Genomic DNA, 60,948 nt, shown 5'->3' with positions numbered 1-60,948 from the left:
CCATGTGTCCGTTTTTTGGAAAACGGAGTACCCTAAATCGGCCTTAAGTGATGATTACTATATATTTTTCTGAAAAATGCATTTACTATATAAAATAAAGCATTTTTTTGCAATTACATAACCTGGACACTGTGTTCTCAGTTTTTAATATAATGTTTAATGAATGCTCTTCAGTGTAGATGTATTGACTGGCTGTGTGTTTGATCTGAAAGCATTGGTAGATTTTGAGCACAGAATAAAAGGTTTTTGAGGCAATCATTTGATTTTGCCAGACGATTCATGGCTTGGTGAATGTACATTGAAGACTTGGTTTTGGGTTTTGAGAAAAATGGGTGGTTTTCCCAATTTTTGGGAAAAACTGTTACCACGATAGAATACCACTATACACACAAAGACAGATACGGGTTCACAGCATTCAGTGCAGGTCAGTATGTTTGCAGAGAAGTTAGCCTGGTGTGCTCATGAGGTAGAACAGTGTTATGTCTCTGACATTCCATACCAACTTTCAGCCCTGCTGCGTGTGACCCACGCCCCTGTCCCCTCATGTCACCCCCTCCCCTAGACAAATGACACTCATTGTCTATATTTATATTCTCTGTTCTGACCAACTGTTCAGCCAACCAATACTCACGATCATGGAGAGAGAGAGGGGGGGGGGAGAGAGAGAGGTAGGTCAGACTGGGGGGGAAAGGAGAGAAGAGTCAGAACAGTGTCAGTCACTCTAAGCAAGAGAGACACCAGGGAGCGACCGATGGAGAAAAGCAGAGAGAGGCAGAGGCCAGGACTAAAGGAGTAAACAGGACTAAAGGGGTAAACAGGATTAAAGGGGTAAACAGGACTAAAGCGGTAAACAGGACTAAAGGAATAAACTGGACTAAATGATAAAAGAAGAGACACATTTTGGGGAACAGGACTAAGAGAAGCTTTAGCCCGGAAGCTAGCCCGTTAGAACAGCCTTACCAAGCTCCAACCTCCTGTTTGAGCCGGAGAACCACCTAGGAGCCAAGATGGAGGGTGGCAGCGATCCGCCGATGACGTCTTACATTATGGACGAGGAAACTCTAAAGAGGAAGCAGAAGGAGAAGCTGAAGAAGCTGCTGGCCACGGGGGGCAACCCTCGGCCAGCCCGCTCGCTCTTCTTCCTCACCCTGAAGAACCCCTTCCGGAAGGCCTGCATCAACATCGTGGAGTGGAAGTATCCTGATGGGGTTAGGGGTTGTGGGATCATGACTGGATGTGTGGCTGGATCTAAGTTAATTCAGTTATGGAGTCAACAAGGTTTACTACATGATCGTTGGTTCCTCAACGTATTTTATAGTAACAAAATGTTACTATATAACTATAGTTATCCTGCACTTTGAATCAGACAATATTTAGAACACTTAGTAAAAGCACTAACTTTTAAGGCTTTACTGTCAAAGAGAACTACTTTAGTCCTTTTGCACATAGCCTTGCATAGATTTAGGCCTGCACCCTAAGCAAGGCTAACATGAATGAGTATATCCACAGTAATGGAATTCTTCAATGTGCACTAATCCATGAATGCCGTTGATGGACATAACATTTAAAATATGGGTTAAGTTGAGGCAGTGAGATGATATTTCCAGAGGACAGACAGCTGTCTCAGTGTGTCACAGGCTAAAAGCAGACATGCTAAGTCTAGAGAATGCAATGTCACAGCTCCCCTGCTGGTAGCATGTGGAACTTGCAATCTGAATTAAGTCTATGATAAAAAGTAGCTTCATCCCTAACAAGTCTATCCAACAATACTTGAGGCAGCACTGATTGTTTAAATGTGTCATATTATCCCCTAACAGTCGTTACAAGCTTAATATAGTAGTTTCAACTTGGCACAACAGCGTCATTGCCTTGTAACGGAACCATTGTTGGAGTCTGGTTCTACCTCAGTGTTCTAGATCCTGTTGGCTATATGTGGATGTCCTGCATGTAGCTGCAGATTGCTTCAACATGCAAATGACTCCAAAATAGACCGGAATTACTTTATTGGTGTGGCTGATATCTTTAGATTTCTGAGATGGCCTGTAGTGAGCTCTGCAGATTCTTGTAGTTTTATACAAAACAAGCAAACCCATTTTAGGTGGAGGCGTTGAAATAATAATGTCATGGTTGGCATATCTACCCTGGTGCAAATTCATAGCTTCTCTGGATGTTAACAATATAGCTGCTTGTTACTCCAAAAGTCCAAACATTGTCCTCAGGGAATAATATATATTTTTAAAGCGTTGGTAACTGAGCTTGATTAACACCTAGAAGTTTCTCTATGGGTGTCTCTATGGACCCATTGCCAGTGTATTTCCTGAGTTTTCCCTTCCAGACCGTTTGAGATCATCATCCTTCTGGCCATCTTTGCTAACTGTGTGGCCCTGGCCGTGTACCTGCCCATGCCTGAGGAGGACAGCAACAACACCAACAGCAACCTGGTAAGCGTGTGTTTGTCTGTGTGTGCATGTAGGGTGTATAAGTCAACCTATTTGAGTATATGAGTGTGGTCGTAGAGAGGACTAAGATGTGGATGGCCTTAGCTTAGTGGTGAAGCTTCTGACTGGAGATCACAGGTTCAAATCCTCCTGTACTCCGCTTGGGATGAAAGCATTTGCTAAATCAAATATATTCCCCTTCAGTCCCTCCCTTCCCTTTGATTGGTCAGGGCTCCAAGATCTTGTTTTCTGCAAGACAGGCGGCCAGAATGTAGAAGACACCGGTGTATGTTTCAGCTGGGCATGCTGGTCTGCTCGCTAGGCTGTATGTCAGTTTGACATCATCAGCAGTTATCCGATCCAGTCGTTCGTTGTTTTTGGCTGCCAGCCAACTGGCACTACTTGATGTTACAGTGTCTGGTTATTTAGGTGTTTGCATCTTTTTATACATAAAATATTGAGGGACAGTTCATTTTTAAATGCTTCAAAATGGGAGAAGATACTCTGGGGCTCTGCTTGCTGGAAAGCTAAATTAAGTTATTAGTTAGTGTACGTTTTACTGGCTCATCACACAACAACACTTCTTTGGGGTTCCACTACTACTAGGGACTATTTTTTCGACATGCACGATTGACCTAAAAGCACCTGCTAAATTAATCAAATGTGCTGTAATGTAGCTGTTTTGTGGTGTGTGTGGGTATTTGTGTGGGACAGACACTGATGCCAGCCCAGATGAACATAGCTTGGGGCCAGAGAACGGCTCGCTGGCTGTATTAGTAAATCCTGCATGCGTCATGACAGGGTGAGGACAGGAACAAACAGGGATACACATTTTGGCTCTGTGTCTCCCCCTCTACCCCTTCCCTCCCTGTCTCCCCCTGCCCTCTCTACCCCTTCCCTCCCCTTCCCCCTCCCCCTATAACCCCTCCGCCCTCATTGTCTGAGAAGCGCAACAGATAAAAGCAGTTGATGGACTGTGGTCATATGAGACACAGAGGCTGTAGCTGGACCACTGATTGCTGCCACAAGAACTTCAAACATGTCCACACTTACGTTTCGAGAGACACTGATCTAGGGAGAATTTCACTCAGCCAGAGGTTCAAAGAGGTGTCCATGTCCTGCTTCATAATTGACCTGTGCCATTTTGGGGTCTTGAAAGAAGGGCTGTGAGGACATGGTTTGGTGTAGCTTAGCATCCCCATGTGTCTGCCATACGCATACATAATAAGTGAACCTTATAAAAAAAAGGATAGCTACATTTGTCAGTATATTGAAGGACCACTGCAGAGTTGTCAAAGTGCTTGAATATTTTGTACAAAACAAGCAACCCCATCTTAGGTACTGATAGCATAATAGAGTCTTTTCTACATTGTTAGATTATGTGTTGTGCTGAATCTGAATTAAACTCGGAATTAAACGCAGGAAGTATATGGTACGTGCTCTACCCTGGAATCTGTGTTCAGTCCAGCCATGACAGCTGACCCATACAGTGATGTCAGATACACAAAGGCTCTGGTCACACCAGAACACTAGGCTGGGGCTTGTCCCCTTACACACACACACAAGTTTAGATTCATATTCCTGTGGGGATTCACAATTCAATCGCATTCATTTTTCTCTAACCTTATCTAACCTGAACCCTAAACCTAACCCTAGCATCTATCCCTAACCCCTAGAACGACCCCTAAATTCTAACCCCAACTCTGATTTAATTCTAACACTAATTCAACCTAACCATAAACCTCCTAAAAAAAACTGAAATAACACTTGAACTTCCGTGGGGCCAATAAAATGTCAATTATTTTCTTGTTGTTCTTGTGGGGACAAACAATCCCACTGACACACACAGACGCACAGACAGTGGCTGGCTCGTGGCGTCCCTGCGTGGTGTCCTTGGGTGATTGAAAGGGCCAGGTGTTGCTCACACGCACACTCATGCACACTCTTCCTTCATGTCTCATGGACGCTGAGTGTGTAAACTACTTAAATTTAGATCTTCCCTCGTCAGGGTACTAGTACACAGAACAGGCAGTGGGAGTGTGTGTGTGTGTGTGAATGCATGTTTGTGTCTTACATTTCTTCAAGTACATTCAGGCGGTCACTGTGCAGTGTGTCAGTGTGTGTGTGGACAAAGACAATTGTTTGTGGTGGGATGTTCTGCCTCTCTGTGTCAGAAGTATATAGATAAAGATACACACAGTGCTGTGCTATAAATGCCTCTGGTGAATGTTACCCTGTGTCCATGTTGGGCTGCTGTGCCAGCTCTTTATACAGCAGCACTGTATAAATATAGAGTATATGTATAATGATGCATAAACCTAATTGATTAGAGCTTTATTTACACACCAAAGCTGTTTGCACATGGACTTATCCCCATGCTGAATACTAAGACCTTATAAAGTAACAAGTCCTCAAATAGAACACAGCTTTAAGTTATATTTCAAGATCAAGTTTAAAGAGTAAGCTAACTGTTCTAGGGCCAAAATCTTGCACTGAACTAACTGAAAATGTCATTATGAGGGCCTGTAAAAGAATGCGCCTATATTGATTGGTTCTTGCCTAGTTTGTTTTATCGTTTCCATCCAAGTAGTCTTCAGTGTTTCCTTTGAGGGAAAGTCAAAATGTGTAGCTGAACCTGAGTGTATTTTAAAGGTAGTGTTATGGCTTGAATGAACACTGGGACAGCAGGGATGGTACCTGGGTACAGCAGGGAGGGTACCTGGGTACAGGGAGGGTACCTGGGTACAGGGAGGGTACCTGGGTACAGCAGGGAGGGTACCTGGGTACAGGGAGGGTACCTGGGTACAGCAGGGATGGTACCTGGGTACAGCAGGGATGGTACCTGGGTACAGCAGGGAGGGTACCTGGGTACAGCAGGGAGGGTACCTGGGTACAGGGAGGGTACCTGGGTACAGCAGGGAGGGTACCTGGGTACAGCAGGGAGGGTACCTGGGTACAGGGAGGGTACCTGGGTACAGCAGGGAGGGTACCTGGGTACAGCAGGGAGGGTACCTGGGTACAGGGAGGGTACCTGGGTACAGGGAGGGTACCTGGGTACAGGGAGGGTACCTGGGTACAGCAGGGAGGGTACCTGGGTACAGCAGGGAGGGTACCTGGGTACAGCAGGGATAGTACCTGGGTACAGCAGGGAGGGTATCTGGAACAGGGAGGGTACCTGGGTACAGCAGGGAGGGTACCTGGGTACAGCAGGGAGGGTACCTGGGTACAGGGAGGGTACCTGGGTACAGGGAGGGTACCTGGGTACAGCAGGGAGGGTACCTGGGTACAGCAGGGAGGGTACCTGGAACAGGGAGGGTACCTGGGTACAGCAGGGAGGGTACCTGGGTACAGCAGGGAGGGTACCTGGGTACAGCAGGAAGGGTACCTGGGTACAGGGAGGGTACCTGGGTACAGGGAGGGTACCTGGGTACAGCAGGGAGGGTACCTGGGTACAGCAGGGAGGGTACCTGGGTACAGCAGGGATAGTACCTGGGTACAGCAGGGAGGGTATCTGGAACAGGGAGGGTACCTGGGTACAGCAGGGAGGGTACCTGGGTACAGCAGGGAGGGTACCTGGGTACAGCAGGGAGGGTACCTGGAACAGGGAGGGTACCTGGGTACAGCAGGGATGGTACCTGGGTACAGCAGGGAGGGTACCTGGGTACAGGGAGGGTACCTGGGTACAGGGAGGGTACCTGGGTACAGGGAGGGTACCTGGGTACAGCAGGGAGGGTACCTGGGTACAGCAGGGAGGGTACCTGGGTACAGCAGGGATAGTACCTGGGTACAGCAGGGAGGGTATCTGGAACAGGGAGGGTACCTGGGTACAGCAGGGAGGGTACCTGGGTACAGCAGGGAGGGTACCTGGGTACAGCAGGGAGGGTACCTGGGTACAGCAGGAAGGGTACCTGGGTACAGGGAGGGTACCTGGGTACAGCAGGGAGGGTACCTGGGTACAGCAGGGAGGGTATCTGGAACAGGGAGGGTACCTGGGTACAGCAGGGAGGGTACCTGGGTACAGCAGGGAGGGTACCTGGGTACAGCAGGGAGGGTACCTGGAACAGGGAGGGTACCTGGGTACAGCAGGGATGGTACCTGGGTACAGCAGGGTGTCTCGGGTACCTGGGCCTCTGAAGGCCTGTTGGTGGTCAGCAAACCTCTTCTCTGAACTGAAATGGTAGAGGAGCCACATACCAGAGGTCACAGGTCACAGGGGTTCAGTTTTCACATCGTATAAAAACCTGATCTCAGTGGACTCATATATCTGCGTTTGTTCATCTTCCCGGAACTTTATACTTCATTGCTTTTATTGATCTTGAATATATCTGTATATCAGTTACTTCGCCTCATACATTGCATCAAAGTCTTTTTGCAGTCTGGTATCCACCATAAGAGTACATCAAGTTAAGATGTCAAAACAGTTTTGCTGAGAGCTTGGTTTGAACTGGGTGAGCCACCGCTGGAGCATCACCATGGTAACTAACCCCCTCTTTTCTTCCCCCTGTTGTGGTTGGTCTGCAGGAAAGCCTCGAGTACATCTTCCTCCTCATCTTCTCCATAGAGTGCTTTCTGAAGATCGTGTCTTATGGCTTCCTGTTTCACGCAGACGCATACTTACGAAATTGTTGGAACATATTAGACTTCGTATGTGTTTCTGTAGGGTAAGAAACACATTTATTACCAATTTACAATTGTAAACTATGAAACACTGAACTGTAGTGGTCAAGCAATCTACACAACTTTGCATAAACAGTAGTTCAAGTTTAGTTTTAGGTCTAGCTGTTGACAGTCTGTCCTTCTTCGCGGGGCAGGTTATTCACAGTGGCCCTGGACACCATCAACCACCTCAGTGGGGTGGAGGCCCAGGTGGGGGAGAAGGGCGGAGGCTTCGACATGAAGGCTCTCCGTGCGTTCAGGGTGCTGCGGCCCCTGCGTCTCGTCTCAGGAGTCCCGAGTAAGGAACCGGACCTCGGGGGTTGGGGGTGGATTTGGTTTCCGGGCAACTAAGTTTGTTCAAACTTGACTTTGATGCTTGTCTTTTTATTTTGGCTTGATTCTTTAGGACTCTATGATTAAATTTAGGTAAACCATATGGGACTGAACATTTAAGGAGAATCCAAATGGGGTTGTCTAGAACTGTAGATCAGCCTCTCTCAATCCTGGTCCTTGTGCCGCCTTACCCTGCATATTTTAGATATTTCCTTATTTAAACACACCTAATTCAAATGAATGGGTCGTTACCAGGCTTTTGCAGAGCAAGATAACGACCCATTCATTTGAACCAGGTGTGTTGGAGCAGGGAAACATCTAAAGCATGCTAGGCAGCGGATCCTGGGGACCAGTATTGAGAAAGGCTGATTGTTTTCCTGCTGTTCCCCTCCAGGCCTACAGGTGGTGATGAACTCCATCCTGAAGTCCCTGCTGCCTCTGTTCCACATCGCCCTGCTGGTCTTCTTCATGGTCACCATCTACTCCATCATGGGGCTGGAGCTCTTCAAGTGCAAGATGCACAAGACCTGTTACTACACAGGCACAAGTAGGGCTGCTGGACATCTACACACACTTTGAGTCAAATCAAACATACAGATCCTTAATAGCTCTCAAAGGCCACAAAAAATATTATTGATCTCTTCATGATTGATCAGGGAATGCTGTAAATATTTACTCACACAAGAATAGGTAGACACACATACTGTACCAACAACGCACACACACAGTCCCACACACTTCCCCTAACTCCCCTGTCTGTGCTCCAGACATCATTGCCACGGTGGAGAACGAGAAACCTTCTCCCTGCGCCCAGGCAGGGAACGGGCGTCGCTGCACCATCAACGGGACGGACTGTCGGGCGGGCTGGCCTGGGCCCAACAACGGCATCACACACTTTGACAACCTGGGCTTCTCCATGCTCACGGTCTACCAGTGCATCACCACGCAAGGCTGGACCGATGTCCTTTACTGGGTACTGGGTTTTTATACTACTATTACTGCATCACTGCACTTTACCATTTTTACTTTTCAGAGATCCCTTATGGATGACATTTACTTAGGTTTATTGTTTTTTTGTAACATGAAGACGGTCAATGCAACAATGCAATTTATTTCTCTCTGTCTGCCTCTGTCTCCTCCCACCTACTCTCCCTCTCTCCCTCCTCTCCCTCCTCTTTGCCCTCCTCCTCCGTTCCCTCCTCCTCTCTCTCCTCACTGCCCTCCCTCCTTTCACCTTCCCTCCCTCCGAACCTCATCCCTTGTTCCTCCTCTCCCTGCTCCCTCCCTCCTCTTCCCAGGTGAATGATGCTATAGGTATGGAGTGGCCGTGGATCTTCTTCACTACTCTCATCCTGGTCGGCTCCTTCTTTGTTCTCAACCTGGTTCTGGGCGTGCTCAGTGGGTAGGAGTCTTGTTCTCATGTCCTGTTTGTCAGTCTGTCCTTGGATCCTTCCTGAAGTTCAGCTTTTCTCTTTGTCCACTCCACTCCTCTACCACTTCTTATTCATCCTGCTGTCTTTATTATTATTACCCTATTCCTCTTTATCTTCCTCCCCTCGTTATCCTCCTAATCTCGATCTCTCTCTCCGTCTTCCTGTCTCTCTACTGCCTCCCTCCCCCAGTGAGTTCACAAAGGAGAGGGAGAAGGCCAAGTCCCGCGGAGAGTTCACAAAGCTGCGAGAGACCCAGCAGCTGGACGAGGACCTGAAGGGCTATATGGAGTGGATCACCCAGGCGGAGGTCATGGACAATGACCAGGAGGGACAAGGTGATGACCTCACTCTCCCAGGCGCAGCAGAGTAGAGCTGCTGAACATGGAGGGCACCTGTCTTATTCCTGCCCAATGTTTGTAACAACAGAATAGAATGCACTAGAATGCAACAGCTTGTGACTGTCGTCTGTTGTCCCTGTGGATCAGGTCTGTTACCTCTGGAGGATGGAGGATCAGAAACAGGAAGTCTACGGGACATGGACACCATGCAACGCATCCTGTATTACTAGTGAGTACAGTACAGCAAGACCACTAGTTAGTACACTATATCAAGACCACTAGTTAGTACACTATATCAAGACCACTAATTAGTACACTGCACCAAGACCACTAGTTAGTTACTAACTAGTGGTCTTGGTATGCAGGTATACAGTAGTGTACTGTACACTACTGTATACCTGCTCATACAGCTAGTGAGAACTGTACACTACACCTAAACTCCTTGTCAGTATTTTTTTCTCATCTGTTGCTCTCATCTCTTCATCTCATCTCTTCTTCTCATCTGTTCTTCCATCCAGTAAAAAAGCCCGGAAATTGAACCGTTTCTGCCGGCGTAAGTGTCTGACCTGGGTGAAGTCTGGTGTCTTCTACTGGTGGGTCATTCTACTGGTGTTCCTGAACACGCTGGCCATCGCTACGGAGCACCACCAGCAGTCTGACAGACTCACCAACTGGCAAGGTCAGCACTCGCAACACTCCCATGGCCGTATCCACCATTGAAGACACCGAGGTCCGGACCTCTGTATTTTTTTTCCGAGGTGTATATTAAAATTCATAAAATAATTGGCTGATAATAACTCTTTGGTGCCACACAGAAAACTGACCTTCTCAAGTGACTGCTTGATTGAGTTGACCAATGAAGTTGGCTGGGGGGCGGGCTTTACGCTCCACTGTGCTGCACTCATTGCCAAAGATTTTAAAAACTGTATTTTGTACTCAAATGAATGCAAAAAAAATACGCTCTGCATGCAAGAATTAATTGTGGAAGTCCATATCTAGGTGCAAATCAAATTTAGACTAGGTCTGGGAAGAGTAGGGACCAATTTTACTAGTCGTCTGCTTGTAGTTCATCGCCATGATTCATCCAGAACCAGTAGCTCCAGTGCACGGTCGCTCTTCGTTGGATACTATACAGTGGCTCTTAATTCCAACCCCCCTAGCAAACTTAGTTTTTGGACCTGAACACTCCCTGTCCTCAGGGTCTGCTGTCCTGTATGTTTTACATGTTTCCCGCTCCAACACTGACCACCATTCTAACGAACGGGGTCATCCAACCTGGTAATAACCATTCATTTCAAAAAGGTGTGTTGTAAGAGAGAAATAGCTCAAACATGCAGGACAGGGGGTCCATGAGGACTAGGGTTGATAACCACTGGCATAGACACTGTCTAAGTAGAATATTGGTAAAAAAAAGAAAAAGGAACGCATATAAAATTGTATACCATTTGAAAACATTACTGGACCACAACAAACAGCTTAACTGACCCCCCCCCCCCCCCACCCCCCCACCCTTCCATAATCACCAGACGTCGCCAACAAGGTCCTGCTGTCTATGTTTGCCATCGAGATGGTGATGAAGATGTACGCGCTGGGGCTGCCCTCTTACTTCATGTCCCTGTTCAACCGCTTCGACTGCTTCGTGGTCACCACCGGCGTGCTGGAGATCATCCTGGTGCACATGGACATCATGTCCGTCATGGGGATCTCCGTGCTGCGATGCATCCGCCTTCTGCGCCTGCTCAAGGTCACCAAGTAAGACTCGCTCAGGTAGAGAGGGAGAGATGTGCTCAGGTAGAGAGTACGTTAGAGATATGCTCAGGTAGAGAGTACGTTACAAATATGCTCAGGTAGAGAGTACGTTAGAGATATGCTCAGGTAGAGAGTACGTTAGAGATATGCTCAGGTAGAGAGTACGTTAGAGATATGCTCAGGTAGAGAGTACGTTAGAGATATGCTCAGGTAGAGAGTACGTTAGAGATATGCTCAGGTAGAGAGTAATCACTAATCCCTGGCGTTTGTGTTTGTGTGTGTTTGTGTGTGTCAGGTACTGGACGTCCCTCAGTAACCTGGTGGCCTCCCTCCTCAACTCGGTGCGCTCCATCGCTTGCCTCCTGCTTCTCCTCTTCCTCTTCATCGTCATTTTCTCCCTGCTTGGCATGCAGGTGTTCGGGGGCAAGTTTAACTTCCCCAACCGGCCCAAACCTCGAAGCACCTTTGACAGCTTCCCTCAAGCCCTCATCAGTGTGTTCCAGGTCGGTCCACAGCAGAATCAACGTGAATTAAAAAGAGTTAACACTTCCATAACTGGTGACGGGTCGTAACATAAGAAATGGTATTGATGAAGTGAAATGATAAAGTGTAGCAATTCAGGAAGCAACACTGTCACCGGTAGAGACCTAACATGTCCAACATGTAGATGGGTTTCAAACACACTAGATCTGAATGTGGATGTATTGTTTGATGCTCCTCTTTGGTTCCTCCAAAACACACCCTGACACACGTTCACTCAAACCAACTCAAGTAATATGAGGTGGTATTTGATTTTTTTTTTGCTCTTTGTTTTGCCAGATCCTAACAGGTGAGGACTGGAATACCGTCATGTATGACGGCATCATGGCATATGGAGGTCCCATCATGCCTGGGATTCTGGTTAGCATCTACTTCATCATCCTCTTCGTCTGTGGAAACTGTATCCTTACAAGGGAATCCCTGAACCTGTGCGTACATGGTCCTGATGCCTGAGGATTTTCATCTTTAAAATAAGAATGTTTGTACCCACACCGTTTCTGACCTTGTGTATTTGTGTGGGAGAGGTGAAGGTGTGTAGGGTTAGAGTTGTAGGGTTTATTTGTCCTCGGAAGGAAACTTTGACCTCTCTCAGACATCCTGCTGAACGTCTTCCTGGCCATCGCCGTGGACAACCTGGCGGAGGCCGAGAGTCTGACATCGGCTCAGAAGGACAAGGCGGAGGAGAAGAAACGCAAGAAGCTGCTCAGGTGAGGGAAGACTAATAATAAAGGTCCCAGGTCAAGCTTGGGAGCTGTATGTCTGCAGGAGAGACCTGGGTATGCTATTACCAGCTGCTCTCTCTCCCTGTCATCAGGGCCAACATGCCCGACAAGGCAGCTGAGGAGAAAGCTCTCCTGGCCAAGAAGCTGGCAGAACAGAGAGCCAAGATTGACGGCATCCCCACTACAGCTAAGGTATAACTGGAAATAGATACAGCTCACACAGCCAACTGGAAATAGGAATAGCTCACACAGCCAACTTTATATAGGTATAACTCACACAGATAACTGGATATAGGTATAACTCACATGACCAACTCGACTTTTTGGGAAGTTTCAGCATTTTTGTTGTTGTTGTTGCAAACCCCTTCTATACATACATATAGAACATCTATAAACAATTTTTTTGTTTGTTCTCCCCTACAGCTTAGAGTGGACGAGTTTGAGTCCAACGTCAACGAGATAAAGGACCCTTTCCCACCAGCAGATTTCCCAGGTGAATAGATTCTCTCTCATCTCTCACCTGGACTAGAAACATCTGTGTTGAGGAGCATGGGATGATGACATCAGATATCTCTTCAAAGATATCTGATGTCATCAGTTTTTCCATGTCAGAGGCCTTTACAGATTACTTCTCTGTTTACAACCGAACATCTCTGTTGCCCAGGTGACGATGAGGAGGAGGACCCTGACATCCCTGAGAGCCCGAGGCCTCGGCCAATGGCAGACTTGCAGCTGAAGGAGGAGGCGGTGCCTATGCCAGAGGCCAGCTCCTTCTTCATATTTGGTCCTCAGAACAAGTAACGATGAAGAGGATAATGAGGATTATGATGAAGATGATGAGGATGATGATAAGGATGATGAGGATGATGAGGATGATGATAAGGATGATGAGGATGAAGAGGATGTTGATAATGTTGATTATGAGGATGATGATGATGAAGGTGATGAGGCTGATGATGATGACCGTTGACCACGTTATGGTGTAGATTCATTATGATTTTAAATGAGTCACTCAACAATATACCTTTCTCATTTGTTTAATGGTAATAACATCTTTCTGACAGGGTCTAATTGGTAAAAGTTTCCAACGACAAATGTTTTTGTCGTTTGTTCCCCCTCCCAGGATCCGTAAGCTGTGCCACCGCATCATCAACGCCACCACCTTCACCAACATCATCCTCCTCTTCATCCTCTTGTCCAGCATCTCTCTTGCTGCTGAGGACCCTATCGACCCTGTGTCCTTCAGGAACAAGGTGCCCAGATATCTGCCTGTGTCAGTTAACCTTTCAGGAACTGTCCATGTACTATATTATTCTTTATTTTCTTTTATTTGAAAGAGTCACTAGCTGTTTTATTTTATATTTTACGACATGAAATGAAACATGTAAGAAAGGACAAGCTACTGTCAAGATTAAAACCCTTCTTTGTATATTCAAGTGTTCTGATCTCTACAGTATGAGACATTGTGTTGGACTGCTCATATGGAAGTCTAACGCCTTTTTCCTGTTTCGTTGAAGGTGCTGGCATATGCAGACATCGTCTTCACTTCCGTGTTCACGGCTGAAATTGTGCTCAAGGTAATTGGGATCAATCGGTTTGTCAATGCATTGTTGTGTTTCTTTTGTATTGAGGGAGGCTGTTGTTTAGTAGAAGTAATGATTCAGTTGAGTCATTTAAAGCTGACAGAAACAACAGTACTGACACCTACTGGTGTGATGAATTCAATCACTGCAGTGATCACTTATGATGGAACACTCATTTTGAGTGTTCCATCATAAGTCTAGTAAACGTGAGTCAAAAATATATTATATAATATATAAAATACAGTATGTAATGGTTTTGTCTGGGTATATGTTTGGCAGTATAGAAAGTATAAAATGTCTGGTCTATTCAATCGTATAAACTTGGCTATAGTTTTACATCTGTATTTACCACATTGATGTCCACCCAACCAGATGACTGTGTATGGAGCTATCTTACACACTGGCTCCTTCTGCCGGAACTCCTTTAACATCCTGGACCTGGTGGTTGTCAGCGTATCCCTCCTCTCCATGGGCATGGAGTAAGTAGTCCCTGGGACATGGGATTTGGCTAGAGGGTGTCACATAAAAACGGATTGTGCCCTCAGACATGTTGTCTCTCTCGAGGGGGGCGTTTAGTGATGGGTTGTGTGTTGTGTCCAGGTCCAGTGCCATCTCCGTGGTGAAGATCCTCAGGGTGTTGAGGGTGCTGAGGCCTCTCAGGGCCATCAACAGGGCCAAGGGTCTTAAGGTGAGCTGGTGTGAGCATCATCCATCCCATTTACCTGCTTTTTACCTTGTATATCTGCTTTTAGCCACCCTGTACATTTATTAATGGTTTTTGTTACTGTATATTTATACTGTAAATGGGATTATATGTTCCTTCTTCATACTTGATGTGTTTTGTAAGTCTGACATTGCCTTTGGTAAAGTGTGTGTGTCGTCTGCGTTGGTTTAGCACGTGGTCCAGTGTGTGTTTGTGGCCATCAAGACCATTGGAAACATTGTGCTGGTCACCATGCTGCTGGACTTTATGTTCGCCTGCATCGGAGTCCAGCTCTTCAAGGTGACCTGCACTCTCAAACACAAGTCTCTCCTTACCACAAGAGAAACATGGCAACCAAGAACCCTAACTGAACCGTGGTGTTTGCGTGTTCTCTCTCCAGGGCACGTTCTACGCCTGCACAGACCCTGATAAGATGACTGAGGCAGAGTGCAAGTAGGAACACATGCGTATGATTTCATACAAGCTCATCTCCCATTGAATCCTCTGCCTCCTTCTTTATTTGCATCACTGTATATCCTCCTTCCCCCCCCGCCCTCCCTCCACCAGGGGGTTCTATATAAAGCACCAGGAGGGGGCTCTCCATGAGATGCAGGTCCATAAAAGAGAGTGGATCAACTCAGAGCTCAACTTTGACAACATCTTCAGCGGCATGCTGGCTCTGTTCACCGTCTCCACCTTCGAGGGCTGGCCCAAGTGAGATGGCATTTGATACCGACGCTCTTCTGGGCTCTAATATAACCCTCGCACATTCACAACATCCCTTTACCTGTGGAACTAGAACTGTTTCGTGAATGTGCTACTGTGTGTTTCTGTGTGTATAGGCTGCTGTACAGAGCCATTGATTCCAACATGGAGGACGTGGGCCCAGTGTTCAACAACCGCATCGCCATCTCCGTGTTCTTCATCATCTACCTCATCCTCATCGCTTTCTTCATGATGAACATCTTCGTGGGCTTCGTCATCGTCACCTTCCAGGAGCAGGGAGAGCAGGAGTACAAGGACTGTGAGCTGGACAAGAACCAGGTGTGTGTGTGTGGGGGGGGAGAGAGCAGGAGTACAAGGACTGTGAGCTGGACAAGAACCAGGTGTGTGTGTGGGGGGGGAGAGAGCAGGAGTACAAGGACTGTGAGCTGGATAAGAACCATGTGTGTGTTCGGAGTTGGTGTGTGTGTGGTCAGTCTGTGTGTGGGGTTAGTGTGTGTGTGTGGGGGAGTGTTTGTGGTGGGTTAGTATGTATGTGGGGTCAGTGTGTGTGGAGTCAATGTGTGTGTGTGTGGGGGGGGTAGTGTGTCTGGAGTCAGTGTGTGTGGAGTAAGTGTGTGGGGGGGGTTAGTGTGTGTGGAGTAAGTATGTGTGTGGGGGTGTTAGTGTGTGTGTGTGGGGTCAGTGTGTGGGGGGTTAGTGTGTGTGTGTGGGGTCAGTGTGTGGGGGGTTAGTGTGTGTGTGGGGGGTCAGTGTGTGTGTGTGTGTGGACATGCAGAGAATCTGAAGCCTGTTGTTGCGCCTTGAACCATCCCAGCGCCAGTGTGTCCAGTATGCCCTGAAAGCACGGCCCCTCCGCTGCTACATCCCCAAGAACCCGTACCAGTACCAGGTGTGGTACATCGTCACCTCCTGCTACTTCGAGTACCTCATGTTCCTGCTCATCATGCTCAACACCATGTGTCTGGGGATGCAGGTACGCTGCTAACAGTTGCAGGCGTTGAACACGTTAAGTGTTGAGAACAAAACTAAGTATTTGTCTGTTTTGGGCAAATTACACTTTAGGGATCACCCAAAATAGATAAATATTAAGTATAGATTGAGTGGCAATTCTCTCTGTACACTGTAGAGATTGACTGTAAATATATTACCATAGTAAAAATACATGTACTGAACTGTTGGTGAAATGCTCCAAACATTGGGTGTAGTGAAATTAATTTAATCTGTTTTTGAACATTTGCCTATTTTCCTTTTTCTGGTCTAGTATTTTTTTTTTCGTACATATGCTGAAAAGCGTGTTATAATAATAATAATAATAATAATAATAAGACTTTATTTATATAGCACATTTCATACAAGAATTGCAGTTCAAGGTGCTTTACATAAAATCTATAAAAACAATAATACAAGTAATAAAACCCTTCTGAGATAAAATTAGTCAAATGCTTTGGTAAAAAGAAAGGTGTTAGAATTGACATGGTGCTGTGGTTTGTTCTGCTGCCCTGTATTCTAGCACTGTAACCAGTCAGAGCATGTGACCCACCTGTCAGACATGTTGAACGTAATCTTCACGGTTCTCTTCACCGTGGAGATGCTCCTCAAGCTCATGGCTTTCAAAGCTAAGGTCAGTCACTCTGAAGATACGATCTTCCTCAAACAGGTCACAAGACTGACACTAATTTAATTATAAAACGTAAAATGAAGTAGTTATTACCTATATATACTGTATATATAGTCTTTTTTTCCTCATTTCACATACATACTGTATAATCACAATAATCTGTGTATTAAACTGTCCTTCCTTTGTTATAAAAACACAAACTCATAAACACACACTTTGACGATGAAAGTCTTCTCACCCACAGGGTTATTTTGGAGATCCGTGGAACGTGTTTGACTTCGTCATCGTCATCGGCAGTGTGGTTGATGTCATCTTGAGTGAGATAGATGTAAGTACCACGCACACAAACAACGTCCAATGGACACACACAAACACACATTGTTCACGATGACCAATAGTGAAACAATTATTTATGTTTTTAAATAGAGTGTTAGTAACGACACTTTTTGGAATACAGTTTACTCACTTTTAAATAATACATGATAAAATATATATATGCTTTGTATTTTACATTCCATGGCTTGTATTTACTGATGTAGAACACAAAATGACGTTGGCACATTTATCTGTTTGACATTGTATAACTTTGTATAACTTCTGATTGTTTTTCCTGGTCAGCGGTAAGAATTCCTCTTTACTGTTCGAGATAAATTAAACGACATGCTCACTCTACAGTACAGTATTAGTAGTACTAGCACTAGTACTGGTAGTACTCACAAAACACCTGGTATTGTCTGTTGACTGTGTGTCTATCCTGATGCTCCACCCACTCACTTACTCAGAGACATACTGTCCAGACCCCCCTACCAGTCTTCGACAGCAGCATTAGCTCTGAGGATGCGGTTAGTATTCCACCTCCTCACCCTCTGGATGCCCCTCACTCCCTCACCTCCACTGCCACCTGTTCCCCTGCTGCACACCTGCCCTGAGCCACACCTTCCGATCCTCTCCAGCTCCAGGCCCTCTTCCAATACCTGAACTAAAGCCTCCCTTCCTCTCCTTCTAAACAAGGTCATTGCAACAGCGTTTAGTTTGATGATCTGATGTTCAACTAACCGACATACAGAAACACCCCATCAGCTCATGAGGGAATAAAATACATATTATTTCCAAAAGACAAAGTATCAACCAAACGTTATTTGAAATTTGATGTTGATAAATCTTGGACTAAACAGAGTTGCTGCTCAGTGCCATTTTGACTCAGTTTGAGTACGTAGAAGATGAAGGGAGGAGGAAAGGCATCTGGTGTTTGAACAGGGCCGTGTGTCATGCCACCCTGAAGCTACATCTGCCATGCCTTGAACACCACAGTCTTGATACTCCTTACTTTCTGCCCTTTACAGCTGGTCCCAGACCTGCCGCGTCAGGTAGCTCCCATATGGAACTGGAGATTGGAGATGTAATTCTATATCAATGTAGTTGTTTGGGGCAGAAAATAACTTGTGGCACTTTGCTTCACCATCATGTGTCTCTCTGTCAATCATTTGTCGAGGAACTGTGAGTGATATCCTTCTGTGATTTTACTGTAATTTCTCCACGTAAATGGTAGATGGATGGTAGAAGTCAGTTCAAGGGATGGTCCACCCCAGGATAAAGGGAATCAGATGGTTTGATTTTGAACGTTGAAAGGTGTTGGATATCAAAACAATTTTCACTCAAAGTGAGTTTGAAAATGTTACCCGGAGTCCCACCGCCCATGGAAATATGTTCATAAAAACAGTCAAACCATTTATCAAATTGACCTACCGAATACAGGAAAGAAAAAACAAACTGTAATTATTAAAGTCATCCTTTACTGCTCAAATGTTTTTTTCCCTGCCATGCTCTATATTACTGTAGCAATTAACATCTACTGTACAGTATTTGTTTCAGGAAATTAAGTTATGTTCGTGACAATAACACAATATACTTCAAATTGCCATTGCAGTAAACCTTCAGAAGATCCTTCAATCCATGTTCCAAAGCACCCTTGGGGCAGTGTGTCTATCCTCTTGTGTTTGTTGTCCTGTCGTCTGGGTTCTACTGGTTTTCTCTCTTTTTCTCTTTTGGTTCTTACCTCTTTTTTCCTCACATTCTGCCCTCTCGACCCTCCACGTCCATCTCCATGGCTGGCTTCCCTCTCCTTGTTCTGCCTCCTGTGGCTGGTGTCTGTCCTCCTCTGATCTCCCTTGTCTTTCCTCTCTCAGGCAGCTTTGACCTCTTCTGGAGGGCTGTACTGTCTCCACGGCTGCGCTGTAATTATTCACATGCTTCAACTTTTTCAGTGTTGCTTTGACCTCACTTGAAGCTTGCCGAAACGTTGGTCAAATGAGTGTTGCACGAGATTTTCCTAACATTGCACAAGCTGTTCAATGGAACTTCTCAATAGCCATTACTAATCATTGTTTTGATGTCTATCACACCACCATCTGTTGATGTAACATTTAGCATTTTCTGTGCGCTAACTATTATTATTCATGCAAGGGTTAACACCATAACATGGTGATGATCTTTAAACACCTGGATCCTTTTGATGTTAAAGAATCCCGGTAAAGACTCCATACTTAGTGCAGTTTAGTAAGTGTCATTTTGATGGTGTGTTTTGCCTGCGTAACTGTGTAGGAGACTGCCAGTGGCCAACTCTGTTACCAAGACTGAGAACTAGGCTGGCCAGTGGCAAAACATGAAGTCATCTCTCTATAATATTGGTGCCTTTGCTCTTTCAGGAGGTGAACCCCATGCAGGCCATTGCGGTATGTGCAGTTATCCATGTTTCCATGTCTTCATATTGTACAAAGATTTCAGATTATTTACTGTGATACCTCAAGGAAATATGAGGGATGGAAGTCACAGAAATGTTTTGACAAAGATGGAGGTGCTTGTCAAAATGCTTGCGGAAAAAAATAGAATGATGAATTATCAGGTGATATCAGGTCACTTCCACCCATTAATCGTTTGCAGCAGATGTAAACAATACATTGGTGGAAGTATGAAAGATTGCTTGCTGTAAACAATCAAGTTTCCCAAATCAATTGACAATTTATCAAAAATGTTAAATTAATTTAAAAAATTCACAAGCCTTTTCATTACCTCCATTTTTGTCGCATCCACCCCTCACAAGGAAATGATCAAACTATAGCAATTGGTAATTTACATAAAATATACTCACTTCAATGTTTTTTTTCTGTAAAGGCATCTGAAAATATGAGTGTGTCGATCACATTCTTCCGACTTTTCCGCGTCATGCGTCTGGTGAAATTGCTGAATCGATCTGAGGGAATACGGAACCTCCTCTGGACCTTCATCAAGTCTTTTCAGGTCTATCATCTACGTCCTTGTTAGATGAAGGTTGTGATTGGCATCCAGGTGTCAATCTGAGTTTGTTAGAATAGATTTCTTACCGTGTGTCTGTCTGATGTTGTGATTGGTTGTTTTGCAGGCTCTACCCTATGTCGCCCTTCTCATCCTCATGCTGTTCTTCATCTATGCTGTTGTTGGGATGCAGGTTTGTTATCAAACACACACACAAACCTAGGATCAGTATATAAAAGATTTATTGATTACCCATGACCCTTTACCTATTTTGCAGAAGTAAATTACTCATACACCCGACATGGGACTAGCTTTAGCTAACTGAATACATTACAATGGAAGACTAACCAAATGTTGCCTCTGACTGAAATTACATCCACATAAATGGTTCTTGTCATGTATACATTAACTAGATTAAACCTGCAATAGGTATCATTATCAAATAAATTCTAATACATTTGAAACAGAGCCCCCAATTCTTGTCTGAATGTCCATTCTTTCCTCCAGCTCGAGTTTGACTATGTGATAATTCAGTTTTAAGATTGTATGACAATTTTGTGTGTTCTACAGAGCAAAAGTTAGCTACCATTAGCTTTTGGCTAATGGTAGCTAAGGGTACTGTTGCTATAGGTGACGAGTGATCGCTGGTCCCATGAAGTCCAAACTTCTATTTTGTGAAAGTGTAGTTGTCTACATGACACATTCAACCTGAAAATACACCTTCCTCTAACCACTTAGCCTTTGTCTTCTCATTGTAGATCTTTGGTAAAATAGCCTTGGTGGACGGAACGTACATCAACAGGAATAACAACTTTCAGACATTCCCTCAAGCTGTGCTGGTACTCTTTAGGTGGGTGTGCTGTTTCTGGGTGGTGTTTCACTAAATCACCTTTTTTTACACTTTTCAGAGAAACATTGAATGTTTTTGTTTTGAATGAGGACTAGGGTTTCCATTTCCTGTGCAGGTGTGCTACGGGGGAGGCGTGGCAGGAAGTGATGCTGGCCTGCTTGTACGGGAAGAAGTGTGACCCCAAGTCTGACTTCCTGCCCGGGGAGGAGTACACCTGTGGAGCTGGCTTCTCCATAGTCTACTTTATGAGCTTCTATATGCTATGTGCCTTCCTGGTAAACATCTACCCACACATGCAAATATATATCATCTATATATATAAGAACAAACCCACAATGTAAAAAAACCACTACACAAGTAAATAAATAGATAATCAGTTACATAATGTTTTCATTAAATTAATTAAATTTAAGAAAAGTTACATTTCCCACAATGCATCACAACATAAAGGTGAAGATAGTTAGATAGTAGATAGAGTAAAAACAATAGATATATAAGATAAGGTATATGGAAATGCATGTAATTTTACAGGCTCATTGTATCAGTTTGTATTTGTAATTTGCACAGGATTTTACCATTATTCAGAACAAACACATACAGATATTATTGATTTCTGTCCTCCACAGATCATCAACCTTTTTGTGGCTGTCATTATGGACAATTTTGACTACCTAACCCGTGATTGGTCAATCCTTGGCCCCCATCACCTGGACGAGTTTAAGAAGATCTGGGCCGAGTACGATCCTGAGGCCACGTACGTGTGTGTGTGTGTTTATTCACATAAACATGTAATTTAACAAAACAGAAACAGAAGAGCCATCTCTTTATGTTGAGTGTCTTACCTTCAGTTCAGATTGGTGCACGTCCAGTAGGTTGTTACTGTTCCAGACTTTTGGACAGATGATTGGAGAGATACCAGAAGTTGGTGAGGTGGTGACTTGAGCCAGTCTTAGTGGACAGAGGTGAAGAGGTGTTGATGCCTGGGGACAGACCCAGGAGGATGTCACTGGATGAGGACCAGAGGAGAGCAGAGGGTATCCAGGGGGATGTCACTGGATGAGGACCAAAGGAGAACAGAGGGCTGGAGGGTATCCAGGGGGATGTCACTGGATGAGGACCAGAGGAGAGCAGAGGGCTGGAGGGGATCCAGGAGGATGTCACTGGATGAGGACCAGAGGAGAGCAGAGGGCTGGAGGGTATCCAGGGGGATGTCACTGGATGAGGACCAGAGGAGAGCAGAGGGATGGAGGGTATCCAGGAGGATGTCACTGGATGAGGACCAGAGGAGAGCAGAGGGCTGGAGGGTATCCAGGAGGATGTCACTGGATGAGGACCAGAGGAGAGCAGAGGGCTGGAGGGTATCCAGGGGGATGTCACTGGATGAGGACCAGAGGAGAGCAGAGGGCTGGAGGGTATCCAGGAGGATGTCACTGGATGAGGACCAGAGGAGAGCAGAGGGCTGGAGGGTATCCAAGGGGATGTCACTGGATGAGGACCAGAGGAGAGCAGAGGGCTGGAGGGTATCCAGGGGGATGTCACTGGATGAGGACCAGAGGAGAGCAGAGGGCTGGAGGGGATCCAGGGGGCAGGGTGTGGGCTGTGAGGAGATGGTCCTCTTCAGAGTCCTCCAGTGTCCAGAAGGTAGCTGGTCACTGAGCTCACCTGGTGTCTGAAAAGGACCCTGCGGTCACCAGCAGTCAGAGATGAAGTGGAGGAGGGAGGCGGGAGGAGAGAGGAGAAGGTGGAGGGAGGAGAAGAGATGCTGGAGTTTATTTTGGAACAGAGTACAGGCTGATGTTGTTGTGGCCGGGAGAGGCTACACGGTCACAACTACAATCGATCATGACAGTGTGACAGTGTGACAGTGACAGTAATGAGTGTGACAGTGTGAAAGAGTGACAGTAATGAGTGTGACAGCGTGACAGTGACAGTAATGAGTTTGACAGTGTGACAGTAATGAGTGTGACAGTGTGAAAGTGTGACAGTAATGAGTGTGACAGTGACAGTAATGAGTGTGACAGTGTGAAAGTGTGACAGTAATGAGTGTGACAGTGACAGTAATGAGTGTGACAGTGTGAAAGTGTGACAGTAATGAGTGTGACAGTGACAGTAATGAGTGTGACAGTGTGACAGTGACAGTAAGGATAGGAATGTCAGTGTGATAGTGACAGTAACGACAGTAATGACAGTGTGACAGTGACAGTAACAGTAGTGACAGTAATGACAGTGTGACAATGTGACAGTAATGACAGTGTGACAGTGTGACAGAGTGACAGAGACAGTAGTGACAGTAATGATAGTGCGCATCCTGACATGCAGGGGGCGGATCAAGCATCTGGACGTGGTGACTCTGCTCCGTAGGATACCTCCTCCGCTGGGCTTCGGCAAGTTCTGCCCTCACAGAGTGGCCTGCAAGGTGACAACCACACCAACTATGTTAGCAGTGCTAGCATAGCAAAGGAAATTGTTTCTCATTTGTGTTTTGGGGCCAAATGCTAACTTTTAGTTTGTGTTTCTGTGTCTGTAGAGGCTTGTTTCTATGAACATGCCCCTCAACAGCGATGGTACCGTCACCTTCAACGCAACCCTGTTTTCTTTGGTCAGGACTGCACTGAAGATCAAGACTGAAGGTGTCTAGTGAATGCACGGTCTTGGTGTCTCATTTGCATGCGTGTGTGTATGACAAAGGGGAGAGGGCGTAAAGAAGAGAGTAATTTAGGATTTGAAAACTGATAACTGTGCTACTATTGGTCAGGTAATTTTGAACAAGCCAATGAGGAGCTGAGAGCCATCATCAAGAAGATCTGGAAGAGAACCAGTATGAAGCTGCTGGACCAGGTCATCCCACCAATAGGGGGTGAGGAGAACATATATGCACCACACAATCCGAATCTGGAACAGTCTGACTCCCCCCCCCCAAAAAATCCCCAAAGACATTTGGTGTTGTCTGATTGTGAAACTGTGGGCATTGATGTGACAGATGACGAGGTGACCGTGGGGAAGTTCTATGCCACGTTCCTTATTCAAGATTACTTCAGGAAGTTCAAAAAGAGACAAGAGGAGTACTATGGCTACCGGCCCAATAAGAAAAACACCACAGAAATCCAGGTGGGCTGTCCTCTCAACAACAAATATCACCCATACAGAGAAAGACCCAGAGTTGTGTAACCAATGAGTTCTCATGCACAAAGTATGAATACAAGTTTGATTTACACTTGCCTTCCACTTTGAGTCCTGACAGGGAACACACACTGGGTAAAACATAGACAGACGTACAAGACTGCAATACAAGATCAGTAAAAAAGTAATATGTAAATTATAATTTCGATTATTATAATAATTTTAATTATATATTTAGGGATAACAAAACAGTAATATGAAGATACAATGGATATTCGGGTGAATATGTTATTCAGAGATTATTGTTTAGAGCTACTATTAAGATTTTGAGGCCCCCCCCCCCCCCCCCCCCCCCAGGCCGGTCTGCGGAGCATAGAAGAGGAGGTGGCCCCGGAGCTACAGAGGGCCATCTCAGGAGACCTGATGAACGATGAGGAGATGGACAGAGCCATGGATGAGGCGGCAGAGGAAGGCATCTTCAGGGTGAGAGGAGAGGAGCAGGACGAGAGGAAAGGAAAAACAGAGCCCTAGAGACACAGAGAGAGCAACAAAACTGGATGGAAAGCCAGGGGGAAAATGTACTTGAGTGCATCAGGGAGATGGTGCAGAAGGCAGGACATGAAACACTGATAAGGAAATTGTCTCACATCTTCTCTGTCTCTTTCTATCCCTTCCTCTCTCGCTCACTCTCTCTCACGCTGTCTGTGTTGACCATTCAGAGGGCAGGCGGTCTATTTGGGAACCATGTCGACCCCTTCTCAGAGCACGGAAACCAGAATGCCCAGGTGACCAGCCAGCGCCCTCTGCAGTTTTCCGATGGAGAGCCGGTGCCCAACAACATCAACAACAACAACGCCAGGCAAAGGTACGGGGGTTTGCGTGTGCAGGTGTGTGTGCGCACCAGTATATTGTGTGCCAGCTCTTCCTGAATGCTCAAGCCGGTGGATGAGGATGTGAACGTCTCCTGTGCTCTGCAGCCTGCTCTACGAGGGAGAAGGTCCCGTCCAGGTGTATGTGATCTCAGGAGCCAGCAGGTGTTCCTCTCTGTCTGAGCTCCAGCTCCAGAGCAGCCCCTCGCAGCAGCCGGTGGGCCCTGGGGCCCCGCTGGCCCAGGGGCCGGGCCCACACAGTGCCGTAGACCAGGTGATCCAGGAGGTGAGAGCACAGGGGGAATCTATCATTTGGTGTGCTCATCTGTAGAGCCATCCAGGCACTGCCAGGGGTGTTTGTAGTTATAGACAAGCTAGGTGGACCCCCACCTGCCCTTCAAAAACACTTTTTTATTTAGTGAACATTTCGACACGTGATCCAGAATGGCCAGAAACGCCACTGACTAAATGCTACACTGTGACATATTTTGATCTTTGTTAAATAATACTTATATGACTTAACACAACAGCACGGTCAAAACATTTTAGTTGTGAGGAGTGTGCTGGTAGAGTCATGCGTCCTCCTCTGTGTTTTAGGCGCTGATACACAGAGGTCTGGCCGTCTTGGCTGACGACCCTAGCTTCCTGTCCCTCACAAAGCAGGAAATGGCCGAAGCCATGAACTTTGACCCAGAGGACATGGAGACCTCGGCCTCACAGCTTCTGAGTGGTCCCAGAGGAAAGGCCAAACGGAAGAGACGACCTATCCCTCCTCTCCCCACATCAGCACCGAGCCAGCTCAACCAACCAGCTACACCCAACAACCTAGTGTAGACTAATAGGCCACAGCTACTGACAGCTGCTGAATCTTTTACAAATTGGACAGTCCTGATTGGGTGTCCTGAGACATGGGAGGATGTCTGATTGGTTGAGCCGATGTTGAGACACCTATGTTACTGTACTACTGGATGTTTGTTGAATGATTTTATTAGAAAGAACTGCTTTATTACAGTGAACCTGCTTTATTACAGTGACTCATCGTCTAGAGAGGAATAGAGACAGTGGTAGAGAGAGAGAGGGAGAAAGTAAACAGAGAGATTACATTTTTTTATTAAAAACATTTTATTCACAGTACAGATAACTGTATAAATGATGTGTAATGTTCAAGTAAACATCTTATTGTTCCAGTTGAACATGATGTTGACTTTTGACCTGTTGATGTTTTGCTGGCATGACATGTTGGCCATGATTGACATCCTTGAAAACCATATTTTTGTATTGTGAGTAATGTCTAATTGGACAAGACCTTTGTCTTTAAGGACCCAGGTGCATTTTAGTAATAGTAAGCCAAAGTTACACAAATGACCCATGTCCATTATTGTGCCAGAGTGTCATGTTTGGATACTCTTAGGATTATGACATCATAGCAGATAACAGAAGCTAATGTTGACTTTAAGTCTCCCAGGATCAGTACTCTGGTTGTGGTTGATCGGAATAATTCTTTTTTACACAATCAGGGACAGCATGGTCAAGGCCTTTTTCCTCTAAAACTATTTTTATGCTTTTTCATTATTTTGCAGACCCAACCATCTCTGGTCTGTTTTTCTTGAAATGAAAATTTATTTAATTTGGGTTTTTGTTCAAGTTTAAGACCATTTATTGAATGTGCCATTCACAGCTTTGTTGTAGAGATCAAGCCACAAGGGCAACAGAATGTAGAAGTGCTGGTGAAGTGCACTTTTCAGAAACTAGATTGTCTTCTGAAAAGGTTGTGGTTGAGACACTGTTTCTTTGTTGGTAATGTAAATGTCAAGAAGAGGCTTGGAATTACAAATGTAGTACTTTATGAGAATTCTAATGTAAAGAAACCTTTTATAGATCCACCATAGGCATCATTGTCACTTGTCTGTGGCAACAATGCTATTTTTGTCGTAAAAATATTCAGTTGAAATATGATTGTTCTGTCAAATTAATTACATTTTAAAATTAATTATAAAACACCAGTAGCATGTAACGCTCAAAGGTGATAAATTGTATTAGTATGAATAAATGACCGAGTGTAATTGATTATGCACGCAAAATAATCTTTGTCACCATATTGAGATTATTTGCACTTGTCCAACAGATATGCAGATCACCCCCAAAATAAAGAGAGATACCAAGAAGGCCTGCTTCATGTTAGTGAATTTAGCAGGTCCAGGATGTAGCCTATTGTCCAGGTAACTGGTGTAGACGTTTCATAGTTTTCTCTCATGCGAGTCTCTCCATTTCTACGCCTAATTGGATTGACATTCACTGATCCAGTGTCACCGTATGTGATAGGTGCTAATCCCAGTTAGGCTACGCACTGAATGTTGCTTCAAGATTGCCAGTTTTTTACTTTCCTGACACAGCGACTCCCTCAACGGCACATTACCAACGAAACGCCACCATCATCCTGAGGCTCTGGTAAATCATTTTGATATTTATATTATTCTTTTACAATGTTGTGCACTGATTTGAGGAGACAAGACAGCCCCGAGGCACCTGAAACCTTAATCCATGTATTCATCAACTTTTATCAATGAAATGTACTATTATCTACATGTCCAGCATTCTGGTCTGGACAAATACAGTACATGTGTTAAAAAGAGCGTAATTGCAGTTTAAAGGTTTGGTTGTGCTGTGTTCAGGAGACGAGCCTGCGGAGCTCCTCTGGAGTGAGACTGAAGCTCACCACCCCGATTACAGCTTCCCTCACCTCCCACCCAAAACAAACTGGGTTGGTCATTACTTCACTACACAATCACTTGCTCTTGGGCAAAATATTAGTTTTAGACTAAATATTAACTTACAAAAATATACAAGAAACAACATGACAACAATTAGTCAACAAATGTGACACTTAACTGTACAGTCCATGTTGTTTACTACACCAACCACAGCCCAGAGTAGCTAACTATAGCTTCCCCCGGTGGTAGCTAGTCACCCAGTGGAGTTGTGGGGCTACCTGGTCAGGGAGAGCAGATGGTGAGATGAAGAACTCCCTGTGGTAATCCTCCTGCAGGGCTTATGGTGCCCTGGAGCAGACGAGACCAGTCTAATAAGCTCACTCAGGGAAATGAGCAGACTAGCTACTGGGCAGACAGTTCAGTCTCCTGGGGCGAAAAGTACGAAGGCGTGAAAACATGTGTACGGGTGTTTCTACAGAGTTTCAAATCTATGAAAAAACATGTGGCGGGAGAATCTGCAAACCTTCTGTGCACTTTAGAACCCGTGCATAGGCCTACGCCATGTTTTAAGATGTGATACGGCAACACAGAGTGACCAAAAGGCAAAGAGAAAGTGCATGCATAACAAATGACAGTTTTACTTGATCTACATGGGAGTAAATTGTATATGCTATCTACAAATTATGCCAATGATCTCGCTTTAGCCTATTTAGCCAGAAAGAAAACATGGGAATTTGGGCCACTAATGAGTTGTGCCAAATGTGATCTTTTTGTGACCTTTTTCACAGCATTTTTAGTTGCCTTAGCCATTTCTCATTAAGTCATTAATTGTTAATTGTTGCACAATAGGGTTAATTGAGAAGTTTATTTAGAAACCTGACAAAATATGGGCGTTTCAACAACCGTGTAAGGCAAATATGGTTACATTGACCTCACCCTGGATGAATTCAGACAGAGTTTGATTCATTTGGCCCCTGGTCAGCAGACACAAACTCTCCCAGCAGAGAAGTGCTTTTTACTGTGTAGCAGCGCAGGGCAGCTAACATGAACGCAGTGCTTGTGATGTTTTTTGATTGGCAACTCTGTACAACTCGAGACAACTATCATCTCGGAAGACATCTTCCCACAGTATGCCTGCACCTTCTCCATTAATTGTATAGCGGAACAAGTTATCCCTTTATTCTCAGCGTAAGAAATGGTTGAAATGCGTGAGTCTCACCAGGGTTGCCAGGTACAGAAACAATTTCCAGCTCAATGAGTGCTCAAAACCAGCCCAAAATGCCTGAAAACTAACCCAATACTTTTTTGGGTGTAAAACAGAGGAGTTAACACGCATATCCAATAAATGCTTCCATAGTTAAAATGTAAAAATGACTAGTGGATTATAATTTTCCTTGTTTTCTGCTATTTTCATGTATCAGTTCATTACAACAATTTAATTTAATCATGCCGCTTCTTATCACCACCGAAAGTGAGGAGACACATTACTAAAGGAAGTGTGTGTAGGTTATAAACTCTGAACTCTCCCCACACACTTTCCCCATCTGTGATGTTTCCCTCTCCCGGCCACCACGGGGCCTGTGCTGGGAGACTTGAGAGCCCTGTGAACATGATATGATAAGATGAGATAGAAAAGAGATGAAATAAATGTTATTGTCCATGAAATGTACATATAAATGTGCCTTTGGCATTCTGGCAACACAGCACGGGAGAACAATAAAGAACAACTAAAATACATAAATACATAAAATACATTCCCAGCAGCAATGCTCATGGGCGGGGGTGGGTGGGATGGGAAGGGGGTATTTTAGAATGGCTTGATCATGATCAGGGTATGTTTGCTGCCATTAAAGCTCCTCAGTTTCTTGAGGAGAGAGAACCGCTGCCTTGCCTTGTTATGTAGTCGGCATTGATCTGAAAGGTAAGTTTATTGTTAATGATAGTTTCCAAATGAGTGGAATTGCTCCCGATTCTTATATTGACTCACAGTTGCTTGTTTTCTTTGTTGTTTAGGCCTATGTCCGGGGAAGAGATATCCACTTTCACAGGGTTTCTTTAAAGTTATTCTTCTGGTCCCCATAGTGATCCGTGAGTGTGGTCCTTGAGCCGAGCTCCAGGATGGAGGGCAGGGGTGACCTGTCTCGCCCTGCCCCTCAACCCTCTGACCTGCCTCGCCCTGCCCCTCAACCCTCTGACCTGCCTCGCCTTGCCCCTCAGCCCTCTGACCTGCCTCGCCCTGCCCCTCAGCCCTCTGACCTGCCTCGCCCTGCCTCTCAGCCTGCCTCTGGGAGGGTCACCCTAGTGGTGGACGGAACACACTTCGTGGTGGACCCCACCCTCTTTACGGCGTACCCTGACACCATGCTGGGGAGGTAAGAGTCTGGTTCCTGTCAAACATCACCTGACACCAGGTAGAGAGGTGCACAGGCTCACAGTTACTTTGGCATATCCAAAAGTTATCAATAAGAATAATAAAAGAATAATAGAGAATAATAAAACTGAAGATGCCAGGCCTGCCTCCATCTATGTTGAAACCACTCAGCTTTCCCCTTCCAGCTGTGTTTAGTAGCTGTCCTGAATCATCCACACTGCGGATCTATGTTTGTAGCATTTTAATCCACTGTTCTCGCTCAACCGGTGTTGATGGCCTGCTGCACTTTAGATTTGTCATCTTATCTAGGGATCAGCAAATCGTTTTGATTGAATTGTCAAACAATTCAGTTTAGCCAGCTTAGCCCTGGTCCATTTGTGTTGCTCTGGGCTAACAGGATGAAAAGTTATAAGATGCTACAGCATGTAGCTCCATCACCTGCACAACCATTTCTCACCAACGCAGTTGAACTCTTTGAAGATGAGTCAAAGATTTTTTTTTAAGCAGATTTTCAGATGGATATTCCCTTACACTCGTATATTTATTCACTGATCAATTTCAGGATGTTTGGTCCAGCTTGGCATCACAACTTTACACGTCCCAAAGGAGAGTACGAGATTGTGGAGGGAATTGGGGCTAACATCTTCAGAGTTGTCCTGGTAAAGGATTTTCTGTCATCAAGGAGTTCATCAAAATGTTTAGCTCCTGAAAATCTTGATTCATTTTAATTACTAAGATTAAATGTAGATTTTTTTTCTATAATTTTATCAGTCAACCAATTGCTTGTCTCTAGTCACTTTCTTTTCCTCGATATGTCTCTTCCTCCCTCTACTGTTTATCCTCTGTACATCAGGACTACTACCGAGGGGGCACCCTGCAGTGTCCAGATGGGGTGTCGGTGTCGGAGCTGAGAGAGGCGTGTGATTACCTCTGCATCAACTTTGACTACAGCACCGTGAGGTGCAGAGACCTCAGTGAGTCCCATCCCTATGTTTCAGGGCCCATTCAACACTTCCACTAAGTTACAGTTCTTGTTCAGTTATACAAACTTCACAAGAACTGCAATTCATTGTAAATCAGTAAAACAATAAATAGGGCCTCCAGGAGCAGGATCTAGGATCTTAGGAGCATTAAGTATCATTTTTTTAAGGTTGCAGACCAAAATATACAGCACACTTCATTCAGAGGGAAGTTAATTATTCTCACCCACCCGTAGATGAGCTTGAACAGTGGTTCTCAACCCTGGTCCTCAGGGACTTGCTGTCCTGCATGTTTTAGATGTTTCCCTCTTCCAACACACATGAATCAAATGAATGGTCATGCTTCAGCTGAGCTAGATTACAACCCATTCATTTAAATCAGGTGTGTTGAAGGAGGGAAACATCTAGAGTATGCCAGGCAGAGTGGGTCCCTGAGGACCAGGGTTGAGAACCATTGTTCTAGAAGCTGCTGGTTCTAACCCTGAGTGTCCTCATGTGGGTTTCCAGGTGCGTTGTTGCACGAGCTGTCCAATGATGGGGCACGACGCCAGTTCGAGGACTTCCTGGAGGAGCTGGTTGTCCCGGTGATGGTGGCCAGTGCACAGGAAGGGGAGAGGGAGTGTCACATGGTGGTCCTGACGGACGACGACCTGGTGGACTGGGACCACGACCACCCCCCTCCCCTGGGAGAGGAGTGTTCTCAAAGTGAGGGAGAGGGAACACGACTCATGTTGTTGCAACAACCCTCCAATGGCAAATGCAAAGCCGAGAACCAACATTAGATCTCGATAGCTCTACTGCATGCGCTAAAAAAACATTTAGGAAAAATCGCATGAATTAAAGCAAAATGTCTGCACCTCAATCTTTGTCAAATCCCAAGTACTGGAAGAACAAAATGACTTGTGTGTCACTGTCCTGAAGTTTGGGTCTTTTGCCTGTCCTCCAGTTGTGTACAGCACCAAGCTGTACCGCTTCTTCAAGTACATTGAGAACCGTGACGTGGCCAAAGCCTTGCTGAAGGAGCGGGGCCTGAAGAACATCAGGATAGGGATCGAAGGTGAGCAGCCAAACCCAATCCTCAACCTCCCCTACCCTGCCTAACCTCTGCTTCCTCTAAAGAACATCAGGATAGGGATCGAAGGTGTACCCCACCTGTATGCAGTGTCCTGTAACCAGGGTACCCCACCTGTATGCAGTGTCCTGTAACCAGGGTACCCCACCTTTATGCTGTGTCCTGTAACCAGGGTACCCCACCTTTATGCTGTGTCCTGTAACCAGGGTACCCCACCTTTATGCTGTGTCCTGTAACCAGGGTACCCCACCTTTATGCTGTGTCCTGTAACCAGGGTACCCCACCTTTATGCTGTGTCCTGTAACCAGGGTACCCCACCTGTATGCAGTGTCCTGTAACCAGGGTACCCCACCTGTATGCAGTGTCCTGTAACCAGGGTACCCCACCTTTATGCTGTGTCCTGTAACCAGGGTACCCCACCTGTATGCAGTGTCCTGTAACCAGGGTACCCCACCTTTATGCTGTGTCCTGTAACCAGGGTACCCCACCTTTATGCTGTGTCCTGTAACCAGGGTACCTCACCTTTATGCTGTGTCCTGTAACCAGGGTACCCCACCTTTATGCTGTGTCCTGTAACCAGGGTACCTCACCTTTATGCTGTGTCCTGTAACCAGGGTACCCCACCTGTAAGGAGAAGGTGAAGAGGCGTCCGGGGGGGAAGTCTGAGGTCATCTACAACTACGTCCAGCGGCCCTTCATCCAGCTCTCCTGGGAGAAGGAGGAGGGCAAGAGCCGCCATGTTGACTTCCAGTGTGTCCGCAGCAAGAGTGTCCCCAACCTGATGGCCTCTGTGGGGGAGGGGCTGTCCCGACCTCCGGCCCCACCCACCCCACAGGTGGATGAACTGGATAGGCTCCTGAGCCCAGAGCCCCGCCCACAACCTCTGGTCCCTCCCCCTGACCACTGCTGAGGGGAATGACTTCTTTATTATTTTCATTTTTCTTCTTCTTCTTATTGTTACACTGAGAGTTGCATCAAACCTCTTGAAGGAATTAAAGACTTAGGCTTTCACACTGTAATTTAGATGACAGTCTCAATCCACTGAGCGCTGGATCCCACCAGCTCCCCCTTGTGTTCGCAACAGTGAGGTGAGGGGTCTACACAATAGGCTATCAGATATTTATTTGACCTCCCGTTCATTTACAACTCTGAGCTTTTATACAGAATGGCTGAGTAAATGTGTCTGTGCTTTGTATTTTGTATATGGGAGTAGTATTTTCAGCACTGAAAATGTTTTTCTTACAACTTAGATATAATATGTCCAGTTATCTGTAGGCATTTATACAAATTCTTATTTTTCCTTCTTAAATGAACAGCATATTATGTCAGCATAAATACAACAAATGTACCGCCTTTTCTTATTTGTGACATTTGTACCTTTTAGAAGAACACTATTCTAACCTCAGCATAGAATATAAAATATGTACACACAGAAGGCACTACAGCAACAGGGAGGCCCTAAAGGGGCCGTCTGTAACTTTTTGATTCTCTGTGGTCATAACATTCAACAAACAAAGGACAAAGGCAGAAAACGGACAGAAAGCTTCGTTTGGTCGCAGCCTTGGAAGACACAGCCCTCCTCCCCCAAACTCTTAACTTGAACCTTGAAAGCACTCAAGTGAATACAACAATGAAAAGAAATCAACAGGTGTTTCCATTTCAAAGGAATCCAACGTCATTCAGTCAATTATCACACAGAACTATTGGATAGTTTGCTGCAGATTGTCAATAGATGTAATAGCAATACAAAGATGGAATAATAAATACAATCTAAAATCAAGAAGCTCCATATTGATTGTCAACGGGGTAGACCCAACTCTATGTTCATAATGAAGGTTTGGCCACTCTTAGACAGTTAACTCATAATAAAGTTGACACACAAGAAAGATATTGAGCTGACCATCTTTGCTTAAAAACAACAAAAACAAAACAACTTGAATTGGAAAAAAAGCACTGTCAGACACAGGCAATATTCTTGGCTAAGTATATCATGATGAAGTAAGGACACTTTTTAGGTTCAGATAACATCCCAATGCGGGAAGTGTTTTCATATGGAAATATAGGTGACATATGCTTAGCATTGAATAACAAATCTTTAAATGTATTTAACATCTATAGTATTTCAATACACAGTGGTATACAGTTTCGAATAAAAATAGGTTGGAACTGACTCTTTAGAGCTTTCAAAAAATACACCTTTTTTCAGAAGCTCCATCGATACTGAATCAGGAGCCCAAAACTACGCATCCAGTTTTTCTAGAAAGGCCTTCTGAGCTTCATCTCCCACAGTTCTAGGGGTCTGTACTAGGATCTGTACTAGGGCAGAGCTGTGGGTATGTACTACGGTCTGTACTAGGATCTGTTCTAGGGAAGGGCTGTGGGTCTGTACTAGGGCAGAGCTGTAGTAGGTCTGTCCCAGGGTCTACTAGAGCAGAGCTATGGAACTGTTCTGGTGTCTGTACTAGGATCTGTACTAGGGGTCTGTACTAGGATCGGTACTAGGGTCTGTACTAGAGTCTGTATTAGGATCGGTACTAGGGTCTGTATTAGGATCTGTACTAGAGCAGAGCTGTGGGTCTGTACTAGGGTCTGTACTAGGATCTCTACTATGGTCTGTATTAGGATCGGTACTAGGGTCTGTACTAGAGCAGAGCTGTGGGTCTGTACTAGAGTCTGTACTAGGGAAGAGCTGTGTGTCTGTACTAGAGCACAGCTGTGGGTCTGTACTAGGACCTGTACTAGTGCAGAGCTGTGGGCCTGTACTAGGACCTGTACTGGTGCAGAGCTGTGGGTCTGTACTAGGACCTGTACTAGTGCAGAGCTGTGGGTCTGTACTAGGACCTGTACTGGTGCAGAGCTGTGGGTCTGTACTAGGACCTGTACTAGTGCAGAGCTGTGGGCCTGTACTAGGACCTGTACTAGTGCAGAGCTGTGGGTCTGTACTAGGACCTGTACTAGTGCAGAGCTGTGGGCCTGTACTAGGACCTGTACTAGTGCAGAGCTGTGGGACTGGGAATTCAGAGCTCATCTCTTGCCTCCTTTCATGTAGGAAGGAATGGCTCCTCTGGCTGTGAGGCCCTCAAAGCGCTTGTAGGTGTAGTTGATGAAGACCCAGTCCTTGTTCTTGTAGTCTACCTCCACATGGCTGCTGGCTGCTGCTGGCACTGGGGAACAGAGAAGACAGACCAACAGATTCAGGTCGGACTAGATTCTTGCAGTAAGAACAATACAGAAAATGTAATGTTAATCTGGGGTAAAACAACGTTATTATCTCTACTGCCTTGAATGTCATTACACTTGTTTTGCTTTAGAATGCTGCCAACAAGCATGTAAACAGTTATTTCTGCTGGACTGCCAGCAGTGTTCAGCAGCCTCCTCTGGATGGTTCTCGATACATCTTTGTTTTCTCACCGGAGGGTTGGAGAATGTCTGACTCTGGAAACTCGTCGAAGTTTGACGTGTCGTCGATGCTTTTAATCTCTATGGGGATCGCTGCAGGTCTCTCCCTGTTTGGACAACAACAAAGAAAAGGATGTTTCATCAATACCTTTGGTTTTTACAGATCTCCTATAGGGCAAGCAAAAAATAGTAATAACCCTCATATTTTGCTGTCCCTTGTGTAACCAAGTTGAATTGGTTAAACTCACTCCTCAGTATAACTACTAGGGGTGGGAATCTTTTGGTACCTCACGATTCGAATCGATTCTTGGGGTGACGATTCGATTAAAAATCGATTCACAATTTTTTTTGCCATTTTTAATCAAAATTGTATTTTATTCTGAGTTTGAATCCCAGTAAGGGGAAGATCTGAAGGAAGCAATACTGACGAGCAGAGCGACAACTGTTCCTGTTACACTTGCTAGTGTGCAAGAACGTTATCTCACAAAATGTTTTAGGTTCAAGTCATGACCTTTGACTGTAGGTCTTACCTGATGTGGTCATAATCCACTCCCTCGAAGAAGTGGTTCCTCTTGATCTCCTCCACTCCTGACGCACCTATCCGATGGTCACCCTCACAGCAGAACCTGGCAGGAGAAACACACAGTCTCTTGAGAAACACACAACCTCTTGTTGGACATCTGCTGAGAACACAGGAGAAATCTGAACCACAAACCTTCTACATGGAAACTACATATGGGAAGTTATGTTCATTAAATGCCATTAAGAGCAACTCACCACATATGCATTGAACATCCTCTACTTTAGAATATGTAACTAAATGAGTCTTTCTGACACTGTGGTTAGTTATAATACTGTATATTCAGACCTGAGGATGAGGTCTTTAGCTCTCTCTGAAATGGGCACCTCGGGTGGAAAGACAAGAGTCTCCTTCCAGTTCATCACCTTCTTATACGTCTCCTGGGGTGTCTCAGAACAAAAAGGAGGATAGCCTGAGGAGAGAACATTGTAAACACAGCCTCTAGCTTATATTGCTAATTTATGAATTTGTATGAAAAAAAGAAACAAATGCCCCAAACAACCTATGGCACAACATACGCACCAATCAGCATCTCATACATGATAACCCCCAGGCTCCACCAGTCACAGAGCTTGTTGTATCCTGTCTGCATGAATACTTCAGGTGCAATGTAGTCTGGTGTTCCCACTGTGGAGAAAGCCTGAGGAGAGAGGCCAGAGCGTCGTCCAAATGTTGGAGGAGAATAAGACTTTTTGTGTACTTTTTCTGAAAATAATATTAAGATGTGTTCAGTCCAGGGACATCTGGATATGAGGACATTTAAAAAAAAAAAGAATTAACGCTGAATCAAGAATTATAATTCTTAATTTACAGGTCATCATCAAGTTCCTAATGTAAATTAGGAAATAGGGGGTCAGATAGCTGAGCGGTTAGGGAATAGGGCTATTAATCAGAAGATTTGCGGTTCGATTCCAGGCCGTGACAAATGACGTTGAGTCTTGGGCCTTGGGCAAGGTGCCTTGGGCAAGTCATTTCACCCTACTTGCCTCGGGGGGAATATCCACTCTGGATAAGAGTGTCTGCTAAATGGCTAAATGTAAATATTGACCAAGGACTACAACCAGACATCCAGGACCCACCAGCTGCCGCCTGTTCCTCTTCCAGGTCTCTGCTTTCCTCTTGGAGTTCATGTTCTGAGAGTCTGAGCAGGAAGCACAGGCACTGTTATGACACACAGCCATTCGAGGGTTTGTGTGTTTCATCAACAAGTACTGTTGCATCAATGATGAACTCACTGAGGTCGTTGGACAGGCTGTGGTTGAGGTTCCTGTAGAACTCTGTTCGATGGGCCTTCTTCAGTCCAGTGCACAAGCCGAAGTCTGACAGCTTCACGTGGCCCTAACACGCCCACACAAAGACGGTTGGACGTCAATTTTGAAACGTTTTTCTTTAAAAACAGGTTATAAAACGGGCACCAATTCAAACTGGATTATGAAGTGAATACAGTCATTGTTAAAAATACAAATACAAAGTAGAGGAGAGAAAAATGTACATAATAAACTCAGGACGTTCCAAGTGTGACAGGTATCACGTGTCCCTCAACACTATAAGGTCTTCACTCATTCGCTGTTTGTGATAGTTTGTGAGATTTGGGCGTCTGACATTTGTGTAGAGAAATAACAGTGAGAGTGTGTGTGTCTACGTGTGTGTGTGTTTCTACTTTTGTGTGTGCAGACCTTGGAGTCCAGCAGAACGTTGTCAGGTTTGACGTCCCTGTGGATGAAGCCCATTTGGTGGATGGAATCGATGGCCAGGACAGTCTCTGCTATGTAGAACTGAGTCTCCTCTTCGGTCAGGGTGTCCTTTTTCATCAGCAACGTCATCATGTCACCTGCAGGGGGCGGCACACAGTATCAGCACCACACACACACGTACACACACATACATACACACACACACGTACACACACACACATACTAACACACAGACACATGTACACACACACACACATGTACACGTATACACACACAGGTACATGTATACACACACTCCCTCACACGCACGCACACAAACACACACCTCCAGGGAGGAACTCCATGAGTAAATACAGGTTGAGCTTGTCTTGGAAGCTGTAAAACATCTTCACCACCCACAGGGTGTCTGCCTGAACCAGGATGTCTCTCTCGGCCTTGATGTGGCCCACCTGGACACACAGACAACATACACTGTATCACCTGGACACACAGACAACATACACTGTATCACCTGGACACAGACAACACACACTGTATCACCTGGACACACAAACAACACACACTGTATCACCTGGACACACAAACAACACACACTGTATCACCTGGACACACAAACAACATACACTGTATCAGAGTCAGAAATACTTTCTCTGGGGGATCTCAGGGTGAAGTGCTGTCAAAAGGTCAAGCTGATTGTGCTAGACTAGTTAACATTGAAGTGGAAGATTATTTGTTTTCGGTATTAGTATTAGTTGTAACTACATTGTTTACTTTAGAGGAACATGGGGTAAGGGGTGTAGTTTAAGAAAGACAAACAATTCCGAAATATCCCTTGAGGAGTTGCCAGATAGAGACAGGATGTATTGGACTGCAAACACAGAGAAACATGTTCTGTTTCAGCATGGCTGAAACTGTTCCTTATGTGAAAGGCCTGGCTGGAATGTACAAAGTGTGAGCAACGCTAGAGGAATGAAGGAAGACAAAACGTCACACCTGCTCTTTCTCCAGCATGTCAGCCTTGCGCAGGATCTTCATGGCGTAAACGTGACCGGTGTCTTTCTTCTGGACGAGACGCACCTGCAGGTCAAAGGGCAGGGGTCCACTTTAGCTAAACTATGTGCAACTGGGCCCCGCCAGGTCATGACCAATGGGAGTGTAGCAGGTGCATCCATCTTACCTCTCCGAATGCTCCTCGACCAATCACCTTGAGGGACTCGAAGTCGTCCAGGCCCAGCCTGGTTCTCTTCAGTCGGAGGAACTCTGTTTCTTTACGAGCGTGCTGAGACCTCCTCATACGCTTCTACAACACAGACAGGGAGGAAGTATGTGTGTGTGTGCCTGAGCAGAGAGCCATTGTGTACGTGTGTGTGTACGTGTGTGTGTACGTGTGTGTGTACGTGTGTGTGTACGTGTGTGTGTGCATGTGTGCGCGTAGGTGTGCGTGTACGTGTGTGTACGTGTGTGTGTGGCCCATAAACATACCTCTTCATCTGGCAGTCCTTCTTCATCCATCACCCTCTCCAGCTTCTGCTGCCTGGCAACAAGGGGTCGAAGGTCAAGGTTAAAGAATACAGTCATTTAGTCAGTTATCTACAGCCCCTCTGGAAAGTCCAGAGAGCCCTTTACTTTGGGTGGATCACCACTGTCATCAAGGTCTCAGTCTTGACCAGCCTCCTAATTCCTGAAGCCTGCTACCCCCCCTGCTTTAGCGTGCTGTTGGCTTGGAGGTGAACTCCCTGGTTCGGGTTTGATCCAGCTCATGGCCATTTGTTGTTCTAACCCTCCCTTATATCTAGGCCTCAACGCAAATCCTCTCCAACTAGCTTGGAGTTCTGAAGAGAATTCCTTAAGACTTCATGTCTTGCTTTTCGATCTGACATGCACTGTAAACTGTTGGGTACGGTGGCCCTGAAGTGCAAAACACACCCACTACATTTACATTTAGTAGACGCTCTTATCCAGAGCTACATACAGTAAAGTACAGGGACATCCCCCCCGAGGCAAGTAGGGTGAAGCGCCTTGCCCAACGACACAACGTCATTTTGCATGGCCGGGAATCAAACTGGCAAACCTTCGGATTAATAGCCTGATTCCCTAACCGCTCAGCCATCTGACCACCACTAATACGAGTACATCCCCCAAATGAAAACACTCCCGCCAAATATGAGTAAACTCCCCCCAAATAGTATGACTTTCTCACCTCCCCCCGAATACAAAGTCATGCTCCCCCAAATGGGAAACGACATTACATTCACAGATCAGGGGAACAGATCAGGAACTACTGTTCACAGATCAGGGGAACAGTGATGTAGTGCCTTTGGTAGCGTGTGGATGGAGTGTTGGGCATGCTTGAAGTTGTGTTTAGTTTACTTAAAGATCATCCAATGATGAGAGCTCTGGGTTTGACTGTCCTGTTCTTGTAGTTGTAGTAAGTAAGGTTAATAACACAACAGCTCTCAAATAATACTTTTCAAAGTTTACTCAAACTGAATTTTTTACAAATTGTATGTTAAATAACATTTGAATCCAACTTTAGTTTGGGATTTTTGATGGTCACAACCATAAGATATATTTTTTTTATGAGACATACATTCTTTAAGCCTTGTGTGGGTCTTGCTATCGCATACATCTTTTAACAGTGATTCCCATCTGGTGCATATCTGTCCTTTCTACACAAGCAGAGAGAGCATAAACACAGTTATTTGTGTGGACTTCCTTTTATGGAGTCAGTTGAAGCATTGAATGGCTGTTTCCTATCAAGGCACTAACTTCCTTTACAGACCTCATGCACCAGCTTCTTCTCGTCATATGAAAACAAAACATCAGCAGGCCTCACTCCAGCCTGGAAGGAGTTAACCACATGAACTAAAGTCCACAGACTACACAGAACGAACCAGTATGTGTGTGTGAGCGTGTTTGAGGGGGGTACATGAGGGTATGAACAGTACCCTCATGTACCCCTGGGGTGAGGGGTGCATGCATGAACGCCCACCTCATCTCCCTCTCTTGGTGCTGGGCGATCAGGTTGCTGTAGAAGTTCTCCAGGGTCACCTTAGCCATGGTCACCCTCTCCTTGGTGTGGTTACTCATGGAGGAGCAGGAGGAATGGCCCCTCGTCGCCATGGTTACCTGACCTAAACACACACAGGCACACCCAATAAAGCCTCTTTCCCATCTTTCTACCCCCCCCCCCTTCACACACCTTCCTCATCTATTTTGTGAGTCTTGTAGCACCCGATTGTGAGTCTACAGTCTGTGTGTGTTATCTCTGAGAAGACTATGCATGGCTTTTACCTATAGTAACCTGGGCAAGCTATGTGAGCTACGTATTAGTCACTCTTTATCTGGCTATAACTGCTAGCCCAATCCCTCTGTTATTTGTGAATACTTGATGAAACAAGATGAAAACAATTGAGCAAAATTTTGGAAATTCTTCTAAGTAGCTAATGAATTACCTTGGCGAAAGACGCCATGTGTGTGTGTGTGATACAGACATACGACAGCAGACTGTGAAGAATGTTGTAGCTTTCCGCTACAAACAAAGCAATGAAAAGACCTAAGCATGAGTCACAAATGTTCCCACCATTATTTAGTGGTAACACAGAGATAGAGAGAATGTACCCACATTTTCTGGGACTTTCTCCTGGAGAACTGAACTCATGATTTGTGGTGAGTAATGTTAGCTCGTGTCCCTTCAATTATGCCTAAGTTTAGAACACATCAGAGGCTGGAGGGAATGAGCTGAAGTCAGTGAAATGAAGAGAACCAGTGCCACAGTAGGATCATTCAGAGTGTATCTGTAGTGTATGATAAAGGCAAAAATATGTAAAAGAAACAGTTGTTTAACTGAGCTGACACTCTGGCTGACTGTCCACCCCAAAGTTAACCCATTCCTTCTTTAAAAAAGTGTGTTTTCAAAACAAAACTTGTTTACAATGGCTATTATGAGAGAAAACACAAAAAAACAGGAGAATCAACAAATAAACACAGGTAATTGTCGACCAGTGGAGTTGTTGAATCATGGGCTACAGAGTAAGCATTATATTACAAATCCATCAGATATACCAAACAGGAAGTACATATAGCCTATAGGTAACGATTCGTTTCTTACACGTGTATTAAATGTTTACACGCGAGATTAGATCCTACTTTCGTTCAAAGAGAGTATGCTTTTGAAGGGATACGTCGTCCAACAATTCCTGGGACCACTCGAAAATAGCCTGGCAGGGAACAGTCTTTGTTACTCTCACGGAGGTATTCGAACTTTTAAGAGTAAGGATGACTCTAAATCTCTCTAAAACAAACACAAATCTAGACGAGGGAAAGTTGTTCGTGAAACTTAACCTTAAAGATATGTCGGCGAAATGAGTTTACGACGAGTCAGAGAATAGTTTACTTTGTTTAGAATAAAAAGTAAACATCTGCCAGGCGTCAACGTCGTAGGCAATTCATCCTACCCCACAATTCCGATAAATGTATCATTCTTATAGAGGATGAATGCATCTTTATTATCTTCTCCAACAAGTTTCGTTTCTTACCAGCTGGTAATTTAATCAGAGCTCCCTCTCTTCAGTTAAGGCAAAAACTGCCCGTCAAGTCTGTGTCATTTCTCCCTCTGGTCTGGTGAGGTCTGGTATCCATTCGAAAAATACGGGAAGTGAAGTGCCCCTCCCTGCAGAAGATTCCAAATTACCCCGAAGTTCTCCGGCTTGCTACGGATCTGTTTAAACCTGGAGGTAATGGTGATGGGAACATTAAAAGACTTTTGTTGCCATGACGCAGTAGTATTCGCCCCTTGACTGTGTTCAGTAGCAACATTATGGAGAAGGCAGTGATCCATCCACCGCAAAAAACAGTAGGCTAATGTTGTGATGAGTTTGTGATGGTTTCCCTTACAAAAAATAAGTATATTAAAGTATACTGTAAGTATACAAAAATATGGATAGTACACTTTTAGTTCACTTTTGATATACTTTTAAGAAGTATACTTAGAAAATAGTTCACTTTTGTAAGAAGTATACTTAGAAAATAGTTCACTTTTGATATACTTTTAAGTATGCTTTGAAAATAGTTCACTTTTGTAAGAAGTATACTTAGAAAAATTTTCACTTTTGATGTACTTTTAAGTATGCTTTGAAAATAGTTCACTTTTGATATACTTTTAAGAAGTAAGCTTAGAAACAGAAAATGGTAGGCTATACATTTCTTCTGGAGTAGGATGTACGTTTTTTATTATTATACAGCAAAAACAGTCAAAATAATTTAAAAGTACATTACAGGTTACATTTTGTAGATCCATCTCATTCTAATTATTCATGTCTATGAAAATATATTATGCATTGCACATTGAATCTTTTTTGGTACTGAAGCTGTAACCTTAATTACTGCCAAAACATTCTGAAGCCCTATAATCTTATACTAATAATTATCAATTGGAGTATTAATGGAAAAAAAGAAAAAGCTACTTGAGAAAGAAGCAGACAGAAGGGTTGCATTATGCATTTGAAGGTTATACTGTCAAACTGAAGAACGAAATAACGATGTGAAAAAATGAAGACAGCGTGGCTCATTGGCTAGTTAATTCCCACGATGCCAGGCAGTAAATAGTGTTAACATTTGCTGATAAGTTTGCCGTTTGTTCGAAATACAAATCTTCAACTTCATGAATTTCGTTTTTTAAATGTGTCTGCTTAGAATGTAGTGTTTTGTTGTGTGGTCATTGTTGTGGTGGTTTACCATTGTAACCATGAGTTAAATTACTGTTACGTTTCATAAGAAGAGCTGGATTCTCATAACTTCAACTCTTGACCACTAAATAGCTTATTTAAGTTAAGAAACTGCAGAATAACTTTGCAAGGGCTCCCGTTCTCGCTAAGTGATTTATAGTCTGAGGCGTTTGAAGGGCTCCTAAACGTTATTATATTTTAGTAAGTAATAGTGAAATTGTAGTTATTAAGTTTACTTCTTGACGTAATTACATTAATTGAAAGTGCACTTAAAAGTATTGCAAAGTATATTTGAGGCTCTTTAGGAAGTATACTTCATGAACTGAAAGTGCACTACACAGGCCACTTTACAGTATTCAAAAGTAAACCTTGAAATACACTATAAGTGTACTTTAAAGTGTACTAAGTGACCTAAAAAGTGGGCCAATTCAGTTTACTTAGTACAAAAATAGTATATAAATAAGTACAAAAATAGTATACTTTAAGTAACATGATAATAGTATACTTTTTATACTAAGTATACTTACAAAATAAACTTGAAGTATACTTCTTTTTTGTAAGGGTTACCATTTGGCACTTCAAATTATTGCTCTGAAGAGCAGAATCTGGTCCACCGTTGAATAATCATAGACAGACACTCTATAAGGAAAAGTGTTGTCAGCATTATGAAAGGTGGCATAGCCTAATGATTAGATTTTTGGGCAGTGAGTTTCCCAGGATTATCTTGAGAACCGGGCACTCTGCAAAGTTCATATTTTGCAGGTGTCCTTTTTATAATCCAAAGGAGTGCCGCGATTGACGTTGTTTGGGTGAACATTTCAATATTTCCCTCTTTGCTCTCAACTCTCGGCCATGGTGAGTTGACTGAGGTGCACCAGAGCCATAGAAAAAATGGTTAGGGTTAGCTAACCGTCTGCAAAGTGCAAAACCGAACAGCAATACTACAAACATATCCAATAACTTTACTGTTTACACATTGTAGTGTCACCAAATGTAGTTCACACACCACTGGTCTCCTTCTGGCTATACTACAGCACTCAGTTTGGGAAAAAAGGCTTTTGTATACTTTTGAGGATTATTGATTACAGTTTTTGGATATTGCTTACACACTTTTTGCAAAATTTGGCTCGTTATGTCAAAACTGTACACACAATCAGACATAGCACTTGGAGAATAACAACTCACATCTATGCCAAAATGAAACACTGCAATCAAAACGCTCCTTTCTAAAAAATCAAATTCTTGCAACAAAACCATACACACAAGCACCATTTGAATTACTCTTTTATACCACCAGCAACACTCTGATGGGCTTTATATAAAACACTGCAGTGTTTCTATTTTTATTGTCATCTTTGCAGACTCAGTCTTCTGTAAAATTCAAAAGTAGAATTTATGCAGTAATCTAAGAAGAGTTTTACAAAAAACAAACATTCTTACAGAAATAAAGAAAAATAGAATCACAAATCATCAAATCTAGCAAAAATAAATAAATAAAATAACTGGATAAATTGCTATTGGAAAAAAAAACATACTTGTTTTGTGTGTGTGTGTGTGGGGTGGGGGGCTGTGGGGGGGGGGGCTTATGGATCCCGCCTTCTGTTTGGATCTGGCCACAAGACCTCGTCAACATCACAGGCAACGTCCTTGCGGGCATTGGGGAAAATATCGCCTTGTGTGCCGAATCCACCCTTGGATTGATCCCACCTCAATGTCTCCGCATGCCTCTTCCATTGCTTGCAGAAGAGGCATGCGGGCGTGTGGTTGCCGATCATAAACTTTCCACCGCCATGCTGGAAAATAATTCCTCGATTGCATTTAGAAAGGGGCTGTAAGGGGGCAAGTATAAAGGTGTGAAATGGTTATGGTTGTTGAACCAATCTCGGACCAGAGCAGCCCGGTGGAAACTAACATTAACTCAGATGACAACAAACCTGGGCTGCTCTGTTCTGTCCTGCACAACTGCATGCAGTGCATCTAAAAATGCTATGATCTGTCCTGTATTGTAGGGGCCTAGAGTGGCATGGTGAAGCAGGGCTCCTTGGACACTAATTGCAGCACACAAGGTGATATTTCCCCACACGCTGCCCAGGGACATTTACAACATTTAAGTAATTTTATCTCAAAAGGGTTTTCCTACTTTTTAAAGTTGTTTTCTCTCTTGAACAGAGATCTTATTGGGATTTTTATTATTGTTTGAATTATTTATCACTTGTATTATTGTTTTTATTGATTTTATGTAAAGCACCTTGAGCTACAATTCTAGTATGAAATGTGCTATATAAATAAAGTCTTACTTACTTACTTACTTACAACGGCACTTTGTCCAACTACGATACGACCCCGACGCCTGGTTTTGGGCCTGCATCATCCACGTAGATGAACTCATGTGGCAGTTCGGCGGCATCAAAATCCAGAACTCTCTGTAACAGAAAATATTCAAAAGTGTTACTGTAAACACATACAGTAATTACAATGTGCATATTTTCAGTAGGGGTTGGGTTGGGTCAGTATAGACAAAAACTACAAGCTGCAGGGCAAGTGGCAGCATAAACCCTCATTCCCACATTACAATATATAGTATGTCAAGTAAAGTGACACATACCTGCACATAATCATGGCGCAGATCCTTGACACTGTTCCTCTCAAATGGCACCCTGTACAGCTGCTTCATTCTGAAGTTATGTTTCTGTAGGATGCGACTTAGTGTAGAAATGCTGACCCTGTTGATATTGTGGAATACGTTACCATTTGCAATTATGCATTGTTGCCACTCACGAAGTCGGATTGCATTATTTTCTTGCACCATTTCAATAATGGCAAGCTCTTGTTCTTGAATGAAGAGCCATCCCCTTCCACCTTGAAGAGGTCTTCGAACTATTCTGTAGGAAATGCCACCACAAGATGTCATTGGTTAGGTTCTTTTTCACATACTGTACTTTCAAACTGTACACAGTACTGTAACATTACAATGGTATTCCTTTACATATACTTCACAGCACTACCCATTTTTGTATAGTACACTTACAGTAATACAGTAATACTGTAATATGATACAGAATCATGTGACACATACAGTTGGTACAGTCTGGAGTAGAAACTTGAAGATATACCTGTTCTCCAGTCGGAATGTCCTTATTATCGATGCTACTGTGTAGCGACTGAGGTTAGGGTGGACTCTTTGCCCAGCCTCCCTCATGGACAGGCCATGATTTATCACATGTTCCACCAGAGTAGCCCTGATGTCATCTGATACACGTCTCCGCACTGGTCCTCGTCTTTGTCCTCGTCTTCTTCCTCGTCCGACTCCTCTCCCTCTTTGTCCTCCTCTTACTCTGACTCTCATTGCCTCCATGCTTGCAAAGTTCTCAAGATGGCTTACCTGAGGCCTATTTGTAGTGCTAAGGCTCAGACCGAGTGCTTACAAATGCCAGATGAGTTTTGCATTTTGAACAGAGTGTTTTCCCAATGATAACAGGAGATTTCGTTCTTGAAGTGTGTAATGTAAGAAAACGTGTGTAGTGTTTCGCAATAAGTGTGTTACAGAATTGCAAACAAAGTACAAAGTTGACAATGTGTTTAAGCTATGGTAACACTGTGTTTAAGGTATGCAACAAGAAGTTTAGGTATTGAGGCTTTGGTCTAAGCATTCCTTTTTAGTGTGTAAGCAATTGGCAAAAACTGTAATAATAGGCCATTTGTACCAGTATTCAATAACTTCACTATTACACATTGTACTGTCACCAAATTCAGTTCACACATCAATGGTCTCCTGCTGGTTAAACTACAACACTGTTTGGGAAAAAAGGCATGCCAATAAAGCACTTGAAATTTTAAGTAGCAATTGGGAGAGAGTGAAAGATAGAGGTAGGGAGGGAGAGAGAGAGGGAAAGAAAGAGAACAATGGGGGGGATTGTGTGTCATTAACTAAGAGTGTGTGGTTGTATTGTGGTAGTGGGGTGAACACAGACACACAAACAGGAGGCCCTAATAAGTAGAGGTGTTGAAATTAATCGAATAATCGATGCATCGCGGACATGGACGATGCTGCATCGATGCAGTGGCCAACGCAATTATGTCGCTCGTTAATTTTCCGGCCACGGCATAAACATTCAAATGAAAAATAAAATTTTCTGTAGCCTAACCTGTTTCATCTAGACCTATGATAGACTCTAGTCTCATCTGGGTCTCATTTACCTGACGTCATTCGTTGCGATTCGCATACGTGCCAGAGCAAAATGGCTGAGGGTGGTTGTGAGATTGTCCTTAAAAACGCTCCAAGCGTTTTAAAAGCTGAGATATGGAACTTCATTTCGGATTTTAACAACAGGCTGGGAAGCACAAACTGGATACATCGCATGCGACAGGACCGGTCCTTCCTACAGGCGACATATGCAGCTGCCTAGGGCGGCATGAAGAGGGGGGCGGCATTTTCCCAAGTGGATCCATTAATTAACCCTCCCACAAGATTGTTTATATCTTACTACTTGTATTTTTGGATGAAAACATAACCATATGAATTAATATAGAAAACTGTATTATATTGAACTATGCAGTAGGCTATCTTAATGCATTCTGTCAAGTCAAATATCCTATATGGCTTTAAGAGAAACATTTATTTGACGTATCATGATGCATCGTGATGCATCGAGATATCGAATCGAAGACATGATAATCGGAATCAAATCGGGAGATCAGTGAAGATTCACACCTCTACTAATAAGTAGTTCACAATGCAGCCCCCTTGTGGTGATACAAGACACTTGTCTCGTCTCTCTAATAAGGCAGGAATCTATGTTGTGTGTGTGTGTGTGTGTGTGTGTGTGTGTCTGTCTGGTTCGTATAGATACTGTATAATGAATTTCAAGGACTTTTCAAGCACTATTTTGGGGGTTTTCAAGGACTACAATCAGAGATCTCATTTATCAAACATACTTTATTTACTTTAAATTAATCCTTATTAAAGCTACATATGTTATTCAATCAAGAGCAGAGAGTGATTTTCTCTTTTTCTTTTGTTCTTTGATTAACATTAATGAGACGGACAGCAGTGGGTTTATTAGACGGCTGTCTCTTTAAGACCTGACGCACATGTTGTGGATCTGACACAAATCCCGTTTTCTTCCAGCTCTTCACCTTCATTTAACCCTTGTGCTGCCTTCGGGTCACATGACCCAAAGGTTCATAACGAACATCGTTACCAAATTTTACCCAATACAAAAACAAATACAAATATTTTTATTTTAACCTTCGCAATGTGGGGGGTCTGAGACAGCCCAACGGTTAAAAAAAAATGCTTCACTTTGTTTTTGTATGCGGTAAAGTTGTCGCAATACGATGGTGGGTCACAATGACTGATGGGTCAGAATGACCCGAAGATAACACAAGGGTTAAGACTTTGAAACCCATTTAAGACTGTGCTTACAAGGATACTCACCAAAAATGGTCATTTGACATGTTTTTATTTTGTCCTCAAGTAGGCCTAATCAATACGGTACTGCATGGCGCCCACTGTCTGAGAAGAAGCGGCTTTTCTTTCAGTGTGTGTGTGAGTCGGGTGTGTGTGCAAAGAATGCCGCTTCAGACTGTTATTGTGCTTGAAAAACACTTAAATGAATTGAGAGCTAGAATGTGTGTGCCTGCGTGCACTAGGATGCTGTTGTGAGCATGCACAGAATAAACGGTTAGTGAGTTCCCAGACCAAAGAGACGATGGCCTCCCTGACCATCTTAGGGCCCCTCAGACAACTGATGTTTTTAAACCTAAAAGCATATCTTTAAAAAAAAGCTTTTGACTGTGGGTTTTGCTATTATTTGTTATGAACTATTTATTGACCTTGATCTTTTTTTTTTACATTTTCATTATTAACTCTGATTCTTTTTCATTTGTATTACTATATGCTCTGTAGCACTCTGAGATTGCTTTAAATATAAAGTGCAATACAAATAAAATGTATTATTATTATAATTATGGCGGTCTGTCATTTTTCTCCCGTGAATATTAGCCACTAGAAGGTGCTAGCTAACCACTTTGGTGACTGTTATAACGATAGACTGCTGCAGAAATTTCTAACGCTACAAGTATGTTCTCATGTAAGTTTGCTATTGATAAGAGTAGATTGTGTCTAATTGTCAGGTTGAATAGATGTTCGGGGTCAGGAGAAAGTACTGTGTAAACGTCTCTTGTGATGACGACGGGGTCATTATGAGAAATATCCCAAGATACAACCCAGTGTTGAGCATGATAAAGCACATGAGGGACAGGTCATACTTCTGGAAATAATAGGTTTCATCTATCCATCTTACCTAGAGATCTACCCAGAGTTACTCTTTCAAAACCCAGATATTTTTCATGGGCCCCATAACTGCTGGTGCTGCCTGGGCTATACTACAGGTATCAGCAAGTTAATAACAACTGCATTTCCTCATTCAGTAAACTAGTGCCTGTTCCCCATGGTGCAGCCGATTATTATTTGTTGGTTAGTTGATTTTGTGACACAGATACAAAGACACATATTCCTGGAGCCAGTAATTAAGATGTTGTTTAGTTTATAGCTTTAGTTGATAGTACAATGCCCGTTGTGGCTCTCTCTCTCTCTTTAACATGCCATGATCACCACAGCTTGTGTGTCAAGTTCACATAAACACTCCAGTTTGTAAACTTGCGATAAGGTCCTCAGGAGCATTGCATTTATTGTCAGTTTAGTCCCTACATATCATTGACAATAGTGCTTGCAATGAATACAAAATTGTCCTTATTGCTTACACACAAAATGTGTCACCTAATTTCTATTCTCTAAACCGTACCACAAAACCCCACACCATTAACACAATTGGCCCTTACACTATCACTGTTGCTAGTTCTTGTAGTTACACAGAAGGTCAGTTCAAAGCTCAAGTTGAATGGAACATACAGTACATATTTGAATGTGTCACACCCACACACTCTTGTGTTTGGACCAGTTCATCCTGTTTGGAGTCTCATTACTGGAACTTAGTTCTGTACATTACATTTAGTCATTTAGCAGACGCTCTTATCCAGAGCGACTTACAGTAAGTACAGGGACATTCCCCCGAGGCAAGTAGGGTGAAGTGCCTTGCCCAAGGACACAACGTCAGTTGGCATGACCCGGAATCGAACTGGCAACCTTCGGATTACTAGCCCGATTCCCTCACCGCTCAGCCACCTGACTCCCTGTAAGGGTTCATGCATGCCCCAACAGGAGGGGAGAAAGTGGGAGCCACATAGTAGAGAGGGATAGGAGGGGAGAGAGGAGGAGGAGAAAGTAGGGAGGAAAATATAGGGAGAGGAGAGAAAGAGAGGATGGGGGAAGTGAGGAGGAAAAAGGTGAGGGGAAAGAGGAGGAGGATTTCATCACAGGTTAAGGCATGTATTGACTCGCATTTAAAATGTTCTTAGGCTGAATAAATGTTTGACAGGGCTGTAAGGAGAGAAAGGGAGAAAGAGAATGTACACTATGTATATGTATGTATCTGTTTATAACAATATACTGTATATACTGTATACATGTGCATGGTTGTGAGATGGATAATGTACAATGTGCATGTACTGTATCTGTTTGTAAATGTATATGTTTGTATGTATACGTTACAGTATATGTATATCTTTGCTTTGGAAATATTTTCAATATTTCTTAACATGCAAAAGTTTAAATTGAGATAGTGAAAGAGATAGAGGGGGAGGTGAGGAAGAGAGAGAGGAGAAGAGTGTGGTTGTAGTGTGGCAGTGGGGTGACCACAGCCACACACAAACAGGAGGCCCAGACAAGTGGTTCACAATGCAGCCTGATGGTCCTGCAGGAGTCACGCTCGATTGATGTGGTTAAGTCTGGAACGGTTTTGAGGGACAGATCTGAGGTTCTGTCTGGGACAGATCTGAGGTTCTGTCTGGGACAGTTCTGAGGTTCTGTCTGGGACAGATCTGAGGTTCTGTCTGGGACAGTTCTGAGGTTCTGTCTGGGACAGTTCTGAGGTTCTTACGTTCTTGTCGAGCCTCTCTGATTCTACACGGGAACATGGAACACAAACGGAATGGAAACACACAAAAACATACAGTACTGTACACAAGTGCGCGCACACATGCAACACATATAATATTGCAATGGTTTTAGACATTTTTGTTTTTACACCCCCCCCCCCCCCCCCCAAAAAAAAAGATTATGCACTCTATTTCAACATAATTGATAATCATTTTTACTTGATTATTGATTTGCTGATTACCAAATATTATAAACTTGGACTTGACAATGATAACATATCAAACCATTTCTTTAAGAATTTCAATTTGCTTTCCACTTTATTCAGAAGCTGTTCCAAACCTTTCCTGGAATAATATTGGTATCATCAGCAAATAAAACACAATTTAACAATGTAGACACTTAACAAATATAATTTCTATACAGTTTAAACAGTTTAGGGCCTAACACTGAACATTGTGGAACCCCACAAGTAACTTTCAAGAAATCAGAGTTGACATTATTCATTTGTACATACTGATATCTGTCATCTAGGTAACTTGTTAACCATGAGTATGCTATCCCTCTAATGACATATCCAGTTTCTTCATTAATAAGTCATGATCAATATTATCATGGTATATGTATGTGTGTGTGTCCAAGGACATTGCGATGACTAAACTCCTTTAAAAATGCAGTTTGATATCAGTATTTAATACTATGCATATCACAATTCGTTTCCATGAGTTAAAATAATATTAGCACCCCCTATCGTAACCAGAAATTATTGCACGGAGAGCCGTCCTCCCTTTTGCCCCTATTGAGATCAATGGATTCGGTCTCTGCATACTGGCGGCCCGTTGGGCTCATTCACTTACATTGCCCAGGGGAGGAAAGACCTCCCTAGCATCTGAGTCTGCGCCAACATCGCTTAACCAATAAACAACGGATTTGGCGTTGGAGGGAGGGGATTAGTATGGAGAGAGATATGTCTCAAAAGTATTCGTAAATGCAAGTACCATGATACACAAATGTTTTTCCCGATTTAAAAATGTTTTTTGCGATCCACAAAAACAAAATTCTTACTTGTAAGTTTGCATTTACATAAATATAATGTAGCGACCCGCACAGACAGATGTGTGTGGCATGTTGGGCTGTTGTGTTTTGTTGCCATTGTTCAGTGTTCGCGGGGTCTGACATGCCGATCAACCTGCTATCTGCCAATCACAGGAATGCACAGAATGTTCGGTTGCAGGGCATCCTGGTGGTTGGTGGAGGGGCATGGGGGGGGGGGGGGGGGGGTGTTGGGCTGAAGGGATGGGGCATTGTTAGGACCAGGTTTAACCTTTCAGTTCTCTCTCTGACGCCTGGGTTTCAAGAGCTGGTCGTGATTGTTCTCTGTGTAGGGAGTCAGTTGGCTGAGCGGTGAGGGAGTCGGGCTAGTAATCCGAAGGTTGCCACTTTGCCAACTGACGTTGTGTCCTTGGGCAAGGCACTTCACCCTACTTGACTCGGGGGAATGTCCCTGTACTTACTGTAAGTCGCTCTGGATAAGAAAGACTAAATATGGCGTAGGCTACGGCCAAACAGTAGCCTGTGTTACCGTGAATAAACGATTCAGATTCTGTAACGTCATCGCATGCCTGTTGCTTTCGGACCTAGGCTGGTCATTACATTGGTGTCAGAAGTAAAAACGTAGGGAAAGTTAGTCAGCTAGCTAGCTGACTTCTGTGGCTAGCTACCGTGGCCGAACAGGAGTCGATTATGCTTCGAGGGACTCCGAAGGTGAAAGTGGAGGACGATTACGGCCAAGGAGGTGCGTGTGCATGGACGTCGGAGGATATGGCTGAGGAGATCGCCGGGGCGTCGGAACTCAGAGGCTGCTTGAGGGAGCACGTTAGGGCGATGGCGGCTGAAGCGGGCATGGGTGCTTCTTCAACTGTGCTTCGCGCGGATTCTGGTGGGCGGACCGAAGTGGTGACGTCGACGTTTCGGCGGGAAGAGGAATCTGGGGCTCGGATGGTAAACAAACACGGCGGCGCCCAGTCCCCGCTTTCTTCCGTGTCTGTTAAGACCCCAAAGTATTCCGGTAAAGCGGATTGGGAAGCTTTTCATGCTCAGTTTGAACTGTTGGCTCATTTTCGGGGGTGGTTGGATGAAGATAGGGCACTGCAGTTGGCTCTATGACTCACGGATGATGCTCTGGCCTGTTTGCTATTGCTTAGCCCCGCGGACAGACATGACTATGGCGCTTTAGTTGGAGCCCTGAGAAGGCGCTATAGACAGTGTGTGCAGCCTGGGCTGCTGCGCTCCGAACTGTGTAGTAGACGCAGGCAGCCTGGAGAGTCTCTGCGGGTGCTGGCTAATGACATTGAGAGCCTCTCTCGTCGGGCATATGCTCACATGCCCCCCTCCTTGCAGAACGAGCTGGCACGCGACCAGTTCTTACAGGCGCTCTCTCCTACGGAGCTGAGCATACAGACCCAGCTGGCTCATCCTGAGTCACTGCAGGTAGCCTTGGAGATGGCTTTGGAGAGGGAACTACTGGGGGCTGGGGCTTCAGCTGGGGCTGTGATGGGGTTGCAGGGGGACAGACCCTCTGTGCGGGCTGGGGGTCAGAGCAGCCCAGAGCCGGAAAAGCCTGCATGGGTGGCTGAGATGACAGAGCTGTTTCGGGCTGTGTCACTACAGGCGGCGCAAAACACACGCCCGGGTCCCAGGGTCTGCTGGGGTTGTGGCCAGCCAGGTCACCTGCGGCGGGATCGCCCCATGTCCCCCAGAGCTCCGGGAAACGGCTCGGGGTCTGCATAAACCGGGTGGTGCGGACCCCTGGCTTCCTTTCCCGACCACCATCATCTTCGGGAGAGGCCCTCCGGGGAAGCGAGGCTTCACTTTCCCCAGAAGCAGACGAGGGCGAGCAGATGGAGCCTGTTGTTGTGGTGGGCCGGACCTGTGTTGGGGACTTTTGTCATGTCCCAGTCACGGTGGAGGGGGTGCCCTGCTCTGCCTTGGTGGACACTGGGTCTACGGTTACCCTGGTGAGGCCAGACATTGTGCCAGGTTGGAATCAGTTTGAGCCCACAACTGTACAGCTCCGCACAGTCACAGGTGAGCTGGCACCCATGAAAGGGAAGGGAATGATGACTCTGACAGGTCTGTGCGTCATCCTGTGTGGGTGGCGCCTGTGCAGGACCCTTGTATCCTGGGATTGGACTTTCTTAGGGCTACAGGCTGCCAGTTAGACCTACATGGGGGCACACTGAGCTTTCAGGGAGGGCCAGAAGTCACCATGGCTCCCCCTAATGTCACATGCACTCAATCCATCGAACCCTTTACTCCAACGGTTAAAGCAGCAGAGACTCATGGCTACCCCCGCCCCCTACGTCTGTGTGTGACTTTCCCCCTACCCCCCCGCCTGTGTGTGAATTTCCCCCTACCCCCCCGCCCCCCCACGTCTGTGTGTGACTTTTCCCCTACCCCCCTGGCACCTATGGCTGTGTGTTACGTCCCTCCAGCTGCCTCCAAGACACATCCCTCTGTGAGCCTGGGCTGAGGTCCCCCAGCCCAGCTATCCAAAAGGGGTGAGGAGGGGACACAGTCTGCAGTGAGGAAAATATGGGAGAGGAACTGTCTTGGTCTCGACCCAGAGCAGCAGGAACAGTTGTGGCAGTTGCTGTTTGAATTCAGAGACAGCTTTGCGCTGAGTGAGGATGAGGTGTGTCAGACTCATCTGGTGCAGCATGATATTGACACAGGTGATGCTCAACCCTTCAAGATGCAACCCCGCCGTATCCCGCTGGCACGCCAGGAGGCGGCAGACAAGGCTGTGTTGGAGATGCAGCGGGCGGGTTTCATAGAACCCTCTGACAGTCCCTGGGCGGCACCAGTCGTCATGGTTCCTAAGAAGGGTGGCAAGCTGAGGTTCTGTGCGGACTACAGGCGGCTGAATGAGGTAACCAGGAAGGATTCATACCCCTTACCTCGTATCGATGAGTCACTGGACCTGGTTAGGGGGTCCTCCTGGTTCTCCTCACTGGACCTCCGCAGTGGCTACTGGCAGGTGCCTCTCTCCCCAGAGGCCAGAGCCAAAACTGCGTTCTCCACTAACAGAGGACACTGGCAGTTCACACGGTCCTGTGTTTCGGACTGTGCAACGCGCCAGCTACGTTTGAGCGTTTGATGGACAGGGTGCTGGATGGCATTCCCCGACAGCAGTGTCTAGTTTACCTGGATGACATCCTGGCCCATGGAAGCTCTTTCCAGTCAGCCCTGGGGGCGCTATGGTGTGTGCTGAAGCGGGTGGCTGGCGCAGGTCTGAAGCTCCACCCCGAGAAGTGCCACTTCATGAGGAGGGAGGTGTGCTTCTTGGGCCATCGAGTGGGGAAGGAGGGGATCAGCACCATGGAAGACAAGGTGGGGGCTGTCCGAGACTGGCCCATCCCCACCGACCAGCGACAGCTGAAGAGCTTCTTGGGCCTGGCCTCTTACTACAGGAGGTTTGTACGGGGCTTCTCAAGCATTGCTGCTCCCCTGAACCTCCTGCTTCCGAAGGACAAGGCCTTCACTTGGACAATGGAGTGTGACAAGGCCTTCAATGCCCTCAAACAGGCACTGAGCGGGGCCCCCGTGCTCGCCCCCCCTGACCTCACCTTGCCCTTTATCCTGGACACAGACGCGAGCAATGTGGGCATGGGTGGGGTGCTGGCCCAGGTGGGGCCAGAGGGGGAGAGAGTGGTGGCGTACTTCAGTAAAACCTTTGACAAACACGAGCGCCGCTACTGTGTCACCCGGAGGGAGCTCTTGGCTGTTGTGGCTTCTGTCAGACACTTCAAGTACTACCTGGGTGGCCTGCCCTTTACTGTTAGGACTGATCACTCTGCTCTCCAGTGGCTCATGTCTTTCAGAGAGCCAGAGGGTCAGGTGGCTCGCTGGTTGGAAGAGCTTCAGCCGTATGACTTTACAGTGGTGCACAGGGCAGGGGCACGCCACTCCAACGCCGACGCCATGTCCCGCCGGCCCTGTACTGCAGACGGTTGCCTCCACTGTGAGCGGAGAGAGGAACGGGAGAGGGAGCTGTGTGCAGAGGAGGGGGTCTGTGCCAAAGAGTGTCGGGTGAGCGGGCCTGTCAGCTGTGAGCTGCAGACTGTCGACGTGGCTGCATGGGGGGAACAGCAGGGACGGGATGCAGACCTACAGCCAGTGCTTCAGTGGGTAGAGGCACAGGTGAGGCCACCATGGGAAGAGGTAACAGCGCTCTCACTTGCAACCAAAGGGTTGTGGTCAAAGTTTGAGAGACTGCGGCTGGCGGATGGCGTGCTCCAGCGGGCATGGAAGGAGTCAGCTACAGGGGAGGAGAGGTGGCAGGTGGTGGTTCCAAAAGCGTTGCGGGAGGCTGTGCTCCAGAGTACTCATGGGGGGGTGGGGACTGGACACTTTGGAGTCACAAAAACACTCCGCCGCCTCCGTCAGGGCTTTTACTGGGGGCAGCACAAGAGGGATGTTGAGGACTTTTGCCGCCGCTGTGACAACTGCACAGCCAGAAAGGGCCCCACAGGCCGCTCTCACGCTCAGCTCCATCAGTTCCCAGTGGGGGCTCCCATGGAGAGGGTGGGAGTGGATGTAGTTGGGCCGTTCCCCACCACAGACAGTGGAAACCGCTTGGTGCTCATGGCCATAGACTATTGATAGTGAAGGATTGAATTTCTTTTGTGTCTATTCCAATATGTAATGATGGTATTCAATGACACAAGTCTGTGTTCTAGAAAGAGTGGTCTGGAGTCACAGAGGTCCGATAATATCAGCTTTAATGCAGCAGTTAGAAATCAACACGTCCAGAGCTCTGGGGTTGTCTACATTTCCCTACCCGCAACAGAGTTTGGGTTGGTTCACGAAGTCCAACTGGCTATCTGTCCCTCCCCAGCATATATTTATGCAGTGCAATTAAAACAGAAAGATGAAAAGAGGGTTGAGCGTGTTCTCTCGTGCATCAGGGAGTTGTTCTTGCCTACGCGTCCCACCTGCTCGGTTGCCGTCTCCACCCGGTTTCAAGGTTGTTTCTGAAAATGAAGAGATAGAGACACAAAGAACAGCCTGCTTCCCACACCCAGTGTGAGACACCATGTTTAAGCCTGAGCACACTTCTAAGTTTCATAAGACATAACTTTAACAAGCACAATATATTCTTTAATAGTTAGAGATGAAGCGCGAACGTTTGCTGCGCTGCTGCATGCATCGAACACATGACGTTCCAGTAACTTCATTCCATGCTGTGTGTTCAAATGGTTCTTCATATTTGTAGTATTTCCTCCCTTCCACAAAATATTCTTTTTACAGCGTTACAAGTGGCGTTGTTGTCATTTTGTCATGTGAAATACAACCAAACTTTAGAACGCTTCTTCCTAGTTGCCATGTTTGCTGCAGTCTGTCTGAATAAACTCTAAAAGTTTGCGCATGCGCAACGGCACAGAGAATCGTTAACAGAATCGTTCATGAATTTTGCTAACGATTCCAAGGAATCGATTCACTGGGAACCGGTTCTAAACAAGAACCGGTTCTCGATACCCATCCCTACCGACAAGTATGTTAAATTAGGCTTTGAAATCGTAAGAAAATCAGCAGTCTTCCCTGTTCGAGACTGGGGGGGCGTGTCACCTGAAGGAGCTGAAGCTCGGCCCCCTCGCTGAAAGGCGTCGCCTCTCTCAAGTAAGCTACCTACGACCCAGATAATGGACGCTACGTCAAGCCGCACAAAACAGTATAGAATTAGAATTTATTTGTTCAATAAGTGAAACATACAGATGCATATAAATGAAATGTTCCCCTGAGCTGTAACACAGGAGTAAAAATTGAGACCAGAGACAGCAGACAGTGAGCTCTCCAACTACTTCTAGCACATAAGCTACCATTTCACCAAAATACCATCATTCTACACTGAGTAGCCTAATATCAAGTTAGCGGTTTGCACTAATTATAGCAGAGATACCTCTGGAAAAGTTATCTAGTATAATTATAACAAGCACACAAAACTGAGTGATGAACTGCTGGCGGCGGTGGATGGTCCAGGTGCGACCGGAGGATGAACGGCCGGGGGGGGCGATGCTCGGTACGGCTCAGCGCTGCAAGAGAAGTTGTGTGTTGGTGAACCCCGTCTGTCTCTGGTCCATGTTAAAACTGTCCGCCGTGAAATGGTCAGTGCAGAGGCGGTTGTTGGAGTTTATCCGAAGCTTTCCATGAGCGTGGCTCTTCACAAAATCTATCCACCTCTTTTTCCTTTCATTATCAATAGGGAACCTAAATGGCGTTGCAGCGCAGCTGGAGTTATTGCATCCAGGGAAGATGCAGTTGCGGGTGGTGGGAGACATCCTGAAGCTAGCTAGCTAGCTGATGTAGGCTACAATAACAGTACAGCGGGAGGAGCCATTCAGTGATCTGACGTAGATAGGGCGAAATGACGTAGATAGGTAGCTTTTTAGCTCCGCCCATTAAAACCTGATCTGAAAACGGAAGAGAACCTGTTCTTCGGTCTAACTCCACATTTCAGTGCGACAAAGTTTTAGCGCTTTGCACATGCTTTCAGGAACTCATTTCATACGTATATAATGTACTAAGCAAAACATGGAATTTACTTTACAGGATCTTTAAAGGAGATTTTAAGGAGGGTGGGGGGGGCAGATAAGAGGGGGGGGGCAGGTCAAGGGAGAGAGGGGATCACACTAGACACACACACACAGACAGTTTATATTCAAGTGGGTAATACTGTCATATTACTGGTCCTAAATGTAGTGTTTACAGTGTATGCATGTGTGTGTGTGTGTGTGTCTAGGGCCACTGGGTCACCAACAAACACACAGCATGTCTTCTATCATCCTGTATAAAACATCTTTATTTCTCCTTATTTAGTCAGTAAGACACTATTTAGTTCATCACATTCAGTGGGACTGAGATCAAAGACAGGATTGTTGTTTGTCAACAATTAAAACAGAACAAACATTCTACACACACCAATATTTACAAACACTCTGGGATATACAATTCCAACTGTACAGTTCAATCTTCAATGGCATCTATGTGAGCACAGTGTGTGAGAGGGCTATTCTACCTGACACAGGGACACTGAGGAGTCAGAACAAACCCAGAACCCAGGATAGAGGGGCTCAGTGAATGTGCTGTGGAATGTGTGCAGGTGGGTCAGCGTGTCAGAGGAGACTGTGTAGAAGGACAGAGTGCCGGCCGGCCAGTCCAGATACACTCCTACTCTGTGGGAGCTGGAGGGGGGGTCAGGTATGGCAGTGCTCTTCTTATTGTGCCTGGCAGAGTAACTGTAATCAACACAGTACAGACTCCAGGACTTGTTATTGTATCCAAGCACACAGTCATCACCCCTTCCTCTCCTGATGATTCCTTTATATGTCACTGCAATAGAAACCCCTCCTCCACTCCACTCTGCCTCCCAGTAACAGCGCCCAGACAGACCCTCTCTACACAGCACCTGTGGCCAGTTATCAAATCTCTCTGGGTGATCAGGATACGGCTGCTTCTCTCTACTACATGTCACCTTTGTGTTCTCCTCAGACAGAGAGAGGTATCTGTGTGCTGTGTTTGGGTCCAGTGTGAGCTCACAGGCATCTGATGGAGGAGACCAAGACACAATATATTACTGATCATCATCATTCACGTTAGAATGTCTCCCTCTTCCCGCTCTCTCCACCCTTCCTCTCTCCACCCTTCCTCTCTCTCCACCCTTCCTCTCTCTTCTTTCTGTATTTCTGTTCCAACCTCTCTACCCTGCTCTCTGTCCTTCCTTCCATTCCTTCATCTTCCACCCTACCTTTCATTCTCTCTCATTCTGTTATCCCTCCCTCACATTCTACCTCTCTCACTCCAAATCCCTCTCGCCATCATCCCTCATCTCCTTACCCCTGATATGCCTCATCACACAATCTTTCTATCCTCCTCCTGTTCCCTTCACATTTTATTTCACAGGACAGGAGGACAGAGAAGGAGAGGAGGTCAACACAGGAGGAGAGGGGAGTGGGGGGGAAGAGGAGAGGAAGGAGGGGAGCAGAGGAGAGGGAGGACAAGAGAAGAGGGGATGAAAGTAAATGAGAAACTGGGAGATTGGAGAGGTGGAAGGGAGAGGGGAGTGGAGGAGGAGAGACGGGAGGAGGACAAGAGGAGAGGGTAGGGCAGTGGAGAGGGAAGGGAGCGAGGGGTAAGGGGGAGAGGAAACACACACCAGCTAATGGGAGGAAGAGAGAACAGAAGAACAGAGCAGGAGTAAAGGAGGGGAGAAGAGGAGGAGCAGAGGAGGAAAGGAGAGGACATGAGGACAGAGAAGGAGAGGGGAGCGGGGGGAGAAGGGAGTGGAGGAGGAAGGAGGGGAGGACAGGAGGAGAGGGGAGTGGTGAGGGAGAGGAGAGGGTGGGATCTATGAGAGGCTGTCTAAGGCAAAACTACTGAAACACTTGCTCA

The 60,948-nt window shown here is 45.3% G+C and overlaps 4 protein-coding genes across 14 annotated transcripts in view; 2 read left to right on the top strand and 2 right to left on the bottom strand.

Annotated features, from left to right (window-relative positions):
* Positions 1 to 733: 733 nt before the first annotated feature.
* LOC136942493 (dihydropyridine-sensitive L-type skeletal muscle calcium channel subunit alpha-1-like) lies at positions 734 to 27,134 on the top strand. Its single transcript, XM_067235409.1, has 43 exons — positions 734 to 1,195; positions 2,336 to 2,441; positions 6,960 to 7,099; positions 7,250 to 7,392; positions 7,822 to 7,974; positions 8,195 to 8,400; positions 8,726 to 8,829; positions 9,050 to 9,195; positions 9,346 to 9,427; positions 9,717 to 9,877; positions 10,725 to 10,950; positions 11,243 to 11,450; positions 11,767 to 11,887; positions 12,080 to 12,194; positions 12,302 to 12,401; positions 12,633 to 12,702; positions 12,874 to 13,006; positions 13,333 to 13,462; positions 13,727 to 13,786; positions 14,165 to 14,271; positions 14,393 to 14,480; positions 14,688 to 14,795; positions 14,896 to 14,948; positions 15,063 to 15,209; positions 15,338 to 15,539; positions 16,036 to 16,194; positions 16,732 to 16,842; positions 17,084 to 17,167; positions 17,622 to 17,681; positions 19,545 to 19,571; positions 20,011 to 20,136; positions 20,258 to 20,323; positions 20,889 to 20,980; positions 21,096 to 21,255; positions 21,607 to 21,734; positions 23,300 to 23,396; positions 23,508 to 23,610; positions 23,736 to 23,837; positions 23,961 to 24,088; positions 24,458 to 24,583; positions 24,820 to 24,965; positions 25,078 to 25,255; positions 25,567 to 27,134. The coding sequence occupies exons 1-43, from the start codon at positions 1,008 to 1,010 to the stop codon at positions 25,801 to 25,803; spliced, it is 5,427 nt and encodes a 1,808-aa protein (XP_067091510.1). The 5' UTR covers positions 734 to 1,007; the 3' UTR covers positions 25,804 to 27,134.
* A 2,832-nt stretch (positions 27,135 to 29,966) lies between these two features.
* LOC136947164 (BTB/POZ domain-containing protein KCTD20-like) lies at positions 29,967 to 33,013 on the top strand. The gene is made up of 6 exons (XM_067241053.1): positions 29,967 to 30,052; positions 30,614 to 30,710; positions 30,905 to 31,025; positions 31,539 to 31,736; positions 31,978 to 32,088; positions 32,718 to 33,013. Exons 1-6 carry the CDS (start codon positions 30,042 to 30,044, stop codon positions 33,011 to 33,013), a joined length of 834 nt encoding a protein of 277 aa, XP_067097154.1. The 5' UTR covers positions 29,967 to 30,041.
* Positions 33,014 to 33,194: 181 nt separating this feature from the next.
* LOC136942835 (serine/threonine-protein kinase 38-like) lies at positions 33,195 to 42,423 on the bottom strand. Its single transcript, XM_067235850.1, has 14 exons — positions 42,315 to 42,423; positions 40,769 to 40,910; positions 39,259 to 39,310; positions 38,954 to 39,076; positions 38,770 to 38,853; positions 38,102 to 38,225; positions 37,759 to 37,913; positions 37,318 to 37,420; positions 37,162 to 37,223; positions 36,605 to 36,722; positions 36,371 to 36,494; positions 36,033 to 36,128; positions 35,515 to 35,609; positions 33,195 to 35,267 (listed from the first exon to the last, which is right to left on the bottom strand). Exons 2-14 carry the CDS (start codon positions 40,897 to 40,899, stop codon positions 35,128 to 35,130), a joined length of 1,407 nt encoding a protein of 468 aa, XP_067091951.1. The 5' UTR covers positions 40,900 to 40,910; positions 42,315 to 42,423; the 3' UTR covers positions 33,195 to 35,127.
* A 16,758-nt stretch (positions 42,424 to 59,181) lies between these two features.
* Positions 59,182 to 60,948, bottom strand: part of LOC136942520 (NACHT, LRR and PYD domains-containing protein 3-like) — a 303,339-nt gene continuing 301,572 nt past the window's right edge. For all 11 annotated transcript variants that reach the window (XM_067235479.1, XM_067235472.1, XM_067235506.1 and 8 more), the window contains one exon: positions 59,182 to 60,102. In XM_067235479.1, coding sequence (XP_067091580.1) covers positions 59,567 to 60,102 — 536 coding nt within the window. In that variant the 3' untranslated portion in view covers positions 59,182 to 59,566. The remainder of the gene's footprint in view (positions 60,103 to 60,948) is intronic.

The sequence above is a fragment of the Osmerus mordax genome, chromosome 1 (assembly GCF_038355195.1).
Source record: "Osmerus mordax isolate fOsmMor3 chromosome 1, fOsmMor3.pri, whole genome shotgun sequence".
In the NCBI taxonomy this organism is placed as follows: Eukaryota; Metazoa; Chordata; class Actinopteri; order Osmeriformes; family Osmeridae; genus Osmerus; species Osmerus mordax.
Note: the sequence above shows the minus strand (reverse complement) of the source record. Positions and strands in the feature narration are given on the sequence as shown.

Coding starts and splice junctions, on each gene's coding strand:
- LOC136942835 (XM_067235850.1), bottom strand. CDS start 40,899: ATGGCGACGAGGGGCCATTCCTCCTGCTCCTCCATGAGTAACCACACC. Junction 38,226..38,769: donor ACATGCTGGAGAAAGAGCAG/GTGTGACGTTTT, acceptor CTGTGTGTCCAG/GTGGGCCACATCAAGGCCGA. Junction 36,129..36,370: donor GCTAAAGACCTCATCCTCAG/GTCTGAATATAC, acceptor TTCTCCTGCCAG/GTTCTGCTGTGAGGGTGACC.
- LOC136947164 (XM_067241053.1), top strand. Junction 30,711..30,904: donor ACATCTTCAGAGTTGTCCTG/GTAAAGGATTTT, acceptor TCTGTACATCAG/GACTACTACCGAGGGGGCAC. Junction 31,026..31,538: donor CGTGAGGTGCAGAGACCTCA/GTGAGTCCCATC, acceptor GTGGGTTTCCAG/GTGCGTTGTTGCACGAGCTG.
- LOC136942493 (XM_067235409.1), top strand. CDS start 1,008: ATGGAGGGTGGCAGCGATCCGCCGATGACGTCTTACATTATGGACGAG. Junction 8,830..9,049: donor GTTCTGGGCGTGCTCAGTGG/GTAGGAGTCTTG, acceptor TCCCTCCCCCAG/TGAGTTCACAAAGGAGAGGG. Junction 24,966..25,077: donor AACAACAACGCCAGGCAAAG/GTACGGGGGTTT, acceptor TGTGCTCTGCAG/CCTGCTCTACGAGGGAGAAG.